Below are 70,427 nucleotides of genomic sequence, written 5' to 3' on the forward strand. Positions count from 1 at the left end.
GAAACAACAATTCCCAGAGCAATGAACTATGTTCAAAACCAATTCGCGCCCGCATTTGGTTGATATTGTGTTCAGCTGTGTATCAATGTTATCGCCTCATCTCACCTAGTAGTAAAAAGGCAATTAATCCAGAGAGGGAAAAGGTTTAGTTACGATGTGCGTCTCGCAGTCGCAGGCGTATAAGAGATAGCTGAGCGGCGAAGCACGGCGGCCGTCATCGTCATACGGCGTCTTCTCTGGAGACTTGATTCGTGAACTCGAAGAACTACAGGAGCAATTTTCTGGATTTTTCCCTCCGTAATCATGTGTAACATCCAAATCTGGATAGGGTGAATTGGTGAAATCCATTAGATGAAAAATTGGTGGCCAAGCAGACATTTTTTTTGGATACCGTTAGATCTAAACTGCACGGTCCACGTCGCTCACTAGGACTGGATGGTGTATTTTCTTCAAAAACCCCCTTTAGTTTCCGAGTATTATATCGCTCTTACATCGATCGTCTCTGCACCTCGTCCCCTTCCTCGCCAGCGCCGAGCACAACCAACCTCTGACAGTGTGGTCATTGCGCAAAGTGTAAGCTATTCACTTCGCGTGAAGGATAAAGCTTACCTCCTCCTTCAAGGCGAAAATGACGTGTTATGTTGGATGCCAGATTCTCCAGTTTTGCAAGCAGCGCCATCGCAATTTTGGACTAGCTAATGTGCAGCTTTCCCAGCCTCTGTTCCAAAACTGTGTGGTAGCTGGAGTCTCTGCTTTGTCAGCAAGGCCAGATGAACACACCTAACCCGTCTCTCTGCGTTGTGCTGCTGAACTGCGGCTATCTGTACAGAATCAGATATAATAGCCCATCTACCTTAACAGTCACTAGTTTTAGAACTATAAAGCTTGTTATATGGATTTCCAGGTTATTAGTACTATTTGATAGTACCTTTTCTTCTAGTTGGAGTACTTGATTAGTTTTTGTGCCATGATCCGTGCACCGGACTTGTTTTGGTTGGTCTTGTTGCTGTCTCAGGATCTGTGAGCTGATCCATGTACCTGTCTGTAATAGTATTTTTAATTGCCCCTTTTATTCTTATGTAAATACAGCATCACCTTTCTTTAGGAGTTAAAACCATCGTTTACTCTTTAACTTATCAGCTGTAGCCAAACTTTAAATTTTACAACTCAATTTTTGAGTTGATTTTTCCATCATAGTTTATTTGTTTTATTGACTTCTCTGAGAATACATATATAAAAACTTTACGACCAAATCATTTTTTATTGGTAATAAGTGTTACGCTTATAAATAATTAACTGTAGGTGAAATGATGGAAGTAATATATTTTCTCTTGATTTTAGATAGTTTGAATTCAAGTTGTGGGAAACAAATCCACAGATTTGTTTAATTGGGAAAGAAAATGGATACTCATGAAAGAAAAATATAGGCAAAAAGGACAACGTACAAGGAGTGTTCTGGAACAGTTTCATGCAATTAATGCCCATTTTTTTATTCAAAGAAGCATCAAAACAGTGTCATTGTATAGTTGTACACAAATAAAAGAAAAAAGAACAAAATAATGTCACAAAAGTTAGCTAAGAACGGGCTAACACACTAAAATCTCCTTCAGGAGAAAGCAATCGCAAATTGGCGAACAAATGAAATGAGGAAAGAAGAATCAACGGCATCTGTGGTAAGGTCCCGACTAGCATTTGGGCAGATCGGACGGCGGAGGAAGCAGCTTCTGGTTCGGATGGCTCCCATCCAACACTAGCCATGCCATCCTCAGGCCCCACGTCGTGTGCGCCTCCAAATGACAGTGCATGAACCATACACCTGCACGCACATAATTGCACAACAAAAATTATTAGCAGGGTAGTACTATATCTAAGACGAATTTCACGTACACTAATTGCAGAGATAACTAACTAACTAACTCACCTGGGTTGTCAGCGAGGAAACGGATGGCCACCCATCCGCCGGCCGGCACGCCGACGGTGTTGCGCTCGACGGGGTCGACGAGGTTGAACTTGGCCGGGTCGTTCACGGCGTCGTAGTTGCCGAACCCTTGGCCGATCACGAAGAAGTTGAAGCCGTGCAGGTGCAGCGGGTGGCTCTCGATGCCCAGGATGCTGGTGTCCTGCATCACCAGCTCCACCGACGTGTTGTACCGCAGCACCAGCAGCTTGGTCCCGGTCTTCACGTTGGTGTTGTTCGGCGGCGTCCCCGTGTAGTTGAACGGCGACAGCGGCGCGACGGGGAAGTCCGGCGCGTACACGCCGCTGGAGAGTCCGGTGAAGTGGGACTGCAGCAGCGCCCTCGCCGGGAGCACGAAGGAGACGTTGTTCATGGACGCCGCCATCTGCGTGTTGTTGGGGCCCTGGCAGGTCATGTTCGCCGGGCACGGCAGCGTGCCCAGCCCGACCGTGAAGAAGAATCGCTTGTCAACCGACTGCGGCACGGCCGCCGGGTACTCCGGCGTCGCGAGGCTACGGAGCTTGTCGGTGAAGTTGGTGACGAAGTCGGTGTCGTTGAGCTGCGGCAGCGTCGGCTTGAACAGCGGCAAGCCCTTGACGAAGCTCGCCGCGGAGGGCGACATGGCGGGGTTCTCGTACTCGAGGATGCCGGCGACGGTCGTGTTGCCGAAGGTCCCAGGCCTGGCGGTGGAGTAGGGCGCGGCGGACATGTAGAAGTTGGCGCCGGGGTAGTACGGCTTGGCGGTGAGGAGCACGTTGGTGGTCTGCCCCGGCGAGATCACCAGGGTGTCGACGGTGAACGGCTTGACGTAGACGGCGTCGACCTCGACGACGGTGAGCGTGTGGTTGGCGACGGCGAAGAAGAGCTCCTCGTTGAGCGCGGCGTTGATGAGGCGCAGCATGTACGTTTTCCCGGGTTTCACCTTCAGCTTGAACGTGTCTGCATCCACGCGCACGCACGCATGCCAACGGTAACCAGAGTCAGCACGTTTCAATATTCACTAATCACCAGCTAAATTCTTCGACGGCGACGTGCATGAATGGAAAGCGCACCTAGCTCCCCTAGCTATGTCGCAACTAAGATTTTGTTTACGTGACACCAGCCGGACCCAATAACAGAGTTTGCTTTTCCAATGGACCAAAAATGTTAGGTCGAGTACCACGCTCAGATCCCACGACAGTGACACACCGCATTAATTCGGAGCAACAAATGCACAATCCCATGCATCTCCGTTACGAGAAAGGAACACGGAATCTTCTCCGTCCACCTTTGGTGATTTGATCTGTTACCAACCTCCGGAGCCGAATTCTCTCACGCGCCAAAAAAGATGCAGGAGGAAGCACAGTACTCGTGCACGGTAACGTTTGTCTCTGTTTTTTTTCTTGGAAACAAAAAAAAAAGGTTATTAATTTGTGGTTAACCGGGCGAAATGCACGTACCTTGGGCAGAGCAGTTGTAGAGAGGGCCGGGGAGGCCGTTGATGGTGAAGGCGTCGGAGACGTTCGGGCCTCCGCCGGTCTGGACCGCCTGGTTGACCACCTCCTCCGTGTCCGCGTTCCACCACTCGCCTACGCGACAAACGCAACAATCAAATTAAAAGGTAGCGAGCCCCTGATCATGCAATGATCAGTAAGTATGCATATATGTCGCGACGTTGCGTGCAAACCGACGCGATGCGCGACGTCGTACGACGACGTAATGCGTGCAGCGTGCGTACGTACGTACCGAAGATGACGGGGACCTCCTTGTGCGGGGCGGGGAAGGGGTAGGGGACGCCGAGCTTGGGGAGGATGACGAGGGCGCCGTAGACGGTGGCGCGGAGCCAGGAGATGTGGGCGTGCCACCACAGGGTGCCGCGCTGCCCGGCCACCGTGAAGTTGTACACGTAGCTCTGCCCCGTCTGGATCGGGCACTGCGTGATGTACGCCGGCCCGTCCGCCCACCCGGTCCGCACCTGCCGGACGCCGTGCCTGCACGTACGCACGAATGCACCATCGATCGGATCAAAAAACTAAAGCGTGAGGAATCGTATCGATCGGTACGGTGGCTTACCAGTGCAACGAGATGTTGTGCGCGACGTTGTTGGTGACGCGGATGACGACGCGGTCGCCTTCCCTCGCCACCAGCTCCGGCCCGGGGCACTGCCCGTTCACCGTCACCATGCTCTTGGTGTTGCACAGCCTCGTCGCGTTCGCCATTTGCACCTGCATGCAGATCGATCGATCGATCAATCAATCAATCAATCAATTAAGTTTTTCATCAAGGCGAGATCACTTTGCATTGGCTATGCGTGTGCAGGCATACATTGAATTCGTAGTGCCTAGTGATGCCCTGAGCTTGGACGATGAGAAGCAGTAGGGAAGCCGCCAAGAGTAGAGGGCTAGGAAGAGCAGAGGAGATAGCCATGGTCATCTTAATTTGTGTAGCCTAAGCTTTGAGCCACAATCTGTAATGGCTCTTGATCAGCTAGCTCTGTGAGACTTTGAGTGGGAGATGGCCTGGCAAGGATGGAATGAATGTTGGGAAAAAGCACTCGAGTCGTCTACATATATATAGGACATGCCAAGTGTGTCGCAACCACCACCGCCATTTCTTTGAGGGTTTTTTTTTTCTACACGCGCGGCCGTAGGCGAGGAGATACGCAGCTTAGGCGACACCTCTTGTTTGGTGATTCGGTAGATGAACGATCAAGGGAGGAGCTTGAGCTTGAGCTAGCTAGCTAGTGCTCTGTTTTTGGAGTGTAGCCAAAGCCAGCGGCAACCATGCATCTGTTTTTCAGTCTTTTGACCATGCATGCGTGTTTTGTTGTATGTACCATCCATGCAATGGATCGATCGCCTGAACTGTGTTGATTAATTTGCATGCATAGTGGCACGTACTGTTTCTGATATGATGCAAAAGCTTGCTGAAACTGAAAGTTAAAACTATGCAAACTAATAAAATAAAGAAGTTGGTTTACTGCGAATTGGTTACAATGCAAGAATCGACCTTTTGAGATTCAAAACATAGCACTGATATCGGGATGTAGATTTTAAAGGATGTACTCTTGTTTTAGCGCCATATCGTCTAGAAAATCATCAAAAACATTTAGAGAGAATGACAAAATATATAAATATGTGGTATATTATGTATTCCACTAACATATGTAAGTTTAAATATGACTTGCATAAATATAATACAAACACATCGTTAATTTTTTTTACATGTACAAGTTAAATTTAAATTTGGATGTTTCTGAAGTGATATATCTTCATTGATCTATACTGTTAATTTGTACTACCTCCATCCCAAAATAGCTAAAAATACGTATATTTTGAGATAGATGGAGTATATTGTTAAAAGGACTTTTTAATGACTTTTTCGATGACATGTAAAAAACGAGGGGACGTTCTCGAGTGCCAAATAGACTTTCCACTTGTCCAAGTAATGAACCAGTGAATTAAGTCTTGCACTAAACATGTTGGAAATGAAATATCTTTGGGGGCATACATTGTCAGTTGTCAAAACTGTTGAATCAATGTGATGGTTACTTTATTCAGAAACTAAAACGAACGGTTCCACATGAATGTACTCTTTGTACTTTCTAGCTGATTTGGTTCCACATAAATCCATTCGATCAAGTGCCAATAAGTCAAACATGATCTAATATGCAAATAACTTCGAGCATGTATTAGGTGTACTCCATACATATAAAATCATGACAACTTAAACCAAAATTCATATAGGAGCTGACATGTCAGAAGTTATTGGCCCTATATTTTGATAAGGTACTTCGTTCTCTATTCTTCTAGATACCATACTATCTTATGGGTACATTCAAGGTTAGGTTGTGCAGCTTAATCGAATTAAACATCACACGACACACGTACCATACACGCAGTGCAGGGAGTACTTCCCCTGTTACATCGAGATTAGCTCCTTTTGAAAAGCACTTCGATCGACGGACAATTATTTTGTCAATCACCATCAGCAACCTACATATATAGTGGTAGTAGTATAGCAAGCTAGGCATGCAGTTTAATTTCGTCAATGTCCATTCTGATATACCTTCAAAGTTCACCATAATCATATCGCTAAGCGGTAACATCACTTCCTGATATGCTCGTCCCTTGTTTTCACCTACAGTACAATGAACCTAGGCTTTTTATTTTTTATGTATATATAATATATGCTCAACAATGGCTAAGTTGCATGATCACTTGACATGGATCCCAAGATATATATCTATCCAGTAGGTGCAACCTGCATGGTTGGTGTAGTCTAGGGTGGCTTCTTTCCTTGTACTATTCCCAACGGGGAGAAGGATGCTTGACCCAACCAGACCGAGCGCTGCAACATTTTTCTTCGTATTATATTGACTCGAACAGAAGCATGATCAACAGTAAGATGGCATCGCCAAATGCATCTCGCAGTTCGTACCTTTTCAGACACTTCTTCCCTGTTGTTTGTTTATTTGGAATGCTCAAAGCATATACCTTAAAGGCTTTTATAAAATTGCAAACTTAGTATATACTTCATCCGTCCCACAATATAAGAGATTTTGAGTATATGTAACATATCCTGAAGTACTACGAATCTGGACAACCTAAAGTCTTTTACATTTTAGATGGAGGAAGTAATATAGTATATAGGAAGTGGATTTTGATCCCTCGAGAGGATATCCTCTCGTTGTTTGCAATGCCATTCAAATGGTTATGAAAAATTTGAAAAAATTTGAGATGATGTATTAACATGTGATATATCACTCCACAAACATGCAAGTAAAAATTCAACTTCTATATCTTGCAACGAAATTAACAAATTTAACTCTAAATATACGTTAACTAGCTACGGTTTAATTTGATTTTTTTCGTTACTTATAAAATTAAATACTACTAGTAAAACAAATTGAACAAAAACCAGTCATTGGTTGGTAGGTTCCTTATGGTATAACCCATTCAACTAATTTCAAGCCCTAGTTACGGCTCTAATGTTTATCACATGACAACGCTATATTGTTGTATCTATCGTATATTATTAAGATAGGAAGAAAAGTAACCACCACACTTTTACTCTAGGTCCAGAAATTAACGCTTAGTAGAAGGAAAAGAAGAAAAATATGCACTATTTGATAATGATAGATCTAGATTATAACGGCTAATCAATATAGTTGGATACTACTACTGTATTTGTGAAAATATAAGCAATATTTGCATGTCAAATCCAGTTGTATTTTGAATATAAAATCTATAGCTACATAAAAAATTGCCCGGGAAATTCTACTAGTTAATATATGTAGAATAAAAATAAGTTATATAGTTCTTAACCAAAGAATACGAATATATAATAGCTCATCTGAAACGACATGCTTTATTCAGAAGCAAAATGTGATATATTATTTGTTATTTTGTTAGTAGCATCGTGGAAATCCATACCCATTACTTTTGAATATGAATTGCATAAAAGTAGTGAGATATAGGGAAAAAGGCAATCAAGATTTTCCATTCGAGTATCATCTTTCTTCAACATGTGTGTCAGAGTTATGGATACCATATACCTAATAGTAGTTGACTAAATCTCGGCAGGACCCACCACATACCATGTCTTCTACGGAAACAACCTTCGGATATAGGAGGAGTTCCGCATAAGGAAGGATGAATAGAGTTCTACATGGAAACGACAAGGACTACTCGGATTGTATCCATATGGTTTCCTTAGTTCTACTAGCTTGGACAAGGGGACACCTATGGGTATAAATACAAGACCCTCTAGGAGGAGAGGGGAGACGGAATGTAGCGCCCGTTCCATCGTGGCGCCTAGCGGGAAAACTATCTCTTAAAAAAAACCCTAATTGCGAAATCTGTTTCTTTGCTTGTTGTCTAGTGTCTGTGCCATCTCAGATCTCAAATCCCCGATCTATCGTCAAGTTCAATCCCGAATCCAAATCCTTCCCAAATCAAATCCCTCCGCAAAAGTCTATTTCGCCTCCCTCAGGTTCGATGGGCCGAATTCCTCTCGGCCCATCTCCCCCTCCCTCCCCATCTCTCTCTCTCTCTCTCTCTCTCTCTCTCCCTCTCCCCCGCTCTGCCCGTGCGCTGCACACGCGTGCGCGTGAGCCGCGCCGAGCCGAGCGCCCTCCGCCCTCGCTGCCGCTTTCCGCCGACGCCGCCCAAATCGCCGCGCCGCCCGTTGCTTCCCGCGCGCGCGCGCGCCGTGGTGGCCGACCGCCTGGTCGCCGCCGCCGTCAGCCTCTGCCGTGCCTGTCCGCGCCTGCCGTCCGTGTCGCCGCTCCGCTCCACACCGCCCCCGCCGTCATCGCTGTCGTCACAACCCGGCCCCGCCACTCCGCGCGCTAGCTTCCAAGGGACGAAGGCAGAGCTTCCCCCCTCTGCCGCGTCGCCCTCTCTCCCTCCTCCTTTTCCCCAAAGTGGCAAGGGGGCAAGCCCCCTTTCCCCTCCTCCTTTTCCCCTTTTCTCTCCCGCCGGTGTCATTCCCCCCGCCCCCCCGTCGCCGCTTTGGCCGCGACCGCCGAGCGCTAGCTCCCTCCCTTGACCGCCCTAGGTCGGTTCCCAAATCGACGTTGCCACCCTATAAAGCCCAGGCGCCCTCTCTCCCTTCTCCTCTTGTTTTGTCCCATCGCCTCTACTCCATTATCGCCGCCTCCCGTGCTCCGTTCATCGTCGCGCGTGTCGGAGGAGCCGGCACGAGCGAGGACGCGGAAGGGGACTCCGGGCGCGCCCTCTTCTTCCTCTTCCCTGGCCCGAGGCCGGAGAGATCACTCCCGTGCCGTCGGCCTCTCGTCTCAGCGCCCCGCCTCGTCCCGGTAGTGCCTCCCTCCGTTCTCCCTCCTCGTTCCATCTCCTCCCCTTAGACTCGGGTAGTAGCACGAGTAGCCTCCCCGTAGCTAGCTGGCGCCGCCCCGACCGTTGCCGCCGCTCGCTGTATGCTCGCCGCCGTCGCCGCCCGTGCTCCGTAGCGCCTGCTCGTCGCCGGCCTCGCTTGGCATAGCTCCGCCCAATCCGACGCTAGCAATGGGTTCCCGTAGCCGTGTAGATGCTCTCACCGCTGGGAATCGGCCCCTCGTGACCTCGTCGCCGTTTCCCCCTTTTCTCTCCGCCGGTTGCCGCCGCCGCAATCCGCCGCCGACGGACTCCCTCCGGCGAATCCAAGCCGTTGGCTCGCTCCCTCTCGTTCTCCCTCATCATCCCGGTGTACGTCCCGTCGCCCCTCGTCGTCGCACGACGTCCCGGAGAAACCGCCGCCGCCCGCCGTCCATTCGCGGCCGGCGCCTTCGTCTTCCTCCAGCCGGCCCGCGTCGCAGCCACGTAGGCGCCACGTCGGAGCCACCTCGGCACGACCGGATCGGCTGACCCGGCCAGCCGCTCCCTCCGTTCCCCCCCCCCGTGCGCATGGTCCGCGGTGAGCCATGAGGCTGCGCGTGGGCCCGCCGCACCGCGTCCTCCGCGAACCGCGCGCATGCGTCGCGGCTCCCTCCCTAAACCCTAGCACGCCCCGCGTGCACCTCGCTCACGGTGAGCCGAGTCGCCGACAAGCGGGTCCCACCCGAGACCACGCGGGATGGACCCGGCCCACCGGCTCTCTCTCTCTCCCCTCCCCGCCCCCGCGCGCGCTTTGGGCCGCCTTCTTGGGCCGGCCGGCCCATTAAGCTCGGTCGAGCCGCCCCTTTCTCTCGGGCCGCGCCCTAGCCGCCCGAGGAAAGTCTAATTTCCCTCCCTCCTTCCTTTCCTTTCTTTTCTTTTTCAAAAAGGATTTAAATAAATCCTTTTCCTTTAGACTAAAAATCCAATAATCTTAGAAATTCAATATCTTCCCAACCGTAAGTCCGTTTGACTCCGTTCAACTTCCAAAATTTCTCAAATCTCGAGATCTATCTAATGGCACGCTTAGAGGTCAATAATAGGGCTTTATTTTCGCCGTTTGCTGAGTTGTCCCGTTTCGCGTGTAGTTTCGGAGCCCGAAGACCCGCAGTGCGAGGATTTCGAGGATCAAGCTCAAGATCTCGAGCAAGGCAAGCCACCTTTGAACATCTTGAGCCTATATTTGAACTTAATTATGTTGCTTGAAAAATATTATGTATTGATAGGATTGCACTTAATCTGCTTGTCCCGTCTGCAAGGCAGATTGGCGGACGTACCTAACTTGTTGCATCTGATCCTTCCATTGTTAATTGTTATACCATGTCCCCCTTAACCCCTTAGTTGCGCCTCGGTAATCGTGCACTCTGTACGAGTATCGACGGTCGCCTTCAAACTTAAAATCTGAGAAACATCCTGGGTAAAACTTGGGTTTTACAAAAGACTCGGAAAAACCCGACACCTGGGTCGGTGCTTGCGAACTAAATGAATTTCCAAAATTGCGGACCGGGGAATGTACCGGGTGTACAGTTTCCCGCTCTTGCACTTAAGGACCGTTTCCTTGGAATTTCATCCGAACATAAGACAAGTACGACCACATGGGTGGAATGGGACACCCCTGGCTGAGTAACTAGCTAATCGGGGGAGCCATGATGCCAAGAGACATGTGGATTCAACGGGGTGGTGTCGGGGAGGACCCCCGGGTTTCCTGGCACAATATGGTATGGGACCTGATCTGGTGTTGGTCTGGGACCCCTCTCGTTGGCATATGGTGAACCTGTGTCGGCTTTCGAAATGCCTTGTCATGAAAGCCTTAAGGTCTCTAGTCGTGGCCGTTCTGCACGGGCTGGATGATCCGGGTTAGTAATGTCGTGTGGGTAAAGTGTACCCCCTCTGCAGAGGTTATTAAACTGTTCGAACAGCCGTGCCCACGGTCATGGGCGGATGTGAGGTGATTCCTAGCGTAGTTTTGTTTTACTACTGCTTTGTGAAATTTGCTGATGTGGTTTGGGATTGATGTTTGGAAAATCTGCGGCTGATGGGATCAGCCAGGCCCGGGTGGCCGTTTGAAAGCTGTTGGCCGGGTGCCAATCTTGATCAATTCAAAAGACTGATACATTGCACATACTCCGACCGGACGAGACGCACTGTCTCATCCGTGTCGTTTGAGAAGCACTCACTTAGTTGTTTCAGAAAAGAGTTTAAATAAAATCAATTGCAAAAACAACAGCCTTTCCTTGAAGCCTGCATTAAACACTTATTTCCCATGGCTTGCTGAGTACTCCCATACTCACCCTTGCTCTACATAAATAATCCCCCCAGTTGCTGAAGAAGATGAAACGGATCCCGCTGACGAGGAGTTCTTCCAGGAGCAAGCCGGCTACGATGAGTTTTAGGGTTTCGGCCTAGTTCCCAAGTCGCGCCTGTGATGTTTGGTCGAAGTCTTGGCTTCCGCTTCCCTTTTGTAATGCAGTTGTGAGCTCGGGATCTGTCCGCAGCCCAACATGACTGTACTCCTACTCTATAATAAAGAGACCTCTGTTGCTGTGATATTCTGCCTTCCTGTGATACCAGCACTGTTTCTTGGGACTGGTATCGACTAACAGGTTAATTTGGAGCGTCACGGGCTAGTTCCGCTCGGGACTAGTTCGGGGCGTGACACAGAACAATAGATCAAGACAAAAGATCAACATACAAGCCAACATATGCCAAGACAAGCTGCCGGATATCGACATCAGAGATATGCCTGGATCAACCCTATCCGGTACCTATAGAGACCGGCTGTAGGGATTTAACGTTGTCTCTGATCTCGCCGGGCACGAACTCGAGGAGGAAGGCTACCCTGTTGTCGACTACGAGTCAGACCTTCAGACCGCCATGTCGATAACAGTTAGATAGGTTACCCCAAATATTGTACTGGTGCGATTATGGTGAATATATAAGAGCAATACCGGCTTCGGCCAACAGGATGTAGGGTTATTATCTGACAATTCAGGGGCCCGAACCTGTATAAAAATCCTTGTATCTATCTTTTTTACCTTAGTCTGAGATCTATCCTAGTACCAACGATCCCCATACTATGCAAATACCGGAATCGCGACATCAAACATCGACAATGTGAGTTATGTATCCACATGTCAATAAGATCAAACAGAGGTGCAGATTGATGTCAAAGTGTGAAGAGCAGCTAGATTGTCATTAATTTATTATTCCCAAATTTCATGACAGTACAATTTATTCTATAATCAAGCAGTAATTAACCTCAATGATTAACTCTAAACGGGTTATGTTCAAGGCTTGGAACCAGTGTACTTTAATTTTAACAGTATATGGATGTGCATGTTTAGTGGGTTGAGTAAAGATTCTGCCACACTCCAGGAGATATTTGATGACTGAAAAATTCCTAGCATACGGTGGAAGCCGCACACACGTGTGTTTGGTGGTTTGCGTTGGTGACTGCATAGGAGTCTCGTTGTAATCTCTTCAAAAAAAAAATGTGAGAAAGAAGTCGCCTCCTAATTTTTCAAGTCTCTGTCCCAAATCAAATATTTTTTTTCTTGGAAAAAGGTGATAACGATACCGCCCGTTATTTTCATTGATATGAAATGTTTTGTAACCTAAGCATTGTGTGGGTCAGGTTACTACCTAAATATTTTGATTGGCTGCTTTTTATTGGGTCCTGCATAACAGTTAACGAGTGTTATTATTTTTTCTTAGAAAATTTAACAAGGTAGACTTTGGGGACTTGGATACACTTTGTAGGCCTTTTATTATTTAAACCTTTGATTTGATTTCACTCCTGTGTTGCTGGAGCTGCCAAAAACAGACTTGCCACACAACCACAATATATTCCTTATCAGTAAAGTGAATTGGCAATTTTATTGCGGTATTTTTTTTAAAAAAAAGTGAAACTTTGATTAAAAAAAACATTCTCAAGCAACCACAATCTATTCCTGTCATAGCAAGCTAATCCCCTAGTCAATACTAGTTACACCAAAATCACCGAGGTAAATGAGTTACTCCAAAACAATATAACAAACATTGATTAATATGAAATAGTACATAAAAAAATCCTTTGCCGTACATCAAATGATGGTACAAATTATTGGGATGAACGTGGATTTATGATCCAGCTCCCTCATATGTTACAAAAGGTGACAAATAATAATGAGAAGCCCAAAATTAAAGGCCTTGCGTCTGATCAAGAAACTTGCCCATGATCATTCGTACATCAGCTAACCAGATGACGACACAACTTCGGAAAGGCACACCACTACAAGAAAAGCATTCCATAGCACCAACCGCGAGCAATCAACAGAAGCAAGCTAGCAAAAGCAGAGGAGTATCCGAGTATCCTACAGGGAAGCTGATGAGCAAGACGCAATCTCTGTCTCTGGTCGGCCGGTGTCGATCGGTTAGCATTTGGGGAGATCGGACGGCGGAGGGAGGATCTTCTGGTTGGGTAGGCTCCCGTCCTGCACCACCCATGCCATCTTCAGGCCCCAGCTGACGTGCACCTCCAAGTGGCAATGCATGAACCATACCCCTGCACACGTCCAAGCAAAAGTAGCGAATTAGTTGCAAATTTCAACTCATGTGTGCGCAGCCAAATCTGTTTTCTCGCTTATTGATCAGAAATGCAATGTAAGAATAAAAAAAATCAATAAAATGTTGCAATAATGCAATGATTCTCACCTGGATTGTCCACGAGGAAGCGAATGGCAACCCAGCCGGCCGCCGGCACGCCGACGGTGTTGCGCTCGACGGGGTCGACGAGGTTGTACTTGGCCGGGTCGTTCACGGGGTCGAAGTTGCCGAACCCTTGGCCGACGACGAAGAAGTTGAAGCCGTGCAGGTGGAACGGGTGGCTCTCGGCGCCAAGGACGCTGGTGCCCTGCATCACCAGCTCGACCGACGCGCCGTACGGGAGCACGACCAGCCTCGTCCCGTTGGACACGTTGGTGTTGTTCGGCGGCGTCCCGGTGTAGTTGAACGGCGACAGCGGCATGGCCGGGAAGTTGGAGGCGTACACCCCGTTGGACCTGCCGGTGTAGTGCGACTGCAGCAGCGCCGTGGAGGGGAGCACGAAGGAGACGTTGTTCACGGCCGCCGCGAACCGGCTCCCGTTGGGACCCTGGCACGTCCCGTTCACGGCGCAGGGGTGCGTGCCCAGGCCGACGGTGAAGAAGAACCGCGTGTCCACCTGCTGCGGCACGTTCGCCGGGTACTCCGCCGTGGCGAAGCTGCGGAGCTTTGCGGTGTAGTTGGAGACGAAGCTGGTGTCGTTGATCTGCGGCAGGGTGGGCCTGAGCACCGGGAGGTTCTTGTTGAACGCCGCGGTGGAGTGGGAGCTGGGGTCCTCGTACTCGAGGATTCCCGCGACGGTGGTGTTGTCGAACGTGCCGGACATCGCCGTGGAGTATGGCGCCGCCAGCATGTAGAACGTCGCACCGGGGTACGACGGCTTGGTGGTGAGGAGCACGTTGGTGGTCTGGCCCGGGGTGATGAGGAGGGTGTCCACGGTGAATGGCTTGACGTAGACCGCGTCGACGTCGACCACGGTGAGCGTGTGCCCGGCGATGGAGAAGAAGAGCTCGTCATTGAGCGCAGCGTTGATGAGCCGCAGCATGTACGTCTTCCCGGCCTCCACCTTCAGCTTGAACGTATCTGCATGCCACACAATGCGTATGCGTATAATCAAAATGTACTAGCTAGCTAGCTTATAGCTGCAAGTGTACAGCACAGTGCACCACCTTTGGCAGAGCAGTTGTAGAGCGGCCCAGGGAGGCCATTGATGGTGAACGCGTCGGAGACGTTCGGGCCTCCGCCGGTCTGCGTCGCCTGGCTTATCACCGCCTCCGTGTCCGCCTTCCACCACTCGCCTACCACCCAAACAAAACAAACGCAATTTAACCCCTGATCACTGATCAGTCGCCATGTTTGTTACGCTTACGTACAGACCCACGCCACGCGACAGTACGTCTGTCGTCGATCATTACATACCGAAGACGACGGGGACCTCCTTGTCCGGCGCCGGGAACGGGTAGGGGACGCCGGCCTTGGGGAGGATGATGATGGGGCCGTACACGGTGGCGCGGAGCCAGGAGATGTGCGCGTGCCACCACAGCGTGCCGCGCTGCCCGGTGATGGTGTACTTGTACACGTAGCTGCCGCCCGGCTGGATCGGGCACTGCGTGATGTACGCCGGCCCGTCCGCCCACCCGCTCCGCAGCTGCCGGATGCCGTGCCTGCATCATCGATCGATCGATCGATCGTCACAATGCGCAGTGATGAGCTCGATCGGTAAAATTTTGCACCGGAAAACTGATCGATCAAACGGTGAAGCGTGCGTGCGCGCGGGTGTGTGCGTACCAGTGGATGCTCATGTTGTAGGGGGAGTGGTTGATGACCCGGATGACGACGAGGTCGCCTTCCCTCGCGAACACAGTCGGCCCCGGGAACTGCCCGTTCACCGTCACGATGCTCTTGCTGCTGCACAGCCGTGTCACGTTCGTCGTTTTCACCTGCACACGTACACACCATACGCACAAACACATCGCAATTAACGTACCATTACACTATTGCCACGCATGCATGCAAGTTGGTTCTCTCGATCATGCATGCATCGAACGTAAAGAAAACAAAGAAGAAACAGAGGACAGCGACTCACATCGAATTGGTATTCCCTAATGTCGCCCTTGGCCAGGTTGACGGAGAAGAGCAGTAGCGCGGCGACGGCGAGGATGGAGGAACGGAGAAGGTAGGAGATAGCCATGGATGCCTCCTCGAGCTCTCGACTTACGTACACTGAGAGCTCTCGTCGGCTAATGGGCTATGAATGTGTTTGAGATCGATGCTAGATGAGTGTCTAAGGTGTCTATATATAATAGTACTAGAGGACAGGAGGATGAGATCGAGAAAATGATTAATTAATCTGTACGCTTCTGGTGATTCTGAACAGAAGTTTTTTTTTTTGAGTTTTTTTCAACTCGGCCAGCTTAGTAAGCTTTATTTGGTGCGTTGTTGGTTAATGAACTGGGCACGAGGTCGATCTTCCCAACTCGCAAGGCACAAACACTGAGAGCGGGGCCCATGCATGCATATAGCTGTGTATAGCTTCGGAGTGTGGCTAAAGTCAACTACTCTTCTGTTTGCATGTCACCTTGACCACCTTTTATCTTTTTCTCATGTCTTAATTAACACGCAGAATGCCGAATATACAATATAATAATTAGATCATGCTGCAATGCGAATATGCACTTGTTAATTTGTGTGTTTTGGTTATCTTTGTCACGTTTTCTTGTTGACTTGGGTGCACGAATCAATTTAGCTCAGCTCTACTTTGAAAATAGGGGATTTTATAGCCAGCTGAAGTGCGATTTACTCAGAAATAAAGAACTTGTGTGGATGGTAAGAACTTTCACATTTAATTTCTAGTACTTGTGTACTTATGTTGAACTTCTTTCCATAATCTAAAGAACCGCTGTCAAGGTTGTCATTATTTTTAAGGCGTGAAGATTGGTGGTTCGGCTGAGATTAATTTTTGGCGGCACCCGAAATGATATAATACATTAGCGCATGTATCAAGCGTTAACTATTACTCCCTCCGTTTCTAAACATTTCATGTCGTCGACTTTTTTAAATATGTTTGACTGTTTATTTTATTAAAAAAATTTAAGTAATTATTAATTTTTTTCCTATCATTTGATTCATTGTTAAATATACTTATATGTATACATATAGTTTTACATATTTCACAAAAGTTTTTGAATAAGACGAACGGTCAAATATGTGCTAAAAAATCAACGGTGTCAAACATTTAGAAACAGAGGGAGTATAAATTTAAAAATAGCTTTATTTGATTTCTTAAAAAAAACTTTTACATACAAAATTTTTACACAAAACACTTGGAGAATAAGGAAGTAGCCATTCGGAACAGTTAATTGTTACAATACATAGTAATAGTCTGCTAATATATTGTTCTATGAGTGATTTTCCAGGTGTTGATTAGGTACCAGAAGTTAACCATATTTCTTGTACAATATAATAATGTCTTACTTCCTTAATGACCGTAAAATTTCTTTTGTCATGTACTTTAGCCTTTTTTTTATGATACATAAAAGTTTTGCGCATCTTTATATTGAGCATTGGGAGAATACCAATTCAAAATATAAGAGCAATATTGATATGGTCTCCGAATTATCCTTTTTAATAGAGGGAGTATGGTCTCCCTATTCCGTTTGCTTGTAATGTAAACTCAAGAATTCCTTTAACCGGTCGATCGGGAGAGATCATCGAGGTTAGTTCGAGTTTTCTGCACCTACTATTAGAAATGTGTTAAATCAGGGGTAGTTGAATTTTCGCTTTAAAACTAAAGGTCAGAGGCGGCACCAAGTGGATCAGTTGCAAATCACATACTTTTTTCGTCAAGGCCCCTACCATATTATCCTTACATGCCAAGGGATGAGATCACGAGAGCCAGTGAAGACAACGACCTTGGCCTGGACGAGAGGGTTGTTCCAAGCCCGTTCTTCGATTGGCAACACATTCGCGTCGGCCAGAAATGGCCAGGCATGGAGTACATTACTAATATATGTCAATTTAAAAATGGGGGATTCTTGATTTGTAAGCTGTTTATCTGGTAGGTCGTCGCCCGCGGATGGTTTGGTAACGGAGCTGTGCTTCGAACAGTTCTCTTCTTTTTGCCCCCCCAAGTCTCCAAAGGAAGAGAAGGATGCCTGACCCAACCTTACCTGTTGCTATCCATGGACACAGCACACAATGACACAACGCATGCTTTGCAAGGCAGACTTGATACGTAAGGCAAGTGGGGGTTGCTCAAGCTCAAACCTTCTGCAGGTATGATTCGAGTTTCGGCCTTGATGGCAGTTTCTCATTTTAAGTTGGGGAAGTACTTCCTTTGTCTTGTTCTAGTTTTGCAGACTATTTCGTTGCAGTTCCCCAAAGAACGAAAATGCAAGATAACTTTCTGGTACATTTCAGGAAAAAAAAAAAGGGACAGGAGAACTAGATTGCAAGATGTTATCAAAACGTTAACAAGTACTACAGGTAAACTCTCAGGGAGAGGGCGAGAGGCTCAGGCTTTCCAAGCTATGAGCACGGGAGACTACTACTCATCATACGCTAGTGATGGGTTACAGGAACAGAGAACAAATCGTCAAGCAGATTTCAGAAAAACCACGAACACCTTTATACAACTTCTCATGCCCTAGTGCTAGGTTACAGCCTTACAGGAACAGAGATCAAATCGTCAAGTAAATTTCTGAAAATTCATGAACTGAACCACTAGTTATCGGCAGATTCAACAGATTGAACGCCTGCGCGAAGTGGAAATCGCAATCTAGCAAAATAGCCATAACTTGGCATATGAACACCTTTATACAGCTTCTCATGCCTCAGAAATATTAATAATCTGTTCAGCAAACATGCGATATACACCTACAATTCTGTCCAAGTTATGATGCCACAGCCTCTCCAAGGGATGATGCTCCATCTGCATTTGACAATTCAGCATTCCTATTGCTGTCTTCATCTTGAAAACCTTGTTTGAATCGATCATAATTAGTTGGCTCGAGTGTCTTGAATGGGCGTTCCCCTAGAACCTGGACAAGATCATCCTGGTGGAGAACCTCTTTCTCAAGCAGCAGCTCGGCGATTTGTGCAACTTGATCTTTATGTTGTTTTATAAGCTCAACAGTTTTTTCATAGGCCTTAGCGACCCATTCCCTCACCTCAGTGTCAATGATGGATGCCGTCTGGCTGCTATATGGTTTGCTCATCTCAAAACCATCCTCCCTTTGAGGGAAAGAAAGAAGGCCAACCTTTTCGCTGAAGCCATATACTGCAACCTGGGCATAAGTCATCTTAGTAACTTTCTCCAGATCATTCTGTGCACCAGTCGAGATCTTTCCAATCAAGACCTGAAAAAAAATCACATAATTAAGTCATTTGCTTAAGAATAAACTCTACTGATAAGTTAGAAAATGTTGTGTACCTCCTCAGCAGCTCGGCCACCTAGTGTCATGCAGGTCATGTCAAAAAGCTGCTCTTTAGTCATCAAAAGATTGTCATTTGGCACATACTGAGCAAAACCTAAAGCAGCTGTTCCACGAGGAACAATTGTGACCTTCAGTAGTGGCTCGGCATGCTCCAAAAACCATCCAGCAACAGCATGACCAGATTCATGGTAAGCAACAGTTCGCCGCTCCAACTTGCTAATCACCTGTGGTGGACAGATTGATAAGTACATAACCGCTACACATGAATGTCCAATTGTTCATGCCCCATATAATACTTTACATCCAATGCAACAGCACTTAATTATGCAATGATTTCTGCTGTAACAAGTAACAAAGAGAACACTGAAATCACTTTTAAAATTGTACAAACCAACCTAGGCTCTCAAAGCAAATGTGAAGGTTTCAAAGTGCGCCTCAGTCACATCAAGAATAAAATATAGCAATTATTTGCAATTTAAGAAAAAACAGTTATAAGCAGTTCTCATATAGAATTGACAACATTGACCAAGCCGATATTGTTTAACATATATATAATAAAATTTGCTACCTCCTGAATTGATAAAACAAAAAGTATGGCAGCCCAACAACAAAGTATTTGCAACAATTTTGTTTATTTATGTACTCGTAGCCTAGCAGCATTGTGGATACTGGATAGTTTGGCAGCCAGGTTGCAAAATTCTTATGTAAAATTTGATAAATCAACTAGTAGAGGCAAATGAAAATTGGCACCGTAAAAAATACCTTGTTTTTCTTTTCCAAGCCTCCGATAACCCTATCAATTGCAGATTCAAAATGTTGCATTGTAATGAGTGTGCCCTCACTTCTTGCAGCAATTAAAGCTGCCTCATTACAAACATTGGCAATGTCAGCTCCAGCAAATCCAGGTGTCAAAGCAGCTAATCTTTGTGAATAAAATGATGGTTCCTTGTCCAGTTTCAGCTTTTTAAGGTAGATGCGAAATATTTGATCACGACCCTTTATGTCTGGTTTATCAATACTTATCTGACGATCAAATCTTCCTGGTCTTAGCAAAGCCTTATCCAGGATGTCAGGCCTATTGGTACCAGCAAGAACAACAACACCAGATGTAGTTCCAAACCCATCCATCTCTACAAGTAACTGGTTCAATGTGCTTTCACGCTCATCATGTCCACCAGAAAAACCTCCACGGCCTCTAGCACGGCCGATTGCATCAATTTCATCAATGAATACAATACTAGGTGAACACTGCCGAGCTTCTTGAAATAAGTTCCGCACCCTGGATGGTCCAACACCAACAAACATTTCCATGAAGTCTGAACCAGAAATAGACAAGAAGGGCACACCAGACTCTCCTGCAGTAGCTTTAGCAAGGAGAGTCTTTCCTGTGCCTGGGGGACCAACAAGAAGAGCACCCTTTGGTATTTTTGCTCCCAGTTCTTCATATTTCTTGGGATTTTTCAGGAAATGAACAAATTCCATAATTTCTTGTTTGGCTTCATCACAGCCAGCTACATCCTTAAAGAACACCTGTAGCACACAAGAAACAAGGTTACTTCAGTAGAATTATATGAATATGTTATTGTATGTTCTTTGTCAATGGTGAATAAAGCTACAGAACAAACATTTACAAAAAAGGATATGAATTTCATGTTTTGTTCAAAATAGCAAGAGATGGAAATAGCAAATAAAAACTAACCTTATTTTTGGAGTTTTTATCCAATTTTGTCACTTGAACTTTTCCAATACTGAAAATGCTACGGCCTCCTTTCCCAGGACCACCCCCAACAGTAAATCCATTTTGTATCCTTTTCCCAAGCAAATATATTAATCCAATAATTAGAACGGTTGGGACATACTTCATTACTTCCTCAAACCATTTTGCTTCAGTAGTGTAAGTGATTGGGACATAATAGTGTGGATCTATCTCCAATGCTTTCTGGGCCTCTTGTAACTTCTCTTCAAAGGAGTCAACACTTCCAATATTGAAGTAATACTTGTAGCTGCTAGGAGACTCTATCCCAGGAAGATGACTTGTAGTTATATGGATATCACTATCCTGAATTCGATCAATTGAAGGTGAACTCCTGACGTAAACCTTAGCAATTGACTTGTTTGAAACAACAATGTGGTCAACTAAACCAGGTTCCAACAACTTATTCTTGAATTCTTGGAAGCTTATCTGAAAAGAATTACAATTAAGTGGGTATCACAAGTTATAATGGACTAGGAAATGAATGTATGTGTCGCACAGAAAAAGAAACTGGTAGGGAACTGAAGTGTGGATATATGATATAGTTATACAGGATTAGATGATTAATAGGATGTAGAATACCAACCATATTGCATTTCATACCAACATGGCACTAACAACATACGAAGCTCATGCTAAAATGCCCTATATCAAACTCTTAGGATAGGATATGATATGCCATCAGTAATGAAGTACTGTAGCTAGGGTCACATGCTGCACCAAATAATCACATTAATGCTCTCGAGCAAAAGCATACCATCTCCATCAGTACAACTATGTGATTTAAATCTTTTCAGTCAACCATAACTTCAGTCATACTCCCTCTGTTTACATTTGCTTGTCACCATTAACCGGTGCTGTTACAACTTTGACCACAACTTTTTTAAAAATATATATATATATCATGTTTTGATGAATGAAAACAGTATGATCATATTTAGCATGTAATATAATTTCATAATATAGTACTCCCTCTGTCTCTAAATTTAAGGAATTCTGGCTATAAATATATGGATCTGGACATGCACGTGTCCAGATTCATAGCTAGAATCCCTTACATCTAGGGATGGAGGGAGTATACTTTTAAATATTTACAAGTTTCTTGATAAAATATGAGAAGTCAAACTTAGGATATGAATAGTATAGTGAAAATTATTTAGGAATGGAGGGGGGCAGCTAATTAATTATCATCAATTGTGTTATGTACAAATAAAACATAAACTAAGGACTACATGTGAAAGCATAATTTTTTTTTCCTTACCACTTTGCTAGGCCAGCGAAACCACCAAATATTTTTTTCAAGATAAAAAAAGTAACCTTATATATAACCTCATATCACCTCTCTAATTGGACTGCAGCAAAATGAACACTGACAAAATTTATATACCACACAGAATTGGAATGATTCTTTTCTGAAATTTATAAGGCTGACCAAAGGCGAGGACCTTCAGTAAAGTAAATGGGGATTTTGATAACAGCTATCTTCTATCCACAAGTGTGAACAGGTAAAATGACAATGAAACACACAAGCCACTACTGTTGCTCATGTTTAACAGTCGGTTTTTCAGTAGGAACAGACCTCCTGCTCTGATGAAGATGCTGATGCAGATAACAATAATAGGCCAAAAAGGAATAAAGGAGCAATCATGTCCTTGAATTGTTTAATGCTCTCCTCGAAATTCCATTGATCACCTGAACTGGATTGCTCTGCACACCAGAAATGACCACATTAAGTATGTGGTTTGCAGTATAATGCTATATACGGATGCATCAAACTTTACAAATTGTACGCAACCAACTTGCTTTGGGCTAAAGGCTCATGTTGTCGTATTCCACAATACTCATGCTAGTACCTCTCCCTTAAAGGTGAGCGGGCAGTTTATGAGGCACTAAAACTCAAATATTAGCATTTTCAGCTATACATGATACTTACATACTGTTAGGGGTATTTGTGCAATAAAATAAAACATCAACTAGCCCCACTCTGTTTAACATGTATTGCCACTTACAAAAGCTCTGCATATCATCTTCTTAACATTGTTTTCTATTATCAGTATACTAAAACTAGAAATCACAAGTTATGATATAGCATGATTTTAGGGCAGCACTCGGAAGGTTAAGTCGCCACTGGTATGTAAAAGTCTACTCTCTTTCAAAATATTTTGCAAAGCTCAACACCTTAATAAACCATATCCAACACAAGAGCGAGGAATGCAGGTTAAAATAAGCACTTACTCTTTGAGTCGGACTTGTCACTCTCATCCCCTTTACCTTTATTCTCCTCCTCCGAATGCTTCCCGTGGTCTGAATAAAAAAGGCAACGTTAAATATTAACAGAGTCACCAGATATCCCCAAAAACCACCTAACCAGCCAGAAAGCTTACTTTTCTTCGACTTGTCGGAGAATAGCCGCCGGAACTGCCGGCTAGCAAGCAGGAACCTCCAGTCCCCACCCTTCCCTGCCCCGGAGGCCACCGCTGCCCGATTCCCGATAACTGACGTCACATAGCTGCGCAGAAAACCCAACTCGCCGCAGGGCAGCGGCGGCGACGAAGCACGGAGCCCGCCATGCCCCCCGAGCAGAGAACCCTACGGCAACGACATCCGCACACGCCGCCCGAGCCATTAGGGCGAGGACGCGCAGGAAGAAGCCACACCAATCGGAGAGGGGAAGGGGAGGGGGTGCGGCTCGGGCACTCACCTGGCGCTGCCGGGAGGAGCGCGCGGACCGGGCGAGGGCGCGGGAGAGGGAGGAGAGGCTCATGGCGGCGGCGGCGGCGAGCGCATTGGACGGAGATCGAGGCGGGGGCGGGCCGTATTAGGGTTTTGATCCCGCCCGCGCTCCGCGTGCGTGATCGATCGAAACTAGCCGGTAAAGTGTACTGTGCCCCCGTTTTCTCGCGGAGAGAGCGACGAACCGACGAGACGAGGTCACGAGGGACGCGGTTGATGGTGGCGGCGGAGAGGGCTCAAGGGAAATTTGTTGGTGTCGATGAAAGGGCAGGTGGACACGCGGCAAGGGATTGCCACCAATCTGGAGACAGTTCGGAGCTTCCGCTGCCAGTATGGGTCCATGGGCCACCCTGTTGGATAGGCCACGATATTGGACCGCTACCAAACTGGTCCATCACGATATATAAATGAGGAATAGGTTCATTTTAGGTACCTTAACTTAACAGTGAGTTTGATTTTCGTCCTTTCAAACCACAATATTTTTCTACAAATTTCATCGAATTTTTAAAAAATTGACTATAAAAAGAATCAAATGATTTATAATATGAAACAGAGGGAGTAGTAGCTAGCAACAACCAAATTAGTTTGATTGGTAATGAAAAATATCAAACCAAATATGCGTTTGATACCAGCAATGTACACATTTAGCCTCCAAATTAAGTGGCAAACTAGTATATTTCTAATATTCATCAGGTATTAGCAATTAAGTTCGTTAGTTGTGCAACCTGTTTATAGCTAGCTCGGTGGTCTTTCCAGCGTCGGGCGAACCCCACAAGTTGTATTCTTTTTTCGTAGCTACGTTCAGATCCTTTGACCTGTCCACTACTTATACGTATCCATCAGTAACTAATTACACCTTGCAAGTAGATATCCAGTACTGTACTATCGAGTCATCTTCCCAAGTCAACTCCCCACTCACTTCAGCTACAGAAACAGTGTTTCCTGGGACCACGGCCAGTCCAGGCACGACCATATGGTCGGCGGCGAGTCAGAGGACAGCGCCGTAGCGGCGTCAGCGCGCGCCACGGACGACGAGGCCGAGGTCGAGCCGCCGCCGCCGCCATCGTCGCACGAGCGATCCGTCGCGACACGACGCGGCGCGGCGTGCTCCGCGTCGCCACGTCGTCGTAACTCGGCGACGTCACACGACGTCCCATCGTCTTGTGGCCACTCTGGCCGTAGCCGGCCGGCGCCGTCGCCGTCGTCCTCGGACGTCGTCGGCGAGAAGGCCGCCCTGACATAGTTCTTCCTCTTCCTTGCCGCCGCCGCGGGCGACGACGGCGGCGGGCCAGCGCCGGAGGCGGCGGAGAAGCCCACTACCGACGTCGGCGGCGGTGGCTGGGCGATGTGCGGCGGGAAGAGCGGCTGCGGGCCGTGATGGTGCGACCCCTCGTACGTGACGATGAGCATCTCCGGGTCATCGGTGGACTTCTCGACGTGCTTCTTGGCGCTGCATCGGGAGCTGGTGCACTTGTAGTAACTCCTGCATTTTCACCGGAGATGATGTTACCATTGCCGTGATCCTGCAAATTTCGGCTTCTCTGAAAAAGACTGCTCATCTGAAAACATCGCTGTTGTGTTCATTAGCCGCCGTTTTAATGCGATGCAGATGGATGTTAATTCTTGCAGTTCGGCGTTCGTGTAATTAATTACGTTTTCGGTGATGACGTGCACTTGGAGATTATTCAACAGCACAGTGATTCAGACTATATATGGCATGTGCATGTATATGAAAGCATGCGTGTCTTCGCACCATCCTGTATTTCTCTGAACATGATCTGGAATTAATGTCTCCGGCCGCTTGCTTCCGCTGGTGTGCCACTACGCCAGTGAACAACCTACCTGCGGCGCGCGCTTTCAACCCCGCGTGCACAGTGACACTGATTGACTCTAGAACTCCACGTGGTGCTACTAGTTGGGCCCTGTTTATTTCTCACCCAAAAATTTTATATCGTATCGCATCGAACATTTTAACACCTACGTAAAATATTAAATATACATAAAAAAAATAACTAATTACACATATTGCGACTAATTTACGAGACGAATCTTTTGAGACTAATTGCTCTATGATTTGACAATGTGATGTTACAAGAAACATTTGCTAATAACAGATTAATTAGGCAACAAATTTGTCTCGCGATTTACTGACGGATTCTGAAATTAGTTTTTTATTAGTGTCCAAACACCCCATCCAACCCATATATAATACCCGATGTAATACGCTAAAACTTTACACCCATGGATTTAAACACCCCCTTACTGATATAATATATATATAGCTTTAATTTCTCTGGAATCTGAACACACGATCTATCAATCTATCATGGTTGTTGTGAATTAAAGGCTCCTCACTTCTCAACTGAAATGCTAGATCATTCACATCCACAGAGACAGGGCAATCAGGACCGTGTCCCCCCACTCCCCCTTAAGACAATAAGGATATTTAACTCTATTTTTTAATATATGACATAGTTAACTTTTAATAAATATTTAATCAATAGTTTTATTTAAAAATTTTGTACAAATATAAAAAAAATCATTCTTAAAAAGTATTTAACGATAAATCAAGTCACAATAAAATAAATAATAATTGTATAAACTTTTTTGAATACGATAAATAGTCAAACGTATCTAAAAAGTTAACGACATCATATATTAGAAAACGTAGATAGTAATTTCTTTCGTTAGAAAAGGTAAGAAAATTGAATGGTCGAAGCGAATGAACTGCTAAGACCACAACATGCTACTCATCACATTTGTGTTAGTTACATGCAGGATCTCGTAGTGTGCAGTAGGTACCTAATTAAAGAGTCTCCTAAACAAACTCCATCAGTTTTAAAATACAGAAACTTTCAACGTTTGAATCTGGTTTCAAAATATAAGAATATCTAGCACACTATTCTAGGGAGTACATACTACTTGTCCTATAAATTATTATTTCCCGTTCAAATTTCTTCACATCTCTCACTCCCACCTACCCATACACCCTACCTATCCATCATTTATTTATTGTGGGATTTCTATCTTTTCTTGTCTACCTTAATATCTGTCCAATAACCTAGAAATATTTATATTTACAAATAAAGGTAGTAGTAATTATTGAGTACTCCCTCTGTTTTCGAATAACATACTGTAGAAATTTTCACCAAAACACGTAGATCATGGTAACAAAATTTATAACCAAATTGTCATTGGTAGTTATTTGGAGATGATTTTAAAGAATGGATAAAGTGGAGGTGGAGGGCAAGAAATGGATCCAAAATAGAAGCACCTAGAAGTTTGCTCTATGGTGAAGATTGATTTATGTTCACAAGTATAGCTACGGAGAGTAGGGTCAAAATTAAAATTCTGCTAATAAAAGTGTGGTGGTGATAAAAATATTTTGAAACAAACGAATTGGAGGAAAATGTCGTTATTTAAAAATGGATAAAGTATAAATAAAAATAGTATATCATCCTTTTGTTTTGAGAATGTTTATATGCTATTTGACGGAAAAACACCTTACAAATCATGCAAATCCTAAACCATTGGATCATATTAAGAATCGTGCACCATATTTCTAACCCTAACCCCTCATTTCTTCTATTGTCATTCCCAGCGCAACCGCTGCCACTCGCAAGCTTGCATGCATGCGATGCCTCTGCCTCAGCCCCATGTGCCGCAGCCCGGCCTTGCCGGTTGGCCGAATGAAGTCAACTGTGCCGGCAACTCCCCCTTCATCCCGGGCCTTCTCCCCCTCCCACCTCTCTTCCCAAGTCGGCGGCGCAAGTGTCCCTGTCTCGTTGTCTTCCCCGTCTTCGGCAGCTCCTCGCCGTTGGATCCGTCACCACTAATCATCGTCTCCTAACCATAAGCTCTGGTTTGCCCCCGTCATCAAGGCCAACCCATCATCCTCCTCCATCTCCGTGGCTTCGATGTGGCCGCCGATGCCTCACCTCCAACTCGTGTCTACCTCCCACTGTCGGGCCGTTGCCTCCGACATCTCTTTAAGCATGGCGATGTCCCTCTTCTTTGCCCTCCCCTACCAACCTCCAACCCTACCACAATCAAAAACTCTAAACCCTAACTTCACTACCTTCATAGAGGTTGCTAGAGTTGGTAAAGAAGGTATCGTCGGAGCTAGAGGAGAAAAACTCCGGTCTTCTGAGCACGAATCACGAATTAAATTTCAAAATGGGTAATATACGTGATTATAAAAAGAATATCGCCAGCCATTTAACCATCTTTTTTTAATGTAAGAGTGTTGCACGGCTAAGCGTTGACTTCCCCGTCTAGGGAATTCGTCAATCCCTTGTTCTGCACCGTATGACACTAATCGATCTGTACTGTACGATTGGCACACGTGTATACGTATACCCGCGAGTCCTTCCAAGTCCCACTCGCGGAAACACGACACGTACACACGCGCGCCGCCGTGGGCGATAGCAGGCGGCGGCGAGCCGCGCAGCTAGCCATATTGTTCATGCACGGATTGCACGCACAGGCTTGACCGCGCGCGCTCCTGGCGGCGTTTTTCTCTCGATTTCGCCATGGTACGGTGCAGCTGCAAGCGGCTGCCCCCAGCGCTAGCGCCGTATCCGGTGTAAATGAACGACGTCGACACGCGCATATTGCGCCATTCTTATCAGGACTAAGAATACATCTTCGTTGTCGTCGTCAACTCGTCACAACTGTATGTACGGCTACAGTACATCTTTACCACGTCGTCCCGTTCCGCTCCCTTAATTGGTTAAATTTTCTTTTTCACAACCTAACTAAGAACGATTTTTGAACGCTTTTGAGCATGGGCGTAAGTTTAATCAGTGCACTATGGTCAACTTGTCACTAAAACCGTGCCATCCATATCGCAAAATCTAAACCGAGAGCGCTCTCGATTTAGTGTTAAAAGAGCGACGCACTCATTCGTGAGAGAATGTCCAGTGCTACTAGTACGTGAGAGAAGATCCTGTGCTGCCAGTACAGCTACGTGAGAAAAGGTCCAGGTGTTACTAGTGCACATAATGCATGTCTATTTTTTTTCTTTTTATAGAATTTTCTCTCAAATTACTTATCCGATCTACAATCTGATTACACCATTACGTTCGTTGCAATTAAATCTTTACAACAAGATCTTACATGATTATATTGCGATGAAAAATATTTATATTTATAAATTACTTTTATTATATACGTAAGTTACTTTTATCACGTATATAAGTTACTTTTAAATTTGACTAAATTACTTCTATACATTCATAATGCTCTAAGTTGATTATTTTTATTATTGTTTTTAGTTAATTCTATATTTTGTGGACTTTATAAATCTTCTCTACACTTTACTTGTGAATTTACTCTACATAATTTCTTATTTCAGCTCACTCACAATATAATAATTTCTACTACAGAGAGTTACTCCTCCCGTTTTATAATGTAAGTCATTTTAGCATTACCCACATTCATATAGATGTTAATGAATCTAGATATAGTTCTAAATTAAAGTTACTTTAATTCTTTTTGTTGTAATTCAATTTTCTTAACCGAATATAGCAAGAATCCGACAATTGACGACTTGACAAATCTCATCGACTAATCTCAGGACTTCGAAGCCGATGCTAACTCTAAGCCGATGACTACTCCGGGCTTACCAAATTTCACTGTTAACAGTAAGTTACTTCTATAATATATGTAAATTACTTTTAAGCTTTACTGAATTTACTTTTATATGTCTAAGAAGTAACTTAGTGAAATCTAGAAGTAATTTAGACATATCATAAAAGTAATTTGTTATTTTTCATCAAAATATAATCATGTGAGATCTTGTTGTAAAGCTTCTCTAAATCGGATTAAATCGGATTTTATTGTTACGAACACAACGGTGTAATCGGATTATAAATCGGATGAGTAATTTAAGAGAAACTTCTCTAAGAATAAAAAAAATACATAGATATTGAGTATACTAGTAGCTTTTTTTTTAAAAAAAAAAGGTGTCTCTCTTTAGCACTATCCAGATATCACTCTCGGTGTAAATGTGTCCCTATGTCGCAAAATCTAATGCAAGCCAGTGAAAGAAGGGTAGAGCTGGTGGAAGAATAATTCGGATTGAAGGAGAATGATAAAGCGAGCAGAGTTAGATTGGATCGATGATACTGCGCGTGGCGCACCTGGGATGTGGGTTGTTCTTGATCGACTTCTGCCCGTACTTCCTCCACTTGTACCCGTCGGCCGGCATCTTGCCGCCGCAGCTCCTCACCTTGCTCGTGTACTTGCTCTCCGCTTCCACCCTGCGGCTTAATTTCCAAGCAAACCAACAACATAATATCAATCTCCGGTAAGAACTGGAGTTAGTTTAGCTCTATGCATGTGTGCACAATTGTGCATGCACCTACAAATACAGAGAGCTGTAGCGGCGGCCGGAGGGGTACGGCGGCCGGGGCGACGCCGACGACGACAGCGCCTTCTCGATGTCGCGGATCGTCGGGCCTGAGTACACCGAGCACAGATCCCTGCTCACCGCCGGTGCCGGCCGCGGCCGCCGCTCGTGATCAGCGCTGCCGCCCCCGTTGCACGGCGCGGCGGCGGCGGCTGCTGATGACCCCGCGCCGAACGAGTAGTAGAGGGTGGGGTGTTCGGCGGCCGGGACGAACAGGCCGTCGTCACCGAGGAGCTCGCCTATGAGGTGGTCGTCGAGCTCGCAGGGCCAGACGCCGCCGGCCACCTCCTCCGCCGACGCGGTGGCCTGAGCTCGCAGCACATCTCCCATCAGATATGGTCCTGGAAAACGCCGTCGTTGCTTGTGAGGGGATTGGCCATACATACCACGGGCCGGTGCAACGTGGTTAGTTAGACACGGCGACGAAGTAATGGAACAGCTCGGAGAGTCTGATATATACGGATCAATGACATGGACACATGGAGCCTAAGGTCAATGTCACCCTGGGACTAGATCGGTGTCATGTTTCAACGGAAAGTCAACCTGTCATTGGCTTTGGTGCACGACAGCAAGCTAGGATAAGAGCCGTATGATAAAGTTACTCCCTCCATCTCAATCTACAGGGCGCCTACTTTTAAAGAAAAATTAAACTCGATAGCTTTTAATTAATAATCATACTAACTATATTTATACTTAAATAAATATTATGTATATTATATCACTATTATATTTTAAAATACTTTCATATGATGCTAATTTTATATTTGTTGGGATCATATAATAAAATAAAATATTGGTCAAAATATGTTATTCAAGACCATATTAAAAAATATAAGGCTTACAATTAGGGTAGAGGGAGTACTAATTATATACCAGAGTTTTAAAAAATCTATTTAACAGATACTACCTTATTACAAACATACATATTATAAGGATATATATCACCGTTCGAATGTGAGGCTGGGCTTAAGCTTAGCGTGGGCACACAAAACATGAATAACTAATTAAGGCTGTGTTCGGCAGCCCCTCCTACCAACCCATCTCCCTCGTTTTTCGCGTGCACGCTTTTTAAACTGCTAAACGGTGTGTTTTTTGCAAAAAGTTTCTATACGAAAGTTGCTTAAAAAATCAAATTAATATATTTTTGAAAAAAATAGCAAATACTTAATTAATCACCTGCTAATCGCTACTCTGTTTTCCGTGCGAGCACTTAGTGCTGGGAACCAGGGGTTCCGAACATACCCTAAGTATTAACTCTATTAGCTACTACTACAAATATCAAAAATTGTGTAAACTAGATTTTTAAGTACTTCTATATGAAACTTATTTTATAAAATACGAACCGTTTAATGATTCGGAAAACGTTCACACGAAAATCGATGAAGTAGCTCATTCTATAAGCCTTGCCAAAAGGTGCATAATAAGTAATATAAGTAAAAGAATGTATTTTCAAGAAAACATATTCTTATAAATATATAGAGCAAATCATCCATGTTGATAATCTCTAATGAAGTACTACCTTTGTGCTAAAATGTAAGTATTTTTTTGGCACGTATATTAAAAAAATATGTGTGAATGTTTTTGAGGAAGTGTGTGATTGGTTAAGAAGAAAAAGTATATGAAAGAGAATGGTTGTGATTGGTTGAGAAGATGAGATAGGTGGAGAAATAATTTTATTTTGGAACAAGGTATTATGCTACAAATAGCTAGTACATTTTAAGATGGATGTAGCGGCTGATAAGACAATCCAAATCAATACACGTGATGCACAAGTTCGTAAGTAAAGTATTTACCTGCTACTGTGTACCTCACGAAAAACAGCGTACAGTTTCTTTTGGGAAAAAAATAGAGCATAGTTGCCTCCCCCCCTCTCTTTCTCTCTCCTTCAGAGAGTACATCCTTTTTCAAACGTCGATGAAAAGAAAATTTTTCGGTGTCACATCATATGTTTGATCGGATGTCGGAAAATTTTTTTGGACACGAATAAAAAAACTAATTTCATAACTCGCATGGAAACCACGAGACGAATCTTTTGAGCCTAATTAATACGTCATTAGCACGTCTGTGTTATTGTAGCACTTATGGCTAATCATGGACTAATTAGGCTCAAAAGATTCGTCTCGAGATTTTCGTGCCAACTGTGCAATTAGTTTTTTTATCTATATTTAATGTTCCATTTGAGTGTCCAAAGATTCGATATGATGTTTTTGGGAAAAAAATTTTGGAAACTAAACCAGGCTATCTCTCACCAAACAACCAACCTTGCAGAAAGTGAGACGACGATCGAGCGAACAGAATATGAATTCCCTTTCCACTCATCGCTTTCTCAGGGGCGGATCCAATGTGGGTGTAGAGCGGACTCAAATCCCCCCTACACCTATCGGACCCATGGATACCCCCCTGAGTCCCCCCTTCAATTTTTTCGTCCTGATTGATAAGATAGGAGGTGCTAAATGTATTTTAATAGTATTTTAGCATAGTTTAATACTGAGATTATATGTTTATATTGATGTACTCGGTATGTTGAGGGGCTGTTTGGTTTGGTGCCACACAATGTTCATGGATCCGCCCCTGCGCTTTCTCCTTATAATTTCTTGACGACGCGTTGAGCTTCGGTTGATCCCGACGCCTGCAACAGTGCCACGGCCGCACGGCGTCGTCGTCGTCAAGCGCGAGTATGATCTTGTCCGGCACAGCGCTACAGCCACGATCGAATTTACTTTCGAATTTCGAAAGATCTCGTTGTGTATACCTATGGCACCAATCGATCTTGCTCGCTGCCACTGCCACTTGCTGCACGCACTGAAAGGGAGACGTAGAGCTGTTCCTCTGAAAATGACCGATAAATCCACGAAACGATTCGGTTTCACCCGTAACTTGACATGATATTTGGGCGAAGCAACTGTTAAACTGTCATTTGCTCATTTTTTTTCAGGCAGTTTGGTCGAGCCTATACTCGGGGCCTATTTAGTTCCCAAATTTTTTTTTCAAAAACATCACATTGAATCTTTGGACACATGCATGAAGCATTAAATATAGATAAAAAGAAAAACTAATTGCACAGTTATGGGAAAAATCGCGAGACGAATCTTTTAAGCCTAATTAGTCCGTGATTAGCCATAAGTGCTACAGTAATCCACATGTGCTAATGACGGCTTAATTAGTCTCAAAAGATTCATCTCGCGGTTTCCAAGCGAGTTCTGAAATTAGTTTTTTCATTCGTGTCTGAAAATCCCTTCCGACATCCGGTCAAACGTTCGTTGTGACACCTAAAAATTTTCTTTTCCCCAACTAAACACATCCTCATTTACTCTGCTACAGTTGAAGTTGAACCACATTGCTCCCCTCGCCACAAGGGTGTCAATCCAAACGTCATCTCGGTCAATTCTGGGATAGCAGCATGGTCGAGGACACGAGGTAGTATAGGAAATACTACTCCACTATGCACTGAAAAAGTCGTCCTGCAATTTCTCGTAAAAAAAAAAGTTGTCATGCAATTGGGGTAGACCCAGCCGGGGCAGGACATGGTCTCTTTCGCTAATAAAAACTCCGCCATCGGCTCATCCATCACACAGCGATGGACACATAAATATATACTCTCTCGGTTCCTAATTAAATACTTCATACAATTTTGACTAGTTAAAAACATACTCTCTTTATATTTTATTGTATAACGCCATTGACTTTTTAACCAACGTTTAGTCATTCGTGTTATTCAAAATTTTTGTGCAAATATAAAAATATTTATGTTATACTTAAAGAACATTTGATGATAAATCAAGTCAAAATAAAATAAATGATAATTATATAAATTTTTTGAATAAGATAAATGGTCAAACGTTATTTAAAAAGTCAACAGCGTCATACATTAAAATAAAGAGGGAGTATTAAGCGAGAAACTAAAAAACTGTTATGTTCTTCATTAATGCGAAGAGAAAAAAGAGAAGAGATTACAATTGGTAAAATAGTAAAAAGAAAACAAAAGGAAGTATTAAAGTAGTCTAGGGGATCAGTAAAACTATATTTATTTGGGGATAAATTTTTAATCTAAAACATATTTATTTAGGGCTAACTAGAGGGAGTATATTTGAAGCGGAAGGAGTGATGTTGATCGCATATGCGAATTTATACCAGAGGGGCTGATATCTTTGTATGTGTTTAGTTCCTTCCAAAGTTGGAAGGTTAGGTTGAAATTGGTACGATGTGACTGAAAAGTTGTGTGTGTATGATAGGTTGATGTGATGGAAAAAGTTGGAACACAGCCTTTGGAACCATGGCGTTACGGACTCTTAATTCTTGAACGGCTCGGAAGATCCAGAGTTGCAGAGACAATTTGCAGTCTTTCAGCTGTTTATCCCCTTCATGGACAGGTTTTAACCCTGCAGGCAGACAACAACCTCGGAGCAGTTTGTGAATGTCTTCAGTTCTTGACAGTGCTCACAGTAATCTACTCCTATTTGCTACTGCCCCTGTTCCAAAAATCTTGACGCTTTAAGGTTTCTAAGCCAATTTAGCTTCATATTAAAACGATCAAATTTCTCTTAATTATCGATTCAATTGTCACGCTTTAAGGTTTCTAAGCCAATTTAGCTTCATATTAAAACGATCAAATTTCTCTTAATTATCGATTCAATTGTCATTTCATTGAGTACCTGCACTCAGTATGTTACTACGGAGTAGTACAAAGAATCCCTTAATGCAATTAAATAATAAATTCTCTTAAAGCTCATTGTTAGATGATTTGATGGAATAGACAAATGGTCCCACTTTTCAATCAAATTTACTACTCCAATGACACTTTTCTGGGACATTGACAGAAGCTTAAAAACGACACCTTTTTTGACGGAGGAAGTAAACATCTACTCTATTTGTTTCATAAAAAACTACTATCTCCGTTTCAGGTTATAAGACTTTCTAACATTGTCCACATTCATATAGATGTTAATGAATCTAGACACACGTATATGTCTATATTCATTAGTATATATATAAATATGAGCAGTGCTAGAAAGTCTTATAATATAAAATAGAGGAAGTAATCTAGTACTCTGTACTAGATGCATTCTAGTATTAGATGTGAGCATATATATATATATATATATATATATATAGAGAGAGAGAGAGAGAATTTTTATGGTACTATATATTGATAGTATATATTGCCATTATAAATGATCTAATGGCGTATATTGATTTGACCTTCCACTTAACTAGCTTGCAGTATAAAATCTGAAAGGGTAGACTTGTCTTTCTGTGTGGTGGTCCGGATCCGATGCCGCCAAGGGCTCTCACCGCGCCATTAGAGCAGGTACAATAGCAGGCTATTAGCCAGTTATAAACATATTTTAATGAGATAAACGATGAGAGAGAAGAGCAGCAGGCTACAGATTTATAACCAGCTAGCTGCAACACGGACTCCAAGACATAATATATGTATGACAGGTGGGATCGTATATTAATAGTATAGTAAGCAACTATTGTATGAATTGGCTATTAGATTAGCTATAGATGAATTAGAGATAGCAGTGGGCTATACTATTGAACTTTGCTCTTATAGCGCTATCGGGCGCATTGCACGCACACGGCGTGGATGCGCGACGTTCCGCGGCAGCGTCGAAGACAACTTGAATGGCACCTGACCGGCTGGTGTGCGGGTCAGCGGGTGAACTAAAATGTGCTTGCATGCACAACAAGCCATAGCACCACCATATGAGAATGATTAATTTTGGTATTGGGTTGTGTTAGTAGTCCAAACTATAAGGTCTATTTCTTATCTGGGCTGCAAAAGTGAAATGAAACTGGATTTGTGTTTGCTACTGTCTCTCACGAGCGTAAGTTAAGGGGCTGTTTGGATGCCCACCTCAATTTACCATAGTTTTTTATTAAAGGTGTGTCAAGATGCAAATTGTGTGGCTCAAATTTAATGGCCACACTTGTGACAAACTTTGGCTAAGAAAAGGGTCTATGACTAGTAGGACCAAAAGAATAGAAAGTGTGGCATGCTAAAGTTATAGAAACAAACCAAACATTAGCTACATTTGGACAAACTAACATACCTCAAGTGTGGTAAAATGTGGCACCAACCAAACAGGCCCGCACTAGAGCAGCCGAGCGGCGACGAGTCACACCGCCGTTGCGCGCCGCTGTCGGGGCTTGTCTCTCCAAGTCGCACGCCGCTGTCGGGGCTCGTCTCTCCAAGTCGTTCGCGAGGTAGTGACTCACGACATGACATCACAAACATCTAGGGATTAAACCTAAATAACCAATTACATTTTTTTTTGGCAAATTCCTATTGTACCCTTGTAAATACTGGCAGCATATACTACCAGTACAATGTGCGGTAAAAGTTCTCTTACCTCACATTTGTGAGGAAGAGAATAAATCACAACACACATATAGATGAGGGGATTTGATCCTACGACCTCCACTAGTCAACTTCATGAAAATAGTATGTTATTGTGAGACTTTAAAAGTTACATTTAAATTTTATTATAGTTATATATACGTTATAATATAACACTACGATCATACTATATTTATATTTATATTTATATGAAATAAATTTTTAGAACCCTGTACCAACCGGTCAGTGGCGAAAGCCCGCCGGGGGGGCTAACCTGCAGCTTGGCTCGCGTCTCCTCCGCCTCGAAGCACGTCTTCTCCCAATCATTTCACCAGCTGCCATCAACTAATTGGTACTGCTACTTCCATCTCAAAATATAGTAATTTTTAGCTATGAATTTAAATATATAGGTGACTATATTAATAACTAAAAATAATTACATTTTAGGATGAAGAGAGTACTATTTAGTTTGGTGTTTTAATCTGTATTACGGGAGCCGCAACTTGACTTGCAGCTTCAGAAATAGTAGATACATGTGTTCAAAGTGATAACAGCAAGACCCGTTTCAGATCCTAACAGAAAAGTACGTACAATATTCCTGAGAACTGTATAGTCTGTATTCTAGATATGCAATTTTCTCCGCACATCGACGACAGCTTTTATGAGTCGAGGTCGCGCTCGAGCTTCACGACAGTCACGGTGATTCACTATTTCACTACGTACAAGCCGCCCATGCTCAAGATCACTGTTGACTGTTGAGTACTTGAGTGCTTACCATACGAACATAGCGAATTGGAAAACCCAAATCAGTATGAACGGGCTATAAAACGTCGGGCGCGCTAACTGGCGCTCTGATTTGCACTGATTTTCTACTCTAGGATTGGCTCCAACCGTTTTATAGCCCGTGCATACTGGTTAAGACCACTTAAGCATATAAACCAGCAGAAGAACCAGGGTTAGTCAGACCGGATAGGATGTTTTTTTTCTTCTGAAAAATAGGCTGAGAGGACACATTACACATCTATCTATCTATTCTATTATTAAAACAGCTTTGAAAGGAGGCACCACGTTCGCTTTTGGGGGCTAATAATTCCCACATTAATCAGAGAAAAAAAAAGAAAATGAGAGTCCAAGTAGAAATACAATCTAAAAATAGTTATTAAAACAGCTTTGAAAGGAGGCACCACGTTCGCTGTGGGGGCAAAAAATTCCCACATCAATCGGAGAAAAAGAAAAAAAAAGAAAAGGAGAGTCCAAGTAGAAATACAATCTAAAAATAGCTGAAATTCGGAATTAAAACTAAGCAATATTGAAAGAAGTTTCCATATAACAACCTAATACGAGATTAATCAAAATTTGAAATAAAAATAAAATAAAATCCAAAATTATAAAAGGAAAGGAGAGTCCAAGTAGGAATACAGTTTAAAAATAGTTGAAATTCGGAATTAAAAATAAGCAATATTGAAATAAGTTTCCATATAAGAACCCAATACAAGATTAATCAAAATTCAAAATAAAAATAAAATAAAATCCAAAATTAGAAAAGGAAATGAGAGTACAAGTAGGAATACAATTTAAAAATAGCTGAAATTCGGTATTAAAAATAAGGAATATTAAAAGAAGAGTTCATATAAGAACCCAATACAAGATTAATTAAAATTTAGAATAAAAATAAATAAATCCGAAATTAGCAAAAGAAAATAAAATAAGAGTTCAAGTAGGAATACAATTTAAAATTAGTTCAAATTCGGAATTAAAAATAAGCAATATTGAACGAAGAATCCATGTAAGAATCCAATACGAGATTAATTAAAATTTAGAAAAGGAGGCACCACGTTCGCTGTGGGGGCTAGAAATTCCCACATTAATCAGAGAAAAAGAAAAAAAAAAGAAAAGGAGAGTCCAAGTAGAAATACAATATAAAAATAGATGAAATTCAAAATTAAAAATAAGCAATATTGAAAGAAGTTTCCATATAAGAACCCAATACGAGATTAATCAAAATTCGAAATAAAAATAAAATAAAATCCAAAATTAGGGAAAAAAAAAGAGAGTCCAAGTAGAAATACAATTTAAAAATAGGTGAAATTCAGAATTAAAAATAAGTAACGTTGAAAGAAGTTTCCATGTAACAACCCAATACGAGATTAATCAAAATTCGAAATAAAAATAAAATAAAATCCGAAATTAGAAAAGGAAAGGGGAGTCCAAGTAGGAATACAATTTAAAAATAGCTGAAATTCAGAATTAAAAATAAGTAATATTGAAAGAAGTTTCCATATAAGAACCCAATACGAGATTAATCAAAATTCAAAATAAAAATAAAATAAAATCTAAAATTAGAAAAGGAAATGAGAGTCCAAGTAGGAATACAATTTAAAAATAGATGAAATTAGGTATTAAAAATAAGGAATATTAAAAGAAGAGTTCATATAAGAACCCAATACGAGATTAATTAAAATTTGGAATAAAAATAAATAAATCCAAAATTAGCAAAAGAAAATAAAATAAGAGTTCAAGTAGGAATACAATTTAAAATTAGTTTAAATTCGAAATTAAAAATAAGCAATATTGAACGAAGAATCCACGTAAGAACCCAATACGAGATTAATTAAAATTTAGAATAAAAATAAAAATAATATCTAAAATTGGAAAAACTAAAAGAGAGTTCAATTAGGAATATAATTTTGAAACAACTGAAATTTAAAATAAAAAATAAAAACATTAAAAGAACATATTGGTATTAACTATTTTTTTAAAAAAAATACTGAAATTAGAAAAAGAAAAATAAGATTTCAATTAGGAATACAATTTATAAATAACTAAAATTTTTGATAAAAATAAATATTATTGAAAGAAAAGACCATCTAAAACATATGACGAGATAAATTAAGTAAGAGGCCTATAAAGGAGTGGAGTGGTGGCGGTTGATACGACATATAAAAATTGTTAATAAAACATCAAATAGAATCCTAATGACGATTAAAAAGGAGAGACGTCAGGCAGGCCGTGAAGCAAACGAGTAAGGCGGTTGCCGAGACTTCTTAGACAGTAAAAAAACAAACCGCATTGATAATTGTATTCGATTTTTAAAATCTCAATGACAATAAAAAGGAGAAGCAGCGGGCGGGGTGTATAAGAGTATAGTTTCAGAGCCACCGACGGTTGACGGGACTTCTAGAAAATAAAAAATAAATTCCAACGATAGTTATGTTCGATTTTTAGAATCACAATAACAATAAAGAAGTAGGCGGCGAACATGCTGTAGAGGGGCATAGTGGCATCGTTTGATAGGACTTCTAAAAATTATAAAAAATGAAACTATAAGTCCAACTTTTAAAGGTTCAGAACTTTTAAAAAGTAAAAAAAAAACAATGATAATCATGTTCGATTTTAAAATCTCAATGACAATAAAGAAGGTAGGCAGCGGGCGAGCCGTAGAGGAGTACAATGGCAAAGCTACTGACGGTTTGGCAGGACTTCTAGAAAGTAAAAATGAACCCAAACGATAATTATGTTCGATTTTTAAAATCTCAATAACAATAAAGAGAAGAGACAGTGGACGGCCCGTAGAGGAGTATAATGGCAACGTTTGACGGGACATCTAGAAATTATAAAAATAAAACACAACGTGACAATAAACTCTAAAAACTATAAAATCCAATTTTTAAAGGTTCCAAGAAGAATGAATAAAAATAGTGGTAGATCGAGCAAGCAAATAAAGAAGATGACATAAGGGGTAGCAACTGGTGTGAATTTTAAAAACTATATAATTAGAAACATGAGGATGATAAGGTTTGGTCTCTCAAAGTCTTAAGACAATGAGATAGCTATTTAATAAATTTTAAGTAAAATCATACTTAAAAAAATATATGATTTTGTTTGGGTGCTAGCCGCGCAATTGGGTGGGCCACCCAGCTGATGGGCATCAATCCCAGGGATTTCCGTGAGTTTTTTATGCCAACCAAAAACACTAACCATTCAAAAATCAGAGTTTTTTTTACCGCTTTGTTAGCTGATATTTGCTCGGTGCTTTGGACCACAAGAAACAACATGATATTTAGATCGAAATTGGTTTATTTCCCACCAATATTAACTTTACAAATCATTTTTAATTTGGTGCACTGAAAAGTTCTTTATCGCGCTGAGGAGGTCGAGATGATAGACCTGATGACTGATAAGATGAAAAGGGTGATCTCACTGCTTTGAGAGATCAGAGAACTGGGATTGGCTAAATCTTCTTTTTTTTTCTTTGTGCTGGCAAGCTAGCTAATATTGAGATGTTCTCTTGCTCAAGTTCCTTGTTGCAAAGTGCAAACAAGTTTGTATGGGCCAAGAGAGGTTGAGAGTTTTCTTGTGTGGGCAGGCTTGTGAAGCTGTTGCCACTTGGTTGCTAAGACTCCTTTTTTTGTAAAATGGGTTTTTAGACAAAAGGTACATATATAGGCCCCGCTTACATTGAAAGCCATCACGGCAGCAAGGAGTACATTCGTTAAGAACTAATTCAGGAGGTTAGTCATCAGCACTCCTTGTCTAGTCATCAGAAGTAGTGGCGGCAGTCGGACTCTCCCCAGCAGCAGAACTATGGCCATCCTGCAGCTCCAGCGCCCGCCTAAGGAGTCCAATAAGCATGTCAGAAAATTCTGAGAGCAACGATAAACATGGACTACAATTAAATGTTATTTGGAACCTCAGAATCAGTAATCCACAGTTGTTTGGAAACACAGTAAAGTTTCAAACTATGGATCTATCAAATACACATGCCATTTTGCCAAAGCACATGAAATTTGTTGGATGAAATAAAAAGGATAAAAGAAACTAGCTGGTCAGTTTGCTTCATCAGGATACTAGTTTACCATGACAAAACCATCCGGCTAGAAAATCAGATAGCAACATTAAACATGAAACAACTAAATGTTATTTGAAACATCGGAACTAGCAATCTAGCTGCAATGGTTTGAAACTGGAGTGGATTTTGATCCCTGGAGTGGATATCCCCTCGTTGTTTGCATATCACTCAAATAGTTATGAAATTTTTTTAAAAAATAAAAAAGATGTATTAACATGTTATATATAACTCTACAAACATGCAAGTTCAAATTCAACTTCTACATCTCGTAACGAAGAAAAACAAATTTGATTGTGAATATACGTTAACTAGCTATAGTTTAATTTGTTTTTTTCGTTACGAGATATAGAAGTTGAATTTGAATTTGCATGTTGTTGAGTGATATATCACATGTTAATACATCTTCTCTAATTTTTTTTTAAATTTTTTTCGTAACCATTTGAGTGACATGCAAATAACGAGGGGACATCTCCTCGAGATATCAAAATTGTTTCATAACAATGTAGTAAAACTAAACATGCTTACATGGATATTGAATTTGAGGTATTTATCTAACAAACAAATTAACTAATACATTCTGTAACAACCTAAATGGCGCCAAAAGAACTTCCACCCACCTACAAATCATGTCATGCTACAAGCATAATGAAAATTAGGTTGCATTGCTATATGGCGTAGCTTCTTGATGAATCATTTGTAAGATCAATGTGTGTTTTGATTCTTATTTTGTGATGAACAATTGGCATATGTGATTATTGGTTTTGATATTTGGAGATTATCGTCGAAGTGGTTTTGGAGATAATCAATTTTCAGAAAATGAACAGGATTTACTAGTTTGTCGGGACCGGTCAGACCGGGCTGGGTGTGCCGGTCAGACCGGCGTGTATTGCGCAGTCAGACCGGCGCAGCCCGCGGTCTGACCGGTCGACGCTGTGTCAGTTTCGGTTTCGGGTTGTTTCTTTGGATATCCGTGATTGTTTCATGGTTATGGCTTCTAGATGGATATTATACGTATGTAATACTGTTGTTTGCTACTAATGAGTCAAGTTGGAGATAGCTTAGTCTCGGAATATGGTTTCTTTGTTTGTTTCATGTGTAGGTGACTCGATGCCTCGGGAGAGTATTTGCGGTGATGGACCGGGAGTCGGCTTGGTGGTAAGACGATGTCCGTGGTGGTCAAATATCATGCGGGATACTAAGGCTAGAGTTGATGCACGTGGTTGATGGAGATTCCATATGGCATATGATGGAGGTATTGTATGCGTATGGGATGCGGAGTCGAATTTGGAAGGAGTCAAATTTGGTACGATTGGTTATGTAAAGGTTCTTTCTTGTACTAGAGGGTTTCCTAAGGTGTTTAGGACTCTTAGTATGAGTTTGATTCGTGGCTTTAGGCTGCCTACCTCATGTATAAATAGAGGGGGAGCGTGAGTCTTCCCTGCATCGCTTTGTATCGCTTTTGTATTGCTTTTGAGAGCTAGTTTAGTTAGGGTTTTGAGTTTAGTCGAGATTTTTGTAAGGAGTGTTGTTGGTGCACTTTGTAAACACAGAGAGAAACAATAAAGTTGTCATCTACTTTGAGAGTTCTTCGATTTGTGTTTCACCGGGTTTCGGCAGTCTAACCGGCATCTCAGTGGCGGTCAGACCGGCGGCATCGCGGCGGTCCGACCGGCGGCGTAAGGGCGGTCAGACCGGCGGTGGCGACAGCAAGCGACAGCTGATCAGGCGGTTAGACCGGAGTTTCAATCTCGGTCAGACCGGTGGCTTTCAGACGGTCAGACCGGACGACTACCTCGGTCAGACCGCGATCCATCGATTTCGAGGGTAACTTTTATTTCCGCTAAAAGTTTTTGGTTTTTGGGTATCTCAACCATTCACCCCCCCCCCCTTTGGTTGGCTTAGTTCTTGTGATTCAATCCTACAAGTGGTATCAAAGCTTTGTTTGCTTCTTTGGATTTTAACCGATCTAGAGTTTTTGCCATGGCTGCTTCTAATAAGTTTTTAACTAAGCCTCATGTTTTCGATGGAACGGATTTTTCTCATTGGTGTAGTAGGATGCAATCTTACATTATGGCTGAGAATTATGATATTTGGAGAAAAGTTTCTCTTCCTTGTGTGATTCCTGAAGCTATTAATACTGCTGCTGAAAAAACTGCTTTTGAACTAAATTGCAAAGCTCGCAATATTCTTTTGAGTGGGATTTCTCGTTCGGATTATGATCGTGTTGCTCATCTTCAAACTGCTCATGAGATTTGGGTTGCTTTGAATAATTTTTATCAAGGTACAAATAACATTAAAGAACTTCGTCGTGATCTTTTCAAAAAGAAGTACATTAAATTTGAGATGAAACCTGGAGAAGCTTTGGATGACTATCTTTCTAGGTTTAATAAAATTTAGAGTGATCTTAGATCTTTTGATTCTTCTTATGATGCTAATTATCCACAATCTGAGATTTCTCGTCACTTTTTGATTGGTCTTGACATGTCTATTTGGGAGATGAAAGTTACACCTATTCAGGAGTTTGTGAACATGTCTACTTTGACTTTGGATTCGCTTTACACAAAACTGAAAACTCATGAGATGAATATTCGTTCTCGTAAAGGTGATTCTAAGTCTAGTGCTTTGGTTTCGTCTTCAACTTCTTTGAATGTTGGTACTTCTTCATCGAAGTCTTTTGTTCTTGCTTTATTTAATGCCATGTCCGATGATCAACTCGAACAGTTCGAGGAGGACGACTTGGTTTTGCTATCTAACAAATTTTCTCGAGCTATGGAAAATGTTAGGAACAGGAAAAGAGGAGAACCGAATCGTTGTTTTGTGTGTGGTGCACTTGATCATCTTCGCTCGTATTGTCCTAAGCTTGGGAGAGGCAAGAAGGAAGATGATGGTAGAGTTAAAGAGGATGACGTGAACAAGAAGAAGAACATGAAGGAGAAGGAGAAGAAGAAGCATTGCATGCAGTGGTTAATTCAAGAACTCATAAAAGTTTTTTATGGATCTAAAGATGAAGATGAGGGCAAATGTAAGCAATTTGTTGATCTAGCTTTTATTGCTCGTAATGAAAGTTCTCATGTTGATGAATCTGATGATGATAATGAAGAAAAGCATAGTTATGATCAATTAGAACTTGCTGCTTACAAATTTGCTAAAAAAACTTTAAACATGTTCTATTGTGCTTGATGAGAAGGATCACACTATTGAGATTTTAAATGCTGAAATTGATAGATTAAAATCTTCGATTCCTGATGATGATAATTGTCAGTCTTGTGAAGTTTTATTTTCTGAAATTAATGCTTTGCGAGATGTCAATTCTGTTAATTGCAAAAAATTAGAATTTGAGATTGAAAAATCTAAAAAATTGGAATCTTCTTTTGCTCTTGGGTTTGCTTTACATGCTTGTGTTGTTGATGAGTTGATTTTGACAAAGAATGTTTTGAAAAAATACAAAGTTGCTTTTTGTGCAAGTTCTTTGGCGAATGCTTCATGTGCAAATAAGGCAAAACAAAACAATGGTGTTTTGATTTCTGAAGATTGTTCAAAGTGTGTTTTGAATGAGATGAAGTTGAAAGATGCTTTAGGGCGTGTTAAACACATGGAGGAAATTGTTAAACAAGATGAGGTGTTTTCTTGCTCAACTTGTAGAAAACAAAAAGGTCTTTTGGATGCTTGCAAAAATTGTGCTATTCTTACTCAGGAGGTTTCTTATTTGAAAAGTTCTTTGCAAAGATTTTCTGATGGTAAAAAGAACCTCAACATGATTCTTGATCAATCTAAGGTTAGCACACACAATCATGGTTTAGGTTTTGATCCTTATGCTCATAATTCTAGACATCCTCCTACTGTTTTGGGTGTTGCTAGGAGAGGTGAAATTTTGATTGAATCAGAGCCTAAGAACACTGTGTTTAAATCTGTTGGCATCATGTCTTCTTTGAATACATCTTCTTCGAAATCAAATGTTGTGAATGCAAAACCTTCTGTTGTTGCAAAACCATCTACTTCACAAACTTGTCGTGAGAAGTACACTTGTTCTTTTTGTGGAAAAGATGGACATTTGGTTGGTTTTTGTTTTAGACTTGCCCATAAACAGAAAAAGGAAAGAGAAATTGCTTTTGCAAAACGACATTGGCAAAAATCGGGTTTTAATTCGAGGACCACGGTTAGACCGACACTGACCAGTCGGTCAGACCGGCCAGCGGTCAGACCGCAGGTAAACCGGCGGTCAGACCGGTTGCTAGGCTCGGTCAGACCACAGGCACAGTGGCGGTCAGACCGGCCTCGGGGCAATTTTGTGCGAAATTCAACTCAGACTTTTGTGAAGCAAAAAGGTAAGTTTTTTGGTAAGTCTGATTCTGATTTTGTAAGTGTGTATGTACCTACTGGTTCTAGTGGTCGTGTGACTCAGTGTTGGATTCCAAAATTTCTTATTTCTAACCCCAACACGGAGGTCTCGACATCTTCTCGTTCGTAGGTATTTTGGCGGCATACTCCCCATGTGCATTTAACTTTGAGATGACGATTGTATAGCAAGGTAACATCACTTTACTTTTGGATTGACATAATTTTGGTCTATTCTCTTGTTTATTAGCTTTTTCATGTGCTAATGTTTGAGGTAGTAGTTTTTGTTAATACTATTGGATGTATGTCAATTCTTGAGAATTTTGGTGATATCGTTGGCAATTGGATGTCTTTTTCAAAATCTTTGATTTTTTCTTGATTTTTGTTCGGGAAGAATTGGAGGTTATTTTGAGGGGGAGTTAGTGCTTTTTATGACTTTCTTTTGGCATGTTTTGAGGGGGAGTTTGTACCTCATGGTTTTATCAAGCAAAAATATGACAATGAAAAAATTGATAAAAGAGAGCTTTGTTTATACATATGGTATTTTCTTGTGTATGCTAGTAATATTTTGAAGGTTTATTTGTCTCTAGCATAACTTGTATGTATTCTAGTCTTTTCATGAGATTTAGTTTTTGCTTTTAAGGGAGATGATGCATGACACTTAAATTCTATACTTGAATTAAGAAAATATGTAATGTTGAAGCTAGCATCTGGTTTGATTTATAAATGCTCTATTTATATGCTTTATTGAATTGTTATTCCTTAAATAGCTTTAATTGCTCATTGTGAAAAAGAGAATAAAAAATATGAAAAAAATGAATACCGAATTCTTGGAAACAGTCTTGACGACAAGGACGTATTCGATGTGAGCAAAATAATGGGTGCCGAATCCCTGGAAACAGTCTTGACGACAGGGACGTACCCGGAATAAAAAAGAAAAATATGAGCAAAAAGGCTTAAGAAAAGAGAAAGTTCAAAAAAAAATTCTCTTGGTTGTTTTGTGCTAAAGGTTATTTGAGAAAGAGTGATAAATGCAATAGGTATATGTGTTTAGTGTTTATTTTTCAACCTATGTGCTTATTAAGATGTTGCATTATAAATCGTATGAAATCATGAATTTTGATTGTTGATTCAAGCTTAATTGTAAAATCTTTGGTTCATGGTTGTACTTTAATGCATGCTTGTTCTGTTATAGATGGGTTTATCTTCTTTTTATTGCAACACATGACTTGATATGCTATATGTATGCTAAGCTCTTATACTTTCAAAAACATAATTCCTATGCTTGATGAAATCATTGTCAAAAGGGGGAGAAGAGATAAGTTTTTTGGGAAGAAGAGATGAGTTTTTATGAGAAGAGAAGAGTTTTTGAGAAGAGCATGTTTTTTCAATTGGGAATTTCTTTCTTTTAAAAAGGGGGAGAAGTTTTCTTTTGGATTTTTGAGCACGATGTGTACGTTTGTACAAAGTGTGTTTTTTTACCGTTTTTGTTTTTAATTTTTCAAACTCCAAAACATTTTTAATGGGTTTGCCAATTTGTTCATTAAGGGGGAGATTGTAATATCAACGTGTGTTTTGATTCTTATTCTGTGATGAACAATTGGCATATGTGATTATCGGTTTTGATATTTGGAGATTATCGTCGAAGTGGTTTTGGAGATAATCAATTTTCAGGAAATGAACAGGATTTACTGGTTTGTCGGGACCGGTCAGACCGGGTTGGGTGTGCCAGTCAGACCGGCGTGTATTGCGCGGTCAGACCGGCGCAGCCCGCGGTCTGACCGGCCGACGCTGTGTCGGTTTCGGTTTCGGGTTGTTTCTTTGGATATCCGTGATTGTTTTATGGTTATGGCTTCTAGATGGATATTATACGTATGTAATACTGTTGTTTGCTACTAATGAGTCAAGTTGGAGATAGCTTGGTTTCGAAATATGGTTTCTTTGTTTGTTTCATGTGTAAGTGACTCGATGCCTCGAGAGAGTATTTGCGGTGATGGACTGGGAGTTGGCTTGGTGGTAAGACGATGTCCGTGGTGGTCAAACATCATGTAGGATACTAAGGCTAGAGTTGATGCACGTGGTTGATGGAGATTTCATATGGCATACGATGGAGGTATTGTGTGCGTATGGGATGCGGAGTCGAATTTGGAAGGAGTCCAAATTTTGTAAGGAGTGATGTTGGTGCACTTTGTAAACACAGAGAGAAGCAATAAAGTTGTCATCTACTTTGAGAGTTCTTCGATTTGTGTTTCACCGGGTTTCGGCAGTCTAACCGGCATCTCAGCGGCGGTCAGACCGGCGGCGGCGACAGCAAGCGACAGCTGATCAGGCGGTCAGACCAGAGTTTCAATCTCGGTCAAACCGGTGGCTTTCAGACGGTCAGACCGGCATGACTACCTCGGTCAGACCGCGATCCATCGATTTCGAGGGTAACTTTTATTTCCGCTAAAAGTTTTTGGTTTTTGGGTATCTCAACCATTCACCCCCCTTTGGTTGGCTTAGTTATTATGATTCGATCTTACATCATTTTATAAACAAAATGTTTATGCTAGAAGCAATCGCATATCTGTTGTTTACCTTGAGAGCATCATCTGATTGCATTGGGCATGCACAGAGAGCTCGTAGCCAAGCAATCCAGCTATGGACAGCATCATGCACCATAAAAACGTAGCCCCAATGGTTTCGCCAGCAAAGCCAACGCCAGTCAGCAGCAGAAGAAGAAAGAAGCTAATCACCAGATATGGGACAATATAGCACAACATGATGTGGCCAATCTGGTCAACGGACAGGAGGGCATCATGAAGCACAAACCTAGCAACGAAAGCAGCCCAGGACAAGATGGCAGCCCCCTCCACAACCGAAAGAAAGGCCACGAACATAGGCAGCAGATCAGGATCAGGATCAGCAAACGGCCTCAATAGCAGAGCTATGGGCGTAACCATCAGCAGAGATATTATACCAAACCCGGCAGCTCTAACACCACGATCTGTCTTGAAGGACGTCTCCTCCTCCTCGGTCAAGAAGGTTGGGGGATCCACGCGCATGGCCGCCGTCTCCGTGCCAATGCGCTGCAGGTGATCGGCGTAGGCGTACCCGAGCAGGCCGGCCGTCCAGCCTGTGGCGAGGTGCATGACGGCGAACCCGACGCTGGGGCCAGCAACCGTTCCGGCTGCGTCGGCCAGAAGGACGCCATAGGAGATGTGGAGGAACACGGTGGAGGGACGGATTGTGCGCGAGAGGGTGGAGATCAAGAAGAAGAGGTAGGCGGAGATGAGGAAGGCGATCGTCCACAGGAGGGCCAGCGGCTCGCAGGAGTTGCGGAGCAGCAGCGGCGGGGAGAATACGAGGAACATGCATGAGATCAAGATAACGCGAGGTATAATGTGATCTGGACCGCCTTCACCGGAGGAGAGACCGGTGATGGTGGTCGACGGAGCCTTGGCGTCGACAAGGTGGCCGGCCACCACAGCCTCGGCGCCATCTGCTTCGCAAGCCGCGGCGATGGCCATTCCAGTCGTAGGGTTGTGGGGGTTGTGAAGTCGAAGCGAGAGCAGGGCCGGCGAAAGACCACCACGACAGCCGCGGCGGCGATGGAGGAGAAATTGACTTGACTGCTGGTGTGTATCGCTCCAGTCAATTAGGACTGATCGATTTGTTGCCAAAATTAGTGGGATCTCTAATTGTAAATAGCACATTTACTATTCTTAACGTTACTAAGGCTGAGTTCTTTCCAACTCAACCACCTCTTTTTTTTTGTGTGCATGCATTTCAAACTACTTAACGATTTGTTTTGCAAAAAAATGTTTATACGAAAGTTGATTTAAAAAATTATATTAATTTATTTTTATTTTTAAAAAATAATTAATACTTGATTAATTATATGTTAATGAGTCTCTCTGTTTTACGTGCGTTAGAGATGAGTTCAACCCCAAGAAACAAACTCAGCCTAAAACTTGTCCTTGTCGATCTTTGCCTTTACAGGTTTTTTTTTAGCAATCTAAATGTGCGTCTAGTCTAAGCATCTCCAAGAGTTTCTTCAAATCTCAAATCTTGCTCTTTATTTGTTCATTTGGCAATGAAGCAAAATAATTTCTTTTCAAATTTTATATACATTCTAACAGCTTCTTCATATCCCACACTCTCTAAATTATTTTGGTTGTTTAGATTGATGTTATTTTAAACCATACCATTTTTTTAAATAAAAAGTTGTTAAATATGTCTATATATTTATATATTTAGTTCTTTTACCAAAACTTAATAAATACATAAGGAATCCTACCAAAACTTGGTAATATTGTCAACTTACTGTAATTTTATCATTGTCAAAATTTGGTAAGATGTATTTTGGCTATGGTCTAAACAACCCCTTTGAGGAGGTATCAGTATTTTTCTCTTTGAGCGAGTATGAGTATCTTTCTCTTTGAGCGAGTTGCAACTTGCAAGCGAGAGAGATGGGAGGAAGAGAGAATAGGAGACTCACGTTTGGCAAGTGGTCATCGTTTGGAACCATGCCACTCCGTCACTCTTTTCGTCCTCCCCGTCAATCTTTCCGTCATTCCCATCCTCTCTCCGGCATGTTCACCACGTTGACCCGCTCCTCCATCTTGCCGGCAGCCATGAGCTCGAGGAGGGAGTCGAGGAAGTCGCTGCCGCGGCCGTCCGGGTGCACGGCGTAGGCAGTGACGAACATGGGGTCGCGGCCGGCGGCGAACGGCGGCGGCGATGGCGAGGGGATGCTCTCCCATGACCACCGCTCCACCTGGTGCCCGACAGGGCCGGGCTGGGGCTGCAGGGCAAGGGCCAGCTCGTCGCCGTGGAGGCCATGTTCCTCATGTCGCTCGCGCTCGCCGCCGCGCACATCGCCATGGCTTACCGCGCCAGCTGCCGCGAGCGACGCCGCCTGCTCGTCTACAGAATCGACATCGAAGCTGTAAGTGATTGATTCCCTTCTTTGCTCGTATCGTATCAAAACAAAGGATTTTGCCTAGTGGTAGCTTGTAGTGTGGATTGGAAACATATTAAACCCAAAATATGCAAGCTTTCTAGATTCCAATCCGTGTTTTCGAGAGATTCTGGAGAACAATCGAGGCATACGCTTGCCGACCTTTTACTGGACATGACAACGGCCAGAAGAACACGACGTCCCCTCACGCGAGGAAAGCAATGGTGGAGCGGTGGCCGGCGGATGAGGGCGGGACAAGGCACTGCCGGTTCTTGCCGCCGCTGGCTGCGGCGCAGGGCGCGAAGAAGGCGACCGCGGAGTCTGTGCGCTCGATGCGGAGCTCGGCGACGAGGCGCAGGTCACGGCCGTATCCGCGGTCGGCGAGGTGGGTGAGCACGGCGTCGGCGGCGGCGTCATCCGGGGCAGTGGAGAGGAGGAGAACGGGGAGAGGATGGGGAAGACGAAAAGATTGATGGGAGGATGGAAAGAGTGACGGAAGTGGCATGGTTCTAATTTTAAAATTTTACAAGTGACATCTAGCAGATAACGTGAATAGTAATGGTATATTTTTTATTTACCACATTTACAGTGATATGGATCCAATTAACCCAAGGCTAAAAGGCAAATATAGTCACGGGCCAAAATGCAGCTAAAGCATGAATTCCATATACTTTGATCAAGGATGGCTACCACAAACAGTACTACATAGTAGCTCAGATGTCTCAATTCAAATATGTGCCGATCGATAAGGGTTAAGAATTACACATTCATAGATTCGTATTATAGCATAATGCGCTCGAGGATAACCCCTAATCTTTACACATGCATGTAGGAGTATTCGTTAAGGACTAGTGGACTACTAATTCAGGGGGAAAAAAATTCTCTGGGGCGGAGCCCCAATCCTCAGCGCGTGAGGCACCATTCTAGATAGGTGCCACCTGTATTCTCACCAATATTGAAGCACCGGAAAAAAGTAAAGCAATTTGGATTTTTTTTTTCTTAGCGTATACGCTCCGTATTCCAGTGGTGCCCTACGAACTTGTATCGTATTCTCTGCCCTAATCACGTCGTTAGCGTTCCTCGTTCGTCGGAGCCGTAATCCAGCTATTCGCCCTTCCGTTCCGGCCATCGCCGCGCGTGTAGTTCGCCGCCCTTCCATCGTCACCGTGGCCGTGGCCGTGGCCATGGCCGTCGTAGTCAATGTAGATGAATCCCCGCGGCGGCGCCTTCACCGGTGCCGCATCCTGCTCATCCACCGGCGATGACGATCCTCCGAGGCCCCTGATCAACCATGGACCAATCAACAATGCATGGCAGCCCGTTTACAAGACACGAAGCTCCAAAGAAAAATATACTAGAAAGAAATAACGTGTTTGAGTATATCGAATCACTGCAAATTGCTTCCAGGAAGAAATAAAGGTTGCAATAGCTTACAAATTAGAAACAATAGTTAATGTTATTGTTTTCTACTTATATGATAAGTACAATGTCTACTTAGGAATCACAGCTTCTTCAAAATCTAATCTCCAGTTCATTGAGCATCGACGAATGCGCCATCGTCGAGAATATCGATGCCATATGGTTGTGGTCAAGGTTGTGCTGGCAGTTGCATTCATCGATATCGTGGTGTTTGTGGTGGGCGGCCTCGGAGGATCGTCACCACCGGCGGATGGGCAGGCAACAGCACCGACGAAGGCGCCGCCACGGGGATTCATCTACATTGACAGCAACGGTGATGACGACGGCGACGGCCACGGCGACGGCGACGGCGGAAGGGCGGCGAACTACACGCGCGGTGATGGCCGGAACGGAAGGGCGAATAGCTGGATTACGGCTCTGAGGAACGAGGAACACTAATGACGTGATTAGGGTAGAGAATACGATACAAGTTCGTAGGGCACTACTGGAATACGGAGGGTATACGCTAAGAAAAAAAAATCCAAATTGCTTTACTTTTTTCCGGTGCTTTAAAATTGGTGAGAATACAGGTGGCATCCATCTAGGATGGTGCCTCACGCGCTGAGGATTGGGGCTCCGCACGAGAGAATTTTTTTCCAATTCAGGGGTAGTTGGATGTTGAGTGTTGAGATCAATAAGCTGCCGCAGTACTATTTATCTAGACGCTGGCAGTCAGAGTCAAGACCAGACCTGTTGTAGGCCATCTTCATCTCTGCTCTGCTCCACCGGCAGCCTGAGGAGAGTCCAATAAACATGTCACAAATTCAGATAGCAACATTTTAAACATGCACAACAATTAAACGTTATTTGGAACCTCAGAATCAGTAATCCTGCAATCGTTTGGAAACGCATTAAAGTATCAAACTAAACAGAATTGGTATGTGGCAGCACTACGGATCTATCAGACAAACTACAACCTGTTAGCAACCCACAATGTGCCAAACAACTCCCCGTCGCATACAGATCATGCCAATGCTCATCAAAAGTTTAATGAAGATTAATTTGCATAGTTATGCAGCTTCTCAAGTAACCATTTTACAAACATATCGCTTAATTATGCTAGAAGCAAAGACCTGCATTTAGTTTGTTGATTTACCTTGGCAGCACCATCTTGTTGTATTGAACACGCACAGAGAGCATGTAGCCAAGCAATCCAGCAATGGCCATCATTACAAACCAGAAAAACATAGCCCCGATGGCATCGCCAGCCAAGACAAGGCAGCTCAGCGGCACACATAGGATGGAGCTCAGCAGCAGATACGGGCCAATATAGCACAACATGTAGCCAAGCTGATGAACCGAGACGAAGGCTTCAAACAGTAAGAACTTAGCAGTGAAAATCGCCCAGCAGTAGATGGCAATCCCTTCCAGAATCGAGAGAATGGTGACGAGCAGGGACAGTGCAGGAGGAGGCATCTTCACCAGAAGAGCTCCGGCCGTTGCCACGGCTAAAGAGAGCAAGGTAAAGAAGGCAGCAACACTACGGCGGTGCACCTTGAAGGAGCTCTCCTCCTCCTCGGTCAAGAAGGTTGGGGGAGCCATGTTCTTGGCCGTCGTCTCCTTGCCAATGTGCTGCAGGTGCTCGGCGTAGGCGTACCCGAGCAAGCCGGCCGTCCAGCCTGTGGCGAGGTGCATGACGGCGAACCCGGCGTCGGGGCCAGCGAACGTGTCGGCGGCGACGGCCACAAGGACGCCGTAGGAGACGCGGAAGAAGACTGTGGAGGGACGCATTGTGCGTGAGAGGCTGGAGATCAAGAAGAAGAGGTGGGTGCACATGAGGAGGGCGATCGTCCACAGGAGGGCCAGCGGGTCACCGGAGTGGCGGCGCAGCAGCGGCGGAGAGCATACGAGGAAAAGGAACGGGACTGAGATCAAGATTATGCGAGCTCGAATACGATTGGAGCCTTCATTGTAGACAGTGGTGACTCTGCGGCCTCGGCCCGATCGACTCGCCGGGGAGATCGTCGCCGAGCCCGAGTGGTCGCCGTCCGAGTCGCGCGACGGCGGCCGAATGTCGGAGGGATTGTCGTCGGGGGAGGATGAGTCACTCGCCACATGGGTGGTGTCGTCGATGGCGTCTCCCCGCAAGAAGTCCTCTGTCTTGGCGCCGGTGACGATCGACGGGGTCTTTTCACCGGTGATGGTCGACGGGGTCTTGGCGTCGACCTCGGCGTCTGCTTCGCCATCCGCGGCGATGGCCATCTCAGTGGTAGGGTACTAGGGTTGTGGACTTATGGGGTTGTAACCGCGAGCGGGGTGGCGGGTTTTATAATGGAGGAGGAGCTGCCCGTAGCGGGTAGCGGGGCGGAAGGAGAGGATTCGGATTACCCAAAAAGGAAAAAGGAAAGGCGTGCAAAGGAACAGGAAAGAGGAAAAAGGAAAGTAAAGGAAAAAAAATACGGTAACGCTAATTCGCTGCGCGTTAGGATTAATCGAGTGTGGATTCTAATCCCTCGAGGGGATATCCCCTTGTATATCTTTTTCTTCCAAATTTGATGCAAATAGTTGTGAAAAATTCTGAAAAAAATTGATAATGTAGAGTATAATGATACCTACTAGTCCACCAAAATTCATGTTCAAATTCGATCTACACATCGAGAAATAAAAAAGACAAATTTAGATATAAACAGTACGCTACTATTCATACGCTGAATTTGTATTTTTTATATCTCGACGTGTGAGTTGAGTTTGGACTTAAGATTTTGTGGAGTTGTATATATGTGTTGTATGAATGTTGTCAAATTTGTTCAGAATTTTTTATAACCGTTTAGATGGTTTTTAAGCAAACGAGGGAACATCCCCTCAAGGGGTAAGAATAGTTTCCCGAATTAATCCCCTTTTCCCTTTTTTCCGTTTCCTCCCTTGCAGGCCCGCTCCTCTCTCCGTTCCGTTTTTTCCCTTCTTCTCAGCCGTTCCCAGTACTTCTAAAAAAATACTACTATCGTTCCCAGCCCACCTCTCGTATTGCTTCTCTTGTAACAAAATTACTAGTCGAATAATTCCTATTGCAACCAGTTTCTCCTTCCTCGTAGAGAGGCCTTTCGATCTTAGTCTTACCCAGCGACGTCTTGCGCGGCCATCCGATTTATTCGAGAAGCGTCCTTTTATAAACAGATTGTTTGCAAACACATGCAATTAGTTTTGCTGTTTACCTTGACAGGACCATCTGGTTGTACTGAGCACGCACGGAGAGCATGTAGCCAATCAATCCAGCCATGGCCATCATCAGGAACCAGAAAAACATAGCCCCGACAATGGCATCGCCAGCCAAAACAAGATAGCTCATGAGGCATACAAGGAAGCTCACCAACAGATACGCGCCAATGTAGAACATCATGTAGCCAAGCTGATCGACCGTGACGAGGGCTTCGAACAGCGCAAACTTTGCAACGAAAACCGCCCAGCAGTAGATGGCTGTGCCTTCCAGAACCGAGAGATTGATCACGAGCAGGGACAGATCACGAGGAGGCACCTTCACTAGCAGAGCCATGGCCGTAGCCACAAGCATAGAGAAGACGGCGAAGAAGGTCACAACGCCACTACGATGTATCTCGAAGGAACTCTTCTCCTCCTCGGTCGAGAAGGTGGGGGGAGCCATGCGCATGGCCGTTTTCTCCTTGCCAATGTGCTGCAGGTGCTCGGCGAAGGCGTACCCGAGCAGGCCGGCCGTCCAGCCTGTCGCGAGGTGCATGACGGCGAATCCGGCGATGGGGCCGGCGAATGTGCCAGCAGAGATGGCCAGCAGGACGCCGTAGGAGATGTGGACGAAGACGGTGGTGGGACGCATTGTGCGCGAGAGGATGGAGATCAAGAAGAAGAGGTAGGCGGACATGAGGAGGGCGATCGTCCACAGGTGGGCCAGCGGCTCGCCGGAGTGGCGGCGCCGCAGCAGCGGCGGCGAGCACGCGAGGAACAGGATGGAGATAAAGCACACGCGAGCTCCAATCAGATCACTGCCTTCGTCGGAGAGACTGGTGGCTCTGGGGCCTCCGGACCGGATCATCGCCAAGCCCGAGCGGTCGTCGTCGACCGAGTCGCGCTCGCGCGCCGGCGGCGGGCGAACGCCGGAGGGGCTCTCGGGGAAGGATGAGTCGCTGGCCACATCGGAGGTGTCGTAGATGGCTTCTCCCCGAACCAAGTCCTCCGTCTCCGCGCCGGTGACGGTGATCTTGTCGCCGGCGACGGTCGTCGACGGGGTCTTGTCGTCACTGGTGATGGTCGGCGGGGTCTTGGCGTCGGCAAGGTGGACGTCGACAGCCTCGGCATCTGCTTCGCCATCTGCGGCGATGGCCATCTCAGTCGTTGTAGTGTTGTGGGGTTGTAAGGCCGGAGTGAGCGCAGGGCCGGCGACAGACCTCGGCGGCGGCGGTGGAGGAGGAGGAATTCGAGGTTTTGGCTTTGGGGAACAAGGCATTTTGCTCTGTGTGCAACACATGATGTCTGCGAGCCTGCGGCTGTGGGTCTTCCCGGTCACTATGTTTTGACTGTTTGATTTGTTGCCAAAACTAGCGAATTTTAATATGATGATAATTAAGATAGGATTTTATCATCATGCATTTATAAATATACAATAATAATTTGGTAGTTACATATATGTCAAGTTATAGTAGATTAAAATTTTAAATAACATACAAAATATGAACAAAATGATTTATTAAGATATTAACAACATAATCACGGATCCAAAGTTAGAAAACAACCTTGCTCTGTAAAATCTTAGATCCAAGAGCAAATCTACTGTACCTAAGGAGGTACCATAAGGTACTAAAAATTTAGTGTAAAATTTGGTACCTCATAATAACTAGATACCAAGAGATACCAAATTTATAATAGAAAAAGTGGTACCTCATGGTACCTCCTCAAGAACCGTAAAATTGCTCTAGATCCAAAGTTGTGCTAAAGAGGACCATAACCTTCCACTTACAAATCGTACTATAAAATTTGCTAAGAACTTAAACCAAACAATACCATCGTATTAGTGACTCCTTTGATATCTCGAGAATATCCCCTATTTTCTTGAATGTCATTATGAATTTTTTTACATGCTTCGTAAGTGTCATGTAGGATCCTAAGGCACTGTGACGTTTTAGAATTGGGTGCCACATTTTAGCAAGTTCGGGAAATTGAAATATATGTTAAGAGTTCAGGGATCTAGATGATACAACCAAACAAGTTTAGAGATGAATAATACAATTTTGTTAGATATACACCCCTCACATAGAGTTCACTCAACCAACACTTGTATTTCTCGTATATCCCAATGAGACAGGAGTTAGAACTTTCTAACACAACATTTGTACAGGTACGTACGTTTGGCGAAGGCATGTTCCCAAGTTATACTCACTTGTTTTTCACACGCGCATATTTTTTAAATTGTTAAATGATATTTTTTTAAAAAAATAGAAAACTTGTTTTAAAAATATATTAATTTACTCTTAAATTTTATGAAATATATTAATTTATTCTTAAATTTTATGAAATGTATTTATTTAATTATTTGTTAATGAGTTGTTTCATTTTACATGCGTAGGGAGAGTCTCCAACTCTTACATTCTATATTTGTATATATATATATATAGCTATACGTTCAACTTCTTGTATATTATTGCTTTGTGTCTAACTCTTTTGGAAAAAAAAATATTGTATATTCTTGGTTTGTGTCTATAACTCTCTTTGGAACAAAGAACTTACGCGCGAAAAAAAAACTTTTTCGTGTATCCTAATCTATATACAGCTCCACTTTAAAAATTTGCAGATATGTAGGAATATACTCTCTCCATCCTAAAATGTTTGACGCCGTTGACTTTTTTAAATATGTTTGACCGTTCGTCTTATTCAAAAATTTTAAGTAATTATTAATTTCTTTCCTATCATTTGATTTATTATTAAATATACTTTTATGTATACATATAGTTTTACATATTTCACAAAAGTTTTTGAATAAGACAAATGATCAAACATGTTTAAAAAAAATCAACGGTGTCAAATATTTAGGGAAGGAGGTGTCAAATATTTAGGGAAGGAGGTAGTATAAATTTGGAGATGATGAAGCCGTAATAAACCGAGCGACTTACTACTCTTTTTCTTCTCCTCCAAGACGAGGGGAGCATCTCAATCTGCAATAAGAGCGAAGCCCCGGTCCAAAGCAGATTAAGATATCAACTCATCGCGCCCAAAAACCCACACCCCCGTAGCCAAAACCCGCCGAGGAAGAGGGAGAGGAGCACACGCATGGCGCTCGCGGCGGCGCCCGCGAATCTGGCGGGCAAGCAGAGCTTGCGAGTCGTCGTCATCGGCGACCCTGGCACCGGCAAGTCCAGCCTCGTCGTGTCCGCCGCCACCGAGGCGACGTCCCCCGCGTACTGCCCCCCACCCGCCTCCCCGTCGACTACTTCGCCGACCGCATCCCCATCACCATCGTCGACACCTCCTCCAGGTCCTCCACTGCCCCTCACGCTAGATTTGCGGGTGTATTTTTTTTTGTTGGGGGATTTGTGGATTTTGATTCGTTGACAATTCTGAATTGCTGATTCAGCCCAGAGCAGAGGTCGAAGCTGATCGCCGAGTGCCAGTCGGCGGATGTGGTGGTGCTCACCTACGCCTGTGACCAACCTGCGACGCTGGAGCGGCTCAGCTCATTCTGGTTCCCCGAACTCCGGCGCCTCCAGGTGAGGCTCTGCACTCACTGCCGGAATTGATTGGTAATTTTGTGGATTAATTTTGTCCGCTGTGGCTCATGTTTTGTTCTGCTTGGCTCAGTTGGAGGCACCGGTGATTGTCGTGGGATGTAAGCTGGACCTGAGGGGTGAGGAGCAGGGAACTCTTGATGCCGTGATGGCACCCATCATGGTTGCATTCCGAGAGATCGAGACCTGCATTGAGTGCTCTGCGCTTCGCCAGATCCTGGTTAATATGTCTGCAGTCATAATTTTGTGTTGATAGGTTGCTCTGAGATAGGGATGCTTGGCACATTGCTGCACATAATTAAGTTAATAGCTACAACACTAGCTAGATCATAATTTTATTGTATTCTAGGCATGAACTTGTTGTACTTTTACTGGGCAATACTTTTATTATGTACTGTGTTTATTAGCTAACCAGTAGCACCAAGTTGGACAGACTAGAGTAATATTACCAATAATAATTAGAGCAGTTTTAAAAATTATGAAATATACAAGAAAGTATTACACGATATTCTGAATACACAGGGACATTCTCTCTGAATTTGGGTTTCTTTCTCAGAAAAACCCAGGCAACTCTATTATTCTTTGTTTATATAAATAAAAGTCGTATTATGTTTTGGGCCATAATTTATTTTACAATATAATATTGACATCTAGGGAATTAACATTCATGTGAAAGTACTTTGCAATAGAAATGCAATGGTATCATCTTGTATGGCAGTAAACATAGTAACATACTATATTTGTTAAGTCAATAGTTATAAATTTTGAATTTTCCAAATTCATGTGTGACTTGTAGTTATCAATGGAGGGAGTACATGATAATTCTGTCTGATGCTGTTAGGCTTGAGTCCATGGCCTTTCTCATCCATGACTGGCTGTTGTAGCGAGTCCAGCACGCTGCGCGCGCTATGGCGTGTTTCCCTCACCTGCCTAGTCTCCCGATACTTGTTTCCACAAATCGGTTGATGAAATTTGGCAGGTGTTGGACTGTTTGTATCAGTTGTACAATGAATTAGTTAATTATCGCATGAATTATTTGAACCATCAGATGCATTAAAAGTCCAGACATTGTGCTAGTCTCTAGCTAACTATAATTGCGTATGTTTGCAGGTTTATGAGGTCTTCTATTATGCACAGAAAGCAGTGCTTTACCCAACAGCTCCTCTATTTGATCAGGAGGCACAGATGCTAAAGTTACGCTGTATGAGGGCTTTGAAGCGTATATTTATTCTATGTGACCATGACAGGGATGGAGCTTTTAGTGATGTGGAGCTCAATGATTTTCAGGTTTGTAGCCACTAAAGCTGCCTTGGTTTCTTTGATTAGTGTAAGGCAAACTAATGCTTGCACTATCATTCTATTAATACTTCTGGTGATGTTAAGAATCTCCTTTTGGCTGCTTTACAGGTCATATGCTTCAATGCTCCTCTCCAACCTAATGAAATCATAGGCGTGAAGAGAACCATCCAAGAGAAATTGACTGAAGGTGTAAATGAAAATGGCCTTACCTTGACTGGGTTTCTTTTCCTTCATACCCTTATTATTGGGAACGGAAAGCTGGAAACTACTTGGACCGTGTTGAGGAAGTTTGGCTATGATAATGAACTCAAGCTTAGAGATGACCTCATTCCAGCAATTAAACGAGCTCCTGATCAAGTAATGTTGCCCTTTTGTTGCTTCCAGCTATCCTGTGTACTATCTGTATAAACTAGAGTAATTGTACATGTGCATGATCTTAACACTGATAGTTAATTGTTTTAGATTCTATAAATTGAGTTGCTCTGAATTCAGATTTTAGAGGTGAATTTATGAGAATTTAGGGTAATTGATCGTTTGTTATGCTTTTTATTTACAGTTTATATATACACCCTTTGGTATTTTCATCACTAACATTACTACTGTGGTAAAATATCCGCACTCTTAAGAACTCCTAAACTGCTCTAGAAAATGTGCTTGTAATTTGTTAGTCATTCAATTTGATGCGAATCTATGGTGTTAGCTTCACTAAGCATCTTCATGTTTGATATTTATCATACTTCTGGTTTATTATATATTTTGCTGATAATTAATTTAAAGTCAAATCATTTTTTTTGTTCCAAACCTTGGAATTGAAAAGTCAAGTCATTGATTTCTTGAGAGGGATCTTCAACATGTTTGACACAGACAATGTAAGTTCTATGCACTGATGTGATTGTTATTCTCCTGAATCGTATTCAACTCTTTGTTGTACTGAGCATTTTTTGTAATAAAAACTGTCATTTTACATTGATAATTTGAAAATGCCTTTTGGTATAATATCCAGGATGGAGCTTTGCAACCTGCTGAAATCAATGATCTTTTTTCAACCGCACCTGAAAAGTAAGAAGCTGATAGAACGCCCTTTCATGTTTAATAACTTGATACTTTCATTGTAACAAAAAGTTAGGTTACCAAAATTGTTAAATATTTCTTGTATTAATTTCTCTATTGGACTTGATGTAATGAAGATTCTTTGCATTAGAAGGGTGTGAAGAATTACTATTTAATAATCTGTCTGTTGATATTTCCTGTATCAATACTCTTCTATTGGAATTTCAGTCCGTGGTCTTCTCATCTGTACGAGAACTGTGCTGAAAATAATGTCTTGGGTGGTTTGTCGTTTGAAGGGTTCATCTCCAAGGTATTTTCTCAAACTTTGCATGATAAGAGTTGACACAACAATTGACAACCCTGTATTTTTTTGTTGATGGATTGACCTTTTAGCAAATTATTATTTGTTGATTGGTTTCAAAACAAGAAAGAGAAGCCCTTTCTCTATTCAGAACTCACACGCATTGTATTTATTGGTGTGGCTGTCCTGTAGCACTGTGCAAGATTCTTTCATGACTCTAGGAAACCCCATATTGTTGTTCTTTTAATCTCTATATTCATTGATCTGTGCATTCTGAGCATCAAAACTAGGTATGGAATAGATTGCTTACAGTGCATGTAAAGTATTAAGCAAATTAATCTGGGAGCAATCATATCTTGTATAAGGAGCACGCAGTGTTTAATATGAACTATATAATTTGTCTTGACAAACCTGTGGGGGTGTTGTTAGGCAGAAAATTGATCTTTGATTTCTAGAATTTTATTGTTGCTTTAATCTTGCGTTTGGAAAATACTGAATTTCCTTATTGGTCTGTTTTCTTTTATTGACTAATTATTCTGTAATTGCAGTGGACTCTTATGACACTTATACACCCGTCAAATAGTTTTGCCAACCTTATATATGTTGGCTATCCCGGCGATTTTGATTCGGCATTTACCACCACGAGGAAAAGGCGAGTAGACCGTAAAAAGAAGCAGACTCAGAGAAATGTGTTCCAGTGTTATGTTTTTGGTCCCAGACATGCCGGAAAGACTGCATTGCTACAATCATTCCTTAAAAGATATCACTCCATAGTATTTTATATCATGAACTTTGTTTGCCATGGTTATTTCTTCTGATATTCTCACTTTCACTCTTGGTCCTTGCAATAGGCAACCTTCCGATGCTCCTCCTGTCAATGGTGAACAATTTGCAGCAAATACTGTTGAACTGCCTGATGTAAGTATTCGAAATTCTTGATTTATTTTGCTCACACCATATGCAACCATTTTGATAGTTTTATTTTGAACAGTGCAACATTTACTCATGTATTCGTAAGTATTCTACAGTCTGAGATGACAGATACTCTTTAAACAATCCATATTCTTGTTTATTAAAAAATAAGTAACTAGCAACATATTTATATGAAACCATAATTGATCTGCATCTTAACACTTGATAATGTGTGTCACAAACAAGTTAGTTTCTAACTGTTTGGTCTGATTCAATAATTTTCTTCCACTGAAGGGGACTAGAAAGACACTTGTGATGCGAGAAATTTCTGAAGGTGATGTTGGACCATTACTATCAGATAAGGAATCTTTGGCACCCTGTGATGTAGCAGTAATTGTTTATGATAGGTATGCTATCCACTGAATTATCCCCCTCTTTATTCATGGCCATAAGTTTTGTCAGTTGCATTTTTCTTTCATGGTCACTGAATTCTTCCTTTTTATTCATGACAAAAATCCTCAATACACAGTTTTCAGTAGCAGCACTCCTTTCCCATTAGCTATAGCAGTATGATTTGTTTATAAACCTGGCATACTATGAGAGAACTTTATTTTTGCTTTAGATGAAATCAATTTTGTTGTTGTGATGCATTTGTATTAACCCCAGTGACAAAAACAGAAACCAACTGCCAACAAAAAGAGAAATTTCAGTCCCCCAAAAAATAAAAAACAGAAATTTCTCTTGTTTTAGAGACACGTCAACATCTTGTGGTAGCTATCAAGGGATCTAAACAAACTAGCAGTAACTGGAGGTCCACAGTTTGGTAGGACTGGCAAATAACATATGCTGATGGTAATCTAAATATAGACTTGAAACCAACAGCTAACTGCCTGGGTACTGGTATGGGATGTTCATCTCCACAAGGAATATGAATTAGCAGTACACCACTTAAATAGAATAACCGACTACACGATACTGTCAATTGGCTCGTTGAAGTGACTGACTTTAATCCTTTATCCTGTCAATTGGTTTAAATATTCGTTGTTCTATGCGAGCCCTCCTGCTGACAGTTCACAGATTCAGGATTGAACCAATGTAGTAATTCAGAAGTTCGACACATAAATATTGTTTATTCAGATGTACCTCTCTCTATATTATCTATTCAGTTGTACCTAATTTTCTGCACACAAAATGTGATGCTGTTGAAATGGCAGTGGTGATGAAGTTTCTTGGCAAAGAGCAAGAGAATTGCTTGTACAAGTGGCCACACGGGGAAAAAACACTGGCTATGAAGTTCCTTGTCTGATAGTTGCTGCTAAGGATGACCTCGACCAATCTCCGTTGGCTCTGCAGGACTCAACTAGAGTAAGCTTCAATACAATATTGATTCATTTTTAAACTGTTATATTTTATTTACCTCTGAGAATCATTTGTCCTTTTTGGCACAGTTGGTTGGTTGAACTGGAATTAGATATTTGAATGAATCAGTCCCCCCACCCTTTTTTTTTTCTTTTGCTTTTGCTAATTGGAGACCACCATGCCAGTGGTTGTTTCTGCTGCCTCATGGAAAAACTCTTGATCAAACTGTGTCGTTCCAAGTCAACATTCATACAAATGGACTGATTTGTCAATATTGTCTACTATTGCCACCAGTTTTCTTTATGTCTGATCTCTACAGCTATGGATTATTTTCAGTTGTTTTAATTCAATAAAATCATGTACTTGTAGGTGAGCCATGACATGGGAATCGAAACACCAATTCCTATTAGTGTAAGGTTGAGGGATTTGAACAATATTTTCTGCCGGATAGTCCATGCGGCGCAGCAGCCTCATTTGAGCATCCCAGAGACTGAAGCTGGGAAAACACACAGGCAATACCGTCAACTTCTGAACCGTTCCCTCACGGTTGTCTCAGGTAAGTTAGTGTCAAGCTTCTGCCTCTAAAGTGTGTTTCTGTATTTGCCTTTATGCTCTGGCACAAATCGATCATGCCAATTACTACAGAATAGTAAGAGCACAGGTTTAGTAAGACAATAAAATCTAAAAGTAATAGTTATTTATGATTTTGAGTTGAAACTGAATAGTGGTTTTATCTTAAGTTGGTTGAGTTCTAACACAACTGATGGTGTGCCAATAATTTGCAGTAGGAGCGGCTGTTGCAGTTGTGGGCGTAGCTGCTTACCGGGTTTACGCAGCTAGGAAGAACGCGTCATCTTGAAGCTCTCCTGGACAGTGATGAAATGCTACTCTCCTGGACACTGATGAAATGCTGCTATTCCCCTCACTGCCCAACAACAGGATAGATTAGATTATTTTTATTGCTTGTTGAGCTTCGTAACATGCTGTTTTCTCTTGCAACATCGTTTATGTAAAGATATATACTCAGTTAAAATCACACTGGCTGGGAAAAGGGAATGTATATACTCGATATGTCCATGTTGCGTCGCCTATTGAATTTCAGTACGTCCCATGAGCCATTTTTGAACTGACTCTAAAAGATATATTATAGACAGTTCTATAAAAGAAAACCCTCCAAAAAGTTATTTAAAAAATCTTCCGTATTGGGATATCATTACAGAAAGTTCAACTACACAACTGTCTGTGGCAGTCTAACAGATAGAGGAGGAGTGCTTGGTCTCTTGGTAATTTCGACGCGAATCGCAAGTTTGCAACCCCACCAGTTACAAAAAATAGGGTTGTGTTTAGTTATTGTGCCAATTTTTTTTCAGTATACGGACACATATAAAGTACTCCCTCTATCCTTTAATATAAGGGATTTTGATATTTTGCTTACAATATTTGACCGCTCGTCTTATTCAAAAAATTTTGGAATTATTATTTATTTTATTTGTGACTTACTTTATTATCCAAAATACTTTAAGCTCAACTTTTTGTTTTTGATATTTGCACATATTTTTTTAATAAGATGAGTGATCAAACAGTGCAAGTAAAATGTCAAAATCCATTATATTAGGGGACGGAGGGAGTATTAAATATAGACTAATAACAAAATAAATTTTAGATTCCGTCCGTAAACTAGGAGACGAATTTATTAAGCCTAATTGATCCGTCATTAGTAAACGTTTAATGTAGCATCACATTGTCATGTCATGGTGTAATTAGGCTCAAAAGATTTATCTCGCGATTTACATGCAAACTGTGCAATTGATTTTTTTCCGTTCACATTTAATGCTCCATGCATATGTCTAAACGTTTGATGTGACGGAAAAGTTGGAAGTTTGAAAAAAAAATTTAAATCTAAACACAGCCTAGGTAAGATACACGATTTTGATATCATTCATGTCACCTCAAAGTAGAAAAAAGAAAAACAAGAAGGAGATATCATTAATGTCATCTCAAAGTCAAAAAAGGAAAAGAAAAAGAAGAAGAAGAAGAAGAACGAAACAAAGGCTGGTTTAGTTCCTAACTTTTTCTTCAAACTTTCAACTTTTTCATCACATCAAAACTTTTTTACACATACAAACTTCTAACTTTTCCGTTACATCATTCCAATTTCAATCAAATTTTTCAATTTTAGCGTGACCTGCACACACCCAAAGAAGGCGCTCGAAACGGCCCGACGAGGCGAAGGCGCCTTTTATTCCGTGGAAAAAGTACACCGAAGGTCCCTCAATTTGTTATCGAGTTACAAAATCGTCTCTCAACCACAAAATCAGATACCCGATGTCCCTCAACTAACAAAACCATTCACTTATCCTCCGGTGGTTTTGACGCTGGTTTTATCTGACGTGACGGCTGAGTCAGCGTGGGACCCACGTGGGCCTCACATGTCAGAGTGCCAGGTCATCTCTCTCCTCCCCTCTTCTCTCCCTTCCTCATCTCTCTCTGACTTCTCTCCAATTTGTTGCGACGCGAGCGACACGGCTGCGGTGATGGTGGCGACGAGCGACGCGGCAGCGGTGGGGGGAGGAGCTGCGGGCGGGCAGTGGGGGAGGGGCGGCGGGGGTAGGAGCGCCGCGCGGGCTCCCCCGCCGGCCGCCACCCACGACCACGAGGCGGCGTGGGCAGCGTCAAGTTCGGCGGCTCCACCGCGACGGCCGGCTCGTTCCCGGCCGACGGGCTAGTCGGGCTCGGCGGCGGCGCGGTCTCCCTCGTGATGCAGCTCGGTGGCGCGGCGTCGCTCGGCCGAAGATTCTCCTACTGCCTCGTCCCGCACTCCGTCAACACTTCATCGGCGCTCAACTTCGGCGCCCTCGCCAATGTCACCGAGCCCGGCGCGGCGAGCACGCCGCTCGTCGCCGGGGACGTGGACACGTACTACACCGTGGTCCTCGACTCCGTCAAGGTCGGCAACAAGACCGTGGCATCGGCGGCGAGTTTGCGCATCATCGTGGACTCCGGTACGACGCTGACATTCCTCGACACAGCTCTGATGGGACCACTCGTCGACGAGCTCTCCCGCCGGTGCAGTCGCCGGATGGGCTGCTGCATCTGTGCTACGAGGTGGCCGGGCGGGAGGTGGAAGCCAGAGAGAGAATCACAAATCACATCGATAAACATCTCTAGAAGTCCATCTTGTTCAGATAATCACAGTACTTATGTAGAAAGGATAGTAAGATACAGAAATGCAAAAATAAGCTGTGTTACTCCTGCAAATTGCAAGTGAACAGAACAATCTCAAGCTAAGCTGTTCTTTAATCAGAAGAACAGGATATGAACAAGCAGAATTTCAAGATATTTTGTGGCGCCGGTTTCGCTTTCTTACCTCGCTATAGATTCTGTGAGAGATCAAATTACATGACCCATAAATTGTAGAGCAATGCAGGAGTAACACTCCCAGCTGAGAAATTGATTGATGTATAACACTCCGATCTTCGATCTTCGTTAGGCGATGCAATGAGAGAATTCAGAATTCTCACCAACAGCCAGCTTGCTAGAATAGAGTATGAGTTACTGATCTTGAATGACCTCGTGTGTACAGCCAACAGGAAGCAAACCGAACAGGCGAGTCCGGACTTGACGCTGGAGTTCGGCGGTGGCGCTGAAGCAGGAGAACGCGTTCGTGACGGTGCAGCAGCGGACGCTGTGCCTGGCGATCGTGGCGACAACGGAGCAGCAGCCGGTGTCCATCCTCGGGAACCTTTGTCGCCGCCGACTGCGCGGGGAGCGGCCGGCCGGCGGAGGAGACGAGCGGCGGGCAGGCGCGCTGCGGGAGCGGGACGGGGAGAGCGAGGACGCCGCCGCCGTCGTCGTCCATGGCCGCAGATCTCGCGCCCGCGCTGTCAGCGGCGTCGCCGGCGGGAGTATGTGATTGCGGGGCAGCGGCGGGCGGAGCAGGCGATGGCGGGCGGAGCGGGCACGACGACGAAGACAGCTTCTTCCCGCGTCGGCGCCGCCGGCCGCCTCTCCCTTCTCAAGCGTCGCAGCCGCCGCCGCCTCCCTTATCCCGTATCGTCGTCGCCGCCGCCTCCCGGGCTTCTCCGATGGTCCGACCTCCGAGGTCGCACGCGCCGCCGCTGGACCTCCTCCCCAACGCCAGCCGCCCTGCAGAGAGGAGAGAAATGAGAGAGATCAGGAAGGGAGAGAAGAGGGGAGGAGAGAGAAGACCTGGCACTCTGACATGTGGGGCTCACGTAGATCCCAAGCTGACTCGCCATCACGTCAGACAAAACCAACGTTAAAACCAACGTTAAAACTACCAGAGGATCTAAAGTTCGAGGGACGCCCGGTATCTGGTTTTCGCTTGAGGGACGATTTTGTAACTCGATAACGAATTGAGGGACCTTCAGTGTACTTTTTCCTTATTCCGTTGTCATGGGCTCATTGTAACTGGTTGGCCCACTTGAGAACTGGAGAGGCCTATGTTATGGGCCTTGGCTTACGATAGGGCCCACCCGACGGCGAGCCGTCCGCGTACGGGGTCAACGCACCGAGCAACGGATTCACACCGGACCACGCGAGCTCCTTCCGATGCGGGGCCCACGTGCCCAGGAATCCGAGGCGGAAGGGATCATTCCAACAGCTGGGAGATCTCCGGCGCCCCGCACCCGGTTCAGGTGGACCCACGACTCCGCAACTCTAGCTCGGCCCCGCGTCCCGCGGGGCGCACCAACACCCGGACCACGCGACGAAGCGGAGTCGTGGATATGGGTGGCGCCCGGGCCCACCGTATTCGCTGAACCCATCACTTCCCGTACACCTGGCACCCCTACACTCCCGCACACCGCAAACGTAAACGCAGTGGAATCCAAGGCGACATTGTCCTCCTTTATCCAAAAACAACCCTGTATAAGACCCTTAACTTACAAATAGCCCCTTACATCGTTGTCAGGGAGGACTTATATCTAAATATGGATAATGTTTGTCCTTAGTTGAAAGAGTTTCAAACCCAAACAGTGGCCGGTGGCTTCCCGCCTCTCCCCGCGCGTTTTCCCGCTTGAATTCGTTCCGCAATCCGAGGGCGGGTAGGGCTCCACGTCACCGATCCAGCTCCTCCTTGCGGTGTAAGGAGCCGTCCAATTCCGTCCTTTGCAAGCCAAATTCCTCCCGCCGCCGCCGCCGTCTTCGCCTCCTTTATAATCTCCCTTCTCCGCCGTCTCCTCCCAAGTTCCCTCCCAAATCCCCCATTTCAAAAAAGGGAAACCAAATTTCTCGGCGAGGAGGAAAAGAATCCTGCAATGGAGAGCAAAGCAGAGGCGTTGGCTGCGGCGGCTGCGGCGGCGGCCGCGGCAGCATCGGCGGCTTCTACCGGAGGAGGACACGCGTGCGGCGGATGGGAGACGCCGAAGCGGGAGGAGTGCCGCATCCCGGCGACGCTGCCCTGCCCCGCGGCGCCGAGGAAGGCCGTGCCGGACTTCGGGAAGAGGCGCGGCCCGCCCAAGAACGGCTACTTCCAGCCCCCCGACCTCGAGGCCCTCTTCGCGCTCGCGCCGCGCCGCCAGGCCTCCTCGTGCGCTTGATTTTGAAGCTTCGGCTGCGGCGGCGGCGGCGGGGAGCTCTGGTCTAGATTAATTTTGGGATCTGTAGATACTTCGCTATGTTTCTCTTCTGTTGTACTCTAGGTATTAGTAGTGGATTAGGGATGGGCAAGAGGAGGGTTTAGGGAGTAGGAGGTAGGTATGTAGGTGATGGCGGGGCTTGAGATGAAATGAGATTATCAGAGCTCATAATCATACTGTTTTTGTATTCCTTCAGATGATAAAATCTTTTCCTGGCACCTGCTTAGTTGGGCATTTTTGCACTCTCTCTCTCTCTGCTGATGTTATTGGTTCTTGAGGTGATTGATATGAAATCATGTACTCATGCAGCAGTAGACTTTGATTAAGACCTTTAATGGCGTCGACATCGGCGGCGGCAGCAGATTGTTGCTTGAAGATTGTGGCCTCCGGGACGTCGTGGTTTGCTCTTTTCTGAATATCTGTTACAGCCCACAGGGGAATAGCTGTATACCGGCAGTTCTTTTTTTTTTGCTTCACTTTCATCCGCGGCATCTGACTAGGTAGGAATAGGATAGTGATCACCGATCATGTTGTAGTAGCTTGAAGGTTTGAAAAGGTCCCTGGTTGATTCATTGATTCATAAGCAGTAGTACTGCAGTTCAGTCTTGTCTTGTGTTTACTGCTTGTACCAGCAATGGACTCGCAAAAACCGTAGTTTTACTGCTGAGATAGTCCAGGTTTCGTTTTGCCAAGGAATTAATACGGGCGGGAGGAAAGCAGAGCAGTGTGTGCGTTCGTTCTTGAATCTGGATGCAGTTAATGCGGCTGTGGGAGAGAGCCCTGCCTCTGCAGCATGGTGTGTCTTTGCCTCCTCCCTAGCTGGAGCTAGGTACGGTGTACCACTAGTAGGAGAAATTGCAAATGCATGTGGCCAATGCGTGTGACTAGTGTCAGGGCTTCATGAGAACAATCCGTGGTCCTGAATCAAGCAAAGCTATAGACAGAAAGGAGAGAAGGGAAGATCCTGGTGACACGGACAGCTTCGAGATTCTGTGACCGACGAGTCGACAAGGACACAACGTATGCTCGCCATCTCGCCGCGGTGCCGCCTGTTGGGCGAACGGCGGGGGCGCATGTGTGGTGTTGGGTGGACGAGGACGACACGCCCCGTGAGGCCGTGACTTCGTGAGGGCAGCGAGAGGAGGCCGGGGAGCGTACGCCATACGTGCAGCGTGCGGGGACACCGGGCAGAATGAGCCGGGTGTGCAATTGCAAGCAGCACGGACATGGCCATGTGATGCCCCCACGACAAGTGTTGCAAGTGAGATCGATCGATGCCAGCAATTTTTGTTTCTTCTCTAGAAAAAGTTTTTTTTTTGCCCGTGCTTGCAGAATGATATCCATACACCTATGCTCGCGATAGGTCGAGAGTAGTTTTCTCAACGACTAACACTTGCGACTTGCGAAACGTCGATCAGTCGGGGCCTTGGCTACAACAAGGACAGCAACTCGGCACCGGCCAGCCTCGATTAGTGCAGGTAATTTCGCCCGCAATCTATGGCTCTTGACAGAGGCAGAGAGTTCGTTGCAGCAACCAGTAGTATTATATAGTTAATTTATACAGA

At 43.6% G+C, this 70,427-nt stretch overlaps 6 protein-coding genes and 1 pseudogene across 7 annotated transcripts; 3 read left to right on the forward strand and 4 right to left on the reverse strand.

Moving 5' to 3' along the window:
* Nucleotides 1–1,458: 1,458 nt before the first annotated feature.
* On the reverse strand, nt 1,459–4,479 carry LOC4327500 (laccase-4-like). 2 transcript variants are annotated; one of them, NM_001406346.1, is made up of 6 exons: nt 4,262–4,478; nt 4,010–4,161; nt 3,683–3,927; nt 3,397–3,525; nt 1,922–2,896; nt 1,459–1,816 (listed from the first exon to the last, which is right to left on the reverse strand). In NM_001406346.1, the coding sequence occupies exons 1-6, from the start codon at nt 4,367–4,369 to the stop codon at nt 1,686–1,688; spliced, it is 1,740 nt and encodes a 579-aa protein (NP_001393275.1). In that variant the 5' UTR covers nt 4,370–4,478; the 3' UTR covers nt 1,459–1,685. The 2 variants fall into 2 exon arrangements, with proteins under 2 accessions (NP_001393275.1, XP_066163129.1); XM_066307032.1 differs by having other exon boundaries at nt 1,465–1,861; nt 1,918–2,896; nt 4,262–4,479.
* An 8,351-nt stretch (nt 4,480–12,830) lies between these two features.
* Nucleotides 12,831–15,666, reverse strand: LOC4327501 (laccase-13-like). Its single transcript, NM_001409120.1, has 6 exons — nt 15,482–15,666; nt 15,184–15,335; nt 14,815–15,059; nt 14,565–14,693; nt 13,507–14,478; nt 12,831–13,357 (listed from the first exon to the last, which is right to left on the reverse strand). The coding sequence occupies exons 1-6, from the start codon at nt 15,584–15,586 to the stop codon at nt 13,227–13,229; spliced, it is 1,734 nt and encodes a 577-aa protein (NP_001396049.1). The 5' UTR covers nt 15,587–15,666; the 3' UTR covers nt 12,831–13,226.
* A 2,321-nt stretch (nt 15,667–17,987) lies between these two features.
* LOC4327502 (ATP-dependent zinc metalloprotease FTSH 3, mitochondrial-like) lies at nt 17,988–23,537 on the reverse strand. The gene is made up of 8 exons (NM_001409119.1): nt 23,285–23,537; nt 22,968–23,172; nt 22,819–22,887; nt 22,163–22,290; nt 20,530–21,012; nt 19,593–20,360; nt 18,827–19,054; nt 17,988–18,752 (listed from the first exon to the last, which is right to left on the reverse strand). The coding sequence occupies exons 1-8, from the start codon at nt 23,345–23,347 to the stop codon at nt 18,288–18,290; spliced, it is 2,409 nt and encodes an 802-aa protein (NP_001396048.1). The 5' UTR covers nt 23,348–23,537; the 3' UTR covers nt 17,988–18,287.
* A 416-nt stretch (nt 23,538–23,953) lies between these two features.
* Nucleotides 23,954–30,151, reverse strand: LOC107276405 (WRKY transcription factor WRKY28). The gene is made up of 3 exons (XM_015779999.3): nt 29,685–30,151; nt 29,460–29,585; nt 23,954–24,799 (listed from the first exon to the last, which is right to left on the reverse strand). Exons 1-3 carry the CDS (start codon nt 30,110–30,112, stop codon nt 24,241–24,243), a joined length of 1,113 nt encoding a protein of 370 aa, XP_015635485.1. The 5' UTR covers nt 30,113–30,151; the 3' UTR covers nt 23,954–24,240.
* A 27,656-nt stretch (nt 30,152–57,807) lies between these two features.
* Nucleotides 57,808–64,363, forward strand: LOC4327503 (mitochondrial Rho GTPase 1-like; annotated as a pseudogene).
* A 1,328-nt stretch (nt 64,364–65,691) lies between these two features.
* Nucleotides 65,692–67,421, forward strand: LOC107281110 (aspartic proteinase CDR1-like). The gene is made up of 2 exons (XM_015784266.3): nt 65,692–65,706; nt 65,874–67,421. Exons 1-2 carry the CDS (start codon nt 65,692–65,694, stop codon nt 66,528–66,530), a joined length of 672 nt encoding a protein of 223 aa, XP_015639752.1. The 3' UTR covers nt 66,531–67,421.
* Nucleotides 67,422–68,468: 1,047 nt separating this feature from the next.
* LOC9270895 (cyclin-dependent protein kinase inhibitor SMR4) lies at nt 68,469–69,096 on the forward strand. The gene has a single exon (XM_015789754.3). The coding sequence runs from the start codon at nt 68,542–68,544 to the stop codon at nt 68,821–68,823; it is 282 nt and encodes a 93-aa protein (XP_015645240.1). The 5' UTR covers nt 68,469–68,541; the 3' UTR covers nt 68,824–69,096.
* Nucleotides 69,097–70,427: the final 1,331 nt, after the last annotated feature.

The sequence above is a fragment of the Oryza sativa genome, chromosome 1 (genome assembly GCF_034140825.1).
Source record: "Oryza sativa Japonica Group chromosome 1, ASM3414082v1".
Classification (NCBI taxonomy): domain Eukaryota; kingdom Viridiplantae; phylum Streptophyta; class Magnoliopsida; order Poales; family Poaceae; genus Oryza; species Oryza sativa.

What these genes read in the sequence shown, in the direction of transcription:
- LOC4327500 (XM_066307032.1), bottom strand. Translation starts at nt 4,369, where the DNA reads ATGACCATGGCTATCTCCTCTGCTCTTCCTAGCCCTCTACTCTTGGCG. An exon ending in CTAGGCACTACGAATTCAAT is followed by an intron (nt 4,162 to 4,261) that starts GTATGCCTGCAC and finishes ATCTGCATGCAG; the next exon opens with GTGCAAATGGCGAACGCGAC. An exon ending in GGAGGTCCCCGTCATCTTCG is followed by an intron (nt 3,526 to 3,682) that starts GTACGTACGTAC and finishes TTTGTCGCGTAG; the next exon opens with GCGAGTGGTGGAACGCGGAC.
- LOC4327501 (NM_001409120.1), bottom strand. Translation starts at nt 15,586, where the DNA reads ATGGCTATCTCCTACCTTCTCCGTTCCTCCATCCTCGCCGTCGCCGCG. An exon ending in TACAACATGAGCATCCACTG is followed by an intron (nt 15,060 to 15,183) that starts GTACGCACACAC and finishes TCGATGATGCAG; the next exon opens with GCACGGCATCCGGCAGCTGC. An exon ending in CTACAACTGCTCTGCCAAAG is followed by an intron (nt 14,479 to 14,564) that starts GTGGTGCACTGT and finishes TGTGGCATGCAG; the next exon opens with ATACGTTCAAGCTGAAGGTG.
- LOC4327502 (NM_001409119.1), bottom strand. Translation starts at nt 23,347, where the DNA reads ATGAGCCTCTCCTCCCTCTCCCGCGCCCTCGCCCGGTCCGCGCGCTCC. An exon ending in GCTCCTCCCGGCAGCGCCAG is followed by an intron (nt 23,173 to 23,284) that starts GTGAGTGCCCGA and finishes TCGTTGCCGTAG; the next exon opens with GGTTCTCTGCTCGGGGGGCA. An exon ending in CTCCGACAAGTCGAAGAAAA is followed by an intron (nt 22,888 to 22,967) that starts GTAAGCTTTCTG and finishes TTTTTTATTCAG; the next exon opens with ACCACGGGAAGCATTCGGAG.
- LOC107276405 (XM_015779999.3), bottom strand. Translation starts at nt 30,112, where the DNA reads ATGTATGGCCAATCCCCTCACAAGCAACGACGGCGTTTTCCAGGACCA. An exon ending in CGCTACAGCTCTCTGTATTT is followed by an intron (nt 29,586 to 29,684) that starts GTAGGTGCATGC and finishes TTGGAAATTAAG; the next exon opens with CCGCAGGGTGGAAGCGGAGA. An exon ending in AAGAACAACCCACATCCCAG is followed by an intron (nt 24,800 to 29,459) that starts GTGCGCCACGCG and finishes GTGAAAATGCAG; the next exon opens with GAGTTACTACAAGTGCACCA.
- LOC9270895 (XM_015789754.3), top strand. Translation starts at nt 68,542, where the DNA reads ATGGAGAGCAAAGCAGAGGCGTTGGCTGCGGCGGCTGCGGCGGCGGCC.